Source organism: Lepidochelys kempii, chromosome 7 (genome assembly GCF_965140285.1).
Source record: "Lepidochelys kempii isolate rLepKem1 chromosome 7, rLepKem1.hap1, whole genome shotgun sequence".
Taxonomy (NCBI): domain Eukaryota; kingdom Metazoa; phylum Chordata; order Testudines; family Cheloniidae; genus Lepidochelys; species Lepidochelys kempii.
In genome coordinates, this window is record NC_136386.1 from 112,989,410 (window position 1) to 113,061,498 (window position 72,089).

Sequence of the window (72,089 nt, forward strand, 5' to 3'; positions counted from 1 at the left end):
TCATAACGTAGTATCTATAGCCAGGTTAACTCCTTTTGAGAGCAGCCACACTGCGAAGTAACACTTGAGCTCCACAGAGCTGATATGTTAGCAGCTTACAAATTGTGGTAACTGGAGCTGTAGCCCAGAGCCCTGACAGGTAGCCACCTCCAGTTAGATGAACCACCACACTCAAGGTAATGGTTTTTGGTGTGTGTGGATGGAACTCGAGCTGGGGCAACTCAAAAGATAATGGCTATAAAGACAAGCCCATAGGAACACAAGAACTGGGAAACCAAATCAGACCATTGGGCTATCGATCAAATACTGCTGCCCATTGGTATCAGAGGCTTCAGAAAATGGTCCAAGAAATGATGGAGAAGAAATTTTCCTTCAGAAAAGTTTCCTCTCAAGCAGATAGTATTTGTCTTATTTCCTCAAACAAAGGTTTATATTCCTTGTAATTTTTTTTGTCCTGAAGTATTTATCTTCTCTCTTTCAGATCTGTCCATGAAGTTCGCTTCTTTTTTGACACCTGCCATTGTTAAATCTAAATAAAGAAACTGCAATGCTTGGTTTAAACCTTCATTGTATGAAATTAGGATCTTCAGTGCAAGTAGCATCTGTTTCAAGTGTACGCTCTGCATTTGATTTGGATTGTAAGCTCCTTGAGGCAAAGACAGCACAAAGCACATTGTAGTCACTCATAAAATAACACCCGGTCTCTCTTCCTCTGTACAGCACAGGGGAATAGGGTCCGTACTATACAGTGTTTAAAATACAGTATTTTAAAAGGCATTATAACATGGAGGAATCATTAACTAGCAGTGCAGGGAACTGATAAGAATTCATTACCAGTTGCAAAGTTGTAGCCTAAAACATTTCCAAGCTGCGCTTAGATGTGCTGTTAAACTATATACTGCCATTGCAATTCTCAGGCATCAGAAGGCACTTGGTTTTCAGCCTTCTCACCTCAACATACTCAAAGGCAAGAATTTGGTAAACTACAACAGTTTGTGTGATATTGGTTATATATATATCACATCCAACTCCCACTGAAGTCAGTGGAAATCCTTTCCTTGTAGACTGGGATACAGGAGATAAGGCAGTGGAGTCCCTGGTAATTTGTGCAGGAATGTTGGATGGCAGTAAACTGGTCCCTATGGAAAAATTCCGAGCAAACTATGCAAGCTGGTATGTGCAGTCTGAGCTTCTTGTCCCCTGCATGGGTGATCTCAGAGAGGGGGAAAATGTGGCCTAAAGTTTCTTCCATTGTAGACACATTTCAAAAATTTTGATCACTGAAAATGAGGGATTTTGGAGCACAGGAAACTAAGCACTTTCCCTATCCACAGCAGTTCATTAGTGGTCTCTGTGAATCAGAGTTTAAGTTTCCACAACTGAAAAGCAAACACTCTACTTAACCTATAGATAATATTTTCTGGGCTGTCCTTACCTCAAACTAAACATTAAGGCCGTTTCAAGATTAAACATGCTGACATAAAAGTCTTGAAATATTACTTTTGCAAGAGTGTTATATTTCCTGGCTAAAGTATCCTTTTCAGCGTGGGAAATTATCCTGAAGTCACAAAAACAATCAATTTTCTTTAAAAGTCAGCCTTTAAAAAAAAACAAAAAACCAACAGTATTTCAGACAACTCTTCTTGGCACATCACAAAACATTTTAAGCCCAGATTCTGCTATAACCTCCACAGAGTTGGATTTTTGTATCTGCCCACATAAAGCATGATTAAAGACAACAGGGCATTACATGGTTACAGGAGGGGGCTGTCCGCTAGGATGTTGCTGAAGGAGTGAGGACCTTGGCCAATGGCATTAAAAATGTAAGCAGAATCTTTATTTGCATACATTTGCATTTAAACTCTATTCATTTCCCACTACATTTTATTTGGATATTGCAAACACTCAGGCTTAACCCTTAAAACAAAAATTTTAAAAGATGCTAAGCTCAGTCAGTGTAAACAGCGAGTGAAAGCTACAGAGATCCACCATTCAGTATGTATGAATACTCAGCCATTGATTAACACTAATAAAGGTCTGATACGCTGAGGGACCTGTGACAATATAAGGTCCAAATTTTCACAAACTACTAGGACTGAAAAGAAATGCTATAAAATTTCTTCTTTCTAGCCTTGTGCCACAATGTGCCTGGACAACTTTTTCAGACCCTATCATTTTTCTTGACTCACCAAGAGCTCCTTGTAATTTTCTTCTCCTGACAACTGGTTGCTTCAAGCCAGTCCCTTCCAGAAGCTCAGTCAACAACATTCCCAGATTGTAGCCTTGTTTCCTAGAGTTGTTTGTCACAAACTCAATGGATTGTTGCAATGACACAGATATACATCTCATAGATTCTGGGGAGAAGGACAGCTTGAGGAAAACATCCTGCTCCAACCTAATAGAAAGCAGGGATCTCAGAAACAAGAAAATCCCCATGTTCTCAGACTTGAAGAAAACTTTCTGAAACAAGAAAATTACTACAGAGAACTGATGAAAATCCTATGCCCAGTACCCAGACAGAGGCTGGGGGAGGGTAGAAGGGAGTGGATTATTTGGCAGGAAACCACTGGAGCAGCTTCTTCCATCTATAATCATACAAAACTTTCAGAAACAAGAAAATTACTACATAGAACAACAAAATCCTAACTAAATAAAATAATAAACAGTTTTTTGAGAAAAGTTTGCAAAATGGGTCACCAAGAACGAGAGACCAGCAGGAGCTCTGACTCAGACCATGCGGCAGTGAGAAGGACCCAGGGAAAAGTGAAAGGATAGAGCAGTCAAAGGGGCAGGGCTATCTTGCCAGTACTGTCACTGCTGGCCTCTCTCAGATATGCATGTTGGAGGTCAGCAGGGATGCCCAACCTATAACATGCCTCTAAGCAGTCATGGTCGTCCCTCTGCATCCACCTCTGAGGGAGGCCATGCCTCCTCGCAGTCTGGTCTGCCAGAGGATGCTCAAAACAAAGAGAGGGGGAATTAGCAGTACTCAGCAAGTCCCGGCCTTCAAGCAGGGAGGGGCAGCAAACAGTCTGGGTTCTGGCCTGTGGTTATAAACCCATCCCTCACTCAGGGCAGGGCAGCAAACAGCCAGGACTCTGGCCTTCCATCAGGCAGAGCTGTAGAAAGTATAAGCCCTGCCTCAAGCAGCGTGGGGCAGTAAACAATCAGGACTCTGACTTACAATTAGGGTGGAGCACCTGCAGTCTATGATCCCAAGCCCTCGGTCAGGGCAGGGCAGCAAGGCTTAGGCAGGGGTAAAGCACCCAAACACAGTGTAGCGGGCTCAGGCAGGGGTTACAGTCTAGTGTCCTAGCTCAGCAGACTGTAGGCTGATGCAGGCCTCCTGGGCTAAGGACGGGGAGTACTTCTACACCAGGGTGGGATGGCAGGGGGGACATAGGCCCACCCAGCTCCACCATGTCCCAGCCCAAGGCCCTAACAGTAGCGGAGCGGTCTGCCACTAGGTCAGCAGGGAACCGCCTGCAATACACTGACCTTGTATCAGGCCAGCTCTTAACCAGACTGTTGCCTAGTTTCCCTGGGCTTCTTCCTACTCTCCCCGTCGGGCCTATCTGCTCCCAGGAGTCATCCTGTGTCTCCCCAGGATATACCGCCAAGGGTAACAGTAACAGCTCCTCGGCAGTGGGAGTGGCAGCAGTCTCAGAAAGCTCATGCAGGCCCTCAGAGCAGCCACGGTTCTCCTCAGCATCTCACTCCAACAGCAGGGAAGACACATGTGTCTCCCTCCGCAGTTCCCTCCCAACTGAGCTGCTGGGCCGGCCTTTTATACTTCCCCTTCCTGTCCTGCCCCGCTGCTTCCGGTATGTGGGTCCTCCTGGCTCCATCTACCAGGTGGCTTGTGACGTTCGCTCCACATCTGCTCCTGAAGGAGGCCATGCCTCCTAACTACAATACCCCTCCTATATATGCTATTACTTGTTTTGGACAGTAACAAACTGTTCTGGTTATATAAGGAAATTGTTTTTTCAAAAAGTTGGTACTACAAATAGATGAATACAAAACAGACCTCTGTGAATATTCCTTCCTTCACAAATAACATAGGTTTATGTCATCAATGTCTGGTACTTGCCTCTCCCACCTTAGAAAATATTTACAAGGGGGTGCAGGGAGTTGGAGCCAGGGATCTCTAGACCTCTTAGCAGCCGCTAAAATCCACAGATCCATGTGGAAAGGACAGGCAAGCTTTATCTACATGGGATATCGCTCAATAATAGAGTTTGTAATCCCAACGCCAGAAGCACATCGTCAAAATAGTCAACAACCGACGTTTCTCTATTTTGCACAGTTTTTAGCGCCTCCTTCAGAAGAAATCAATGGATTTACTAGGCAAACAAATTTTTGAAACATTAATTCAATTCTGACAATATTTTTTAAAGCAAGAGCCATTAGATTTTCATTGGGCAGAGAAAAAAATTAAATCTGATGCCAGACAATTAGTATTCATTCTACTCAGAGCATGTTTTTGTTTTCGTACCATATACACATATTGTTTCAGTCCAGCAACTCATGCCTGTGAGAAAAGAGAATCACAGATGTGGACATGAAATAATTAAGGCCCCAATTCAGCAAGCCACTGGAAGTATGTGCCTATTTTTGAGCACTCAGGTAGTCCCACTGAAGTCAATAACATTAGTCACATACTTTAAAGTTAGGCACATGCTTACATACTTGCTGAATACAGTCTGAAATACTTACAGAGCCAGAGTTAAACTAGAGTATAAAAATCAAGAAGAAAGGTATTCCTCTATTGCTGCGTACATCTAACTTTAAAATAGAAGCATGAATGTTACACTAGATACAGTATTTATATATAAAGAGTACATTGTGTTCAAATGACAGTACATGCAGTATGTGTGAATGCATATTATGAATATATAAAAGGAACTTAAATAAAGCAACTGTGTAAAGCCATAAAAATTCTAATAAGAACTAAATTATCATTCTGTAGAAACATACAAAAAACCCTATGTTGTAATTAATATTTATTTCAATTTGATGAAAAGCCATAGTGATACATATTGCCTTTTGAAGGGCATCATACAATAGCATCTTTTAAACAGCTGAAATGGAAACCAATGCTTCTTGTAGGTAAAGAATTCAATAAGAATTTTTATTATGTATTTTCATATAAAACTCCTCAAGCTTTTCATGATAACATAGTGACTGCCAGTGAAAATGAGGTAGGATCAGCGGCTAAAATAGGGAAAGAACAAGTTAAAACTTACTTAGATAAGTAAGACGGCTTCAAGTCATCTGGGCCTAATGATAGACATCCTAGAATATTCAAGGAGCTGACTGAGGAGATATCTCAGCCATTAGCGATTATCTCTGAAATGTCATGGAACACTGGGGGCGGGAGGGGGGAGGCGGGAATGATTCCAGAGCACTGGAAAATGGCAAATATAGTGCCCATCTATAAAAAGTTAACAACAAACTGGGGAATTACAGACCAGTCATCTTAACTTCAGTACCTCGAAAAATAATGGAGCAAATAATTAAGTAATTTGCAAACACCTAGAAGATAATAAGGTGCTAAGTAAGAATCAGCATGGATTTGTCAAGAACAAATCACGTCAAACCAACCTAATAGGTTTCTTTGACAGGGTAACAGGCCTTGTGGATGTGATAGATAGTAGATGTGGTAGAACTTTACTTTAGTAAGGCTTTTGATACTGTCTTACATGACCTTCTCATAAACAAACTAGGGAAATACAACCTAGATAGCGCTACTATAAGGTGGATGCATAACTGATTGGAAAACCATTCCCAGAGAGTAGTTATCAGTGGTTCACAGTCAAGCTGGAAGGATATATCCAGTGGGGTCCTGAAGGGATCAGTTCTGAGTGGGATTCTGTTCAATACCTTCATCCATGATTTAGATAATGGCAGAGGGAGTACACTTCTAAAGTTTGTGGACGATGTCAAGCTGGGAGGGGTTGCAAATGCTTTGGAAGATAGGATTAAAACTCTGTTGCAAAAAAATAAAACATCATTCTGGGATATACTACCAGGAGTGTTGTAAGCAAGACACGAGCAGTAATTCTTCCACTCTACTTTGCGCTGATTCAGCCTCAGCTGGAGTATTGTGTCCAGTTCTGGGTGCCACATTTCAGGAATGATGTGGACAAATTGGAGAATGTCCAGAGGAGAGCAAACAAAATGATTAGAAGTCTAGAAAACATGACCTATGAGGGAAGTTTGAAACAATTGGGGTTGTTTAGTCTAGAAAAGAAAAGACTGACAGGGGACATAACAGTTTTCAAGTACATAGAAGGTTGTTACAAGGAGGAGGGAGGTAAATTGTTCTCCTTAACCTCTGAGGATAGGACAAGAAGCAATGAGCTTAAATTGCAGCAAGGGAGGTTTAGGTTGGACATTAGGAAAAACCGTGGGCAGTGGGTGGACCCCACCCTTTGGGGAGGCTAGCCCTGCAGCCCCACCCCCTTCTGCACAAGGCCCCACCCCCCCACAGCAGGAGCGCTTAGCCCCCCTATCTGCCCCTTCCCACAGCCAGAGAAGGCCTGGGACAGCTCCAGTCCCAGGCCGACTCAAGCCACCCAGTAGCCCCAGCCCGGAGAATGGAATGGAAAACACCAGACGCCTGCCTCCCCAGCAGAAGAATGCTGATCTTTTTATATGTGCAATGGAAGTTCTGGGGCGGCTGAGGAGGTAGTATCTGCTACTCAGCTTCCCAGGTTCATTGGTAATCTCTCTGGAGCTCAGGGAGATTACTGATGAACCCAGGAAGCTGAATAGCAGATACCACTGCCCCGGAATCTGCATAGCACATAATAATAAGCAAAAAACAGCAACCCGGCGTGCCATGGCAGTGGCTCCAGCCAGGGATAATAGAGCCGCCCCTGGCCTATTGTACCCACTGCCCATGGGAAAAACTTCCTGTCAGTGTAGTTAAGCACTGGAATAAATTGCCTAGGGAGGTCATGGAATCTCCATCATTGGAGATTTTTAAAAGCAGGTTAGACAAATCCAAGCCAGGGATAGTCTAGATGATATATAGTCCTACCGTGAGTGCAGAGGACTGGACTAGATGACCTCTCAAGGTCCCTTCCAGTCCTACGATTCTATGATTTTATGTATTTAAGCAAATTGTTTTATGTGCCCCAGCAAAGAAAAATACACAAACAAACCAAAACTAGTTTAAGAAGTCTTTTATTCACTGTTTTTTCTTTGTGAAATTTAAAAGAATATGTATTTTAGAATAAAAGTTTATTCTTCATTAGGGCCAATCACATAAGAAAATATAACACAAGATCCAAAACCATATACAGCTTTTTCAACTTACTGCATAAGATTTTTAATACCTGAAAGGGTGCCGAAAAGTTTGAGATCTCCCTAGAAAGCGATGCACCTGCTGTTTAATTAATGAATGCACACAGTTTGCAAATCTGGCCTTCATTGCCCTGATCCTGGGAGAAATATCTGATGTGGTCCCTGTCCCAGAAAAATGGAGTAAAGATTGTGTGTCCTTTCCCTTTCCTTTTAATGTGAAAAGGGCTGGGAGGAAGGAGTGTGTGCACACGGTCTTATCACTTCCAATTCTTTTCTACTTTTGCTACCAGTTCCTTCCTTTCTTTTAAAACCCACTTGCTTTTTCCTCTTCACTGCATCAATGGCTGTGTTCATTTGAAGATGGAGAAGAAATTATTTACAGGATGAGGCCCTTTTATGGGAGGAGTTATATTAAATGGGGAGAGTGCTACAGCTTTGGTGAGGGAAAGGACATATTATAGACTGTTCAAAGCCATTCCATTTCTTGCATACGTTACAGATTTAATTGCTTCATTACTTGAACTGTTCATTCTCACCGTCATCTTTTGGAGTTAAAAGCCACATATGCTCGGTCTCTTGCACATGGTCTGGATGGAAGATTGTTTTCACCGTCCTTCACTCCCATTGTGGAAAGCACCACCAAGAAGCGCACAGGAGCTTCTGTAGGAATGAAGGTGGACGCTGCTGTGTTGGTTCAATTTATCTCCCTCCGACAACATCTGGGCAATAGGTTTTCTCCTTCTTTTAACTAGCGGCGAGGGGGAAACCGAGGGAAAAACAAGGCACAACATTTCTACCTCTGCAGCAAAATCTTAGGGGTTCTTTAAAGTCTCATTCTATTGCTATAAATTCGGTGGTGAATCCTGGTCATGTGCCACCTGAGGCATATCACGCATACGCTAAGAAGAAGTGACCAGTTCTTTGGGAGAGTATTAGAGAAACTATAGTGCCCCAAAGGAATTAAGTGAAAATTTGTCCAATATTTTCTCCACCTAATTTCACTGAACCCATTTAGGACCTGTCTTGAATGCTGAAATTGTAGCATTCTGATTATGATCTTGCTGCTCCTCCACTTCAACACAGCCATGATTTCAGCAGCTGAGCACAAACACAGCCAGACTAATGTTTCATCTCATTTCAAAGTAGAGATGCAAGCATTCAGATGATACAGTGCACGCTGGTTATTTGGGATGCACTTAACTATTAGCACTCTACTTCAGCAGGAAGTTTCCCAGAGAACCAATTTAAGCCCAGGGAAACAATGACTGCTTCTTAATGGGGACAGTAATTCAGGCTGGCTGAATTCACACACTGTCCTGCATGATTTTCCTATGGCTAGTCTATACTGGAAACGTGTGTGCATGCGCACACAAAACTTTCTTGACCTTGGCCAGTGAAAAGGAACCGGTCCTCTAGTAACCCAGTCCTGAGAATTTTGAGTAAAGTATACTGATGAGCTGTGCACTTTAAACAAAAAACTTAACTATCCAGAAATGTTGTTCTCTTATTAAAATTTGGCTTTTTCTTTTTTAAACTTTCCCCTATTATAAACAGGAACAATGTAAGTTAAGAAGAAAAAAGATAAAGGAGAAGAGCCTAAATAGTAAACTACTTACAAAAACAATTATAGAATACATGGACAGAATCCCACAGTTGATTAGGATACATAAGATGCCACTGATTACTTTAAAAAACACAAATCAAAAATACAAAGGAATACTGGAGAATTGTTGCAGTAAGATGACTGGAGTTTAGGAAGAGAACCTCACATTTAAAAGATGACCTTGTAAGGAAAGTAGGATTCCAACTGTGCAAAAGTATGAAACAGCGATAAATTATATAACCCTTGGCAAGGACATGGAAGCAGCTGTGGCAAAGGTGCATGTCCAATGGATGCAGAGACTGACAAGTCTGGCACATTACTGTGTGCTAGAGATGATGAGACTGAGCTCAATGTGATTGTATTCAGCTTCAAAAACAAACCACACTTTTCCAATCAAGCCATTTCCCGGTAATAAAAATTACATAGTGCATATGTATTGCATATCATCTCTACATATGTGGCATGCTGCAGACCCATACAATATATTTAGCATGCAATTCTGACCACCTCACCTGTCCTCTGACGACTAACACATCTCATCTGTGTTCTTGGATACTTCTTATGTCAATCTTCCCAAATCATCCCTAACCAATGCCCTGAATAGTTGTGCTATTCGGCTCTGGAAAAGAGGCAGCTCTTCTAGACAAAAAGTGAGTTTAAAATCTGCCATCCCTGGGCCTTAAGTGTTTAAAAGAAAATTGGAATTACCATTGGGCAGAAAGCTTCCAAGGTTCCCAATGGGACTGAGCACACATTTCCAGCCCTCGAAAGTTCCAAGATATTGGACTTTAAGGTCATGAGAATTTTTATGTCTAGAAAAAGTTTTTAGATCCTTTTTACAGATCTCAGCACCTTCCTCTGGTCCCCATTCAGCAGGACTCATAGTAGCTAAGACTCTACCTGGTCTTTACAAATAGAGGGATACAAGGAGTAGTCCCAAAATATTTTTAATAATTTTCTAAAGCATCCCTGAAGTAGCTATTCTGAGCTATGACATTGACATTGTGAGCTGCACCTGTGCCAGGTGTAGCCTGCCCCCCTAAGTGTACAAGAGAAATGTGACAGCAGCAAGACACTAGGGACCAGGACTGCTGGGAGATATAAGGGTAGCCTGTGTTCAGAGAGGGGAATCTCTGCAGGGAGAGTAGACCTGGAAGGCAGTGCTCCATTAAAGAACGTGAGAACAAACAGGAAAAGAGTGAAGAGACCAAGTTGAGCACGCAGGAAGAGGCACAGGGAAAGAGATAGGGTAGTCTCAGTTATGGGACAGATAGCCCAACATTGAAGGTCAGTTCCCTCTATGCTACCACCTTGTGAGGGGTTGTATGGACAAGTGTTTGGAATGCTGTGCATACCTCATTCATGGCTTCACCGACTGATACAGTCCTGTCAAGCTTGCTCTTTACACAAACACCTTCTAGGTGCCGCTCCCTACTGTAGATACTGGGATCCTGCAGATATTTTAAAATAGGAACACACTCTTTCTTCCTTCCTTCCCAGTTTGAAGAGCAAACAATTAGCGTATAGCTTTTTATCTGTGGGACACAGGGGATGAAGGAATGAGGAACTTGCTCAGGGAAAACTAAGCAGAAGTTTTTCATTTAGTTCTGTAAGTGAGAAAGTCTTTATGGTTGTTCATTCCTCTGGTGGGGGTGAGTCCCAGAGTTCAGGCCTCACCCCCGAGAAAGTTCTGACTGCTGCCCTCACAAACCTCTCCCTGTGTCTTGACTGTGTGTCACAAGGAAAGAAAAGTTTTATGGGAAGTCAAATTTGTAGAGAGAAGGCATTCTCTCAGGTAGCAGGGTCACTCTTATGCAGGGCTTGAACCAAACTCTGTACTCCTTAGACAGCCCATGGCAAGATACTTTGTCTACATACCTCTTCACAAGCCCTCAAAGATGACTCAGGAAGCTGCCTGATTAGACACACACACACACACTCTCTCTCTCTGCTTTCTATGTAGATTTTGCTTAGCACCTCGACTCTCATCCAAAGCCCACATAAGTCAATGGGAGCCTTTCCACTGATTGTAATAGGCTTTGGAACAGGCTCTTCATTACCACAATGATGAGTACATTGGTAATGCCTGCAGCAAATTAGACACAATCAAACTAACTCAAAGGCAGAAGAAAATATGTCACTCTGCTGAACTTAAGAATATTTTGAAAGCTTAAAAAGAATACTGAGAAAAGTGGTAAACACCAAGCAAACAGATGAGACAAATGTGTGAGACAGTTATTGCACTATGTACATATGTTACCTAACAATAGAAAAGGAGATTTTCAGTTCCAGTCTTTTCCTCCAAAACAACTCCCTGCAGATATAACAACTAGACTGGCAGACTCTATTCTTGTTGGCTATTGGAAAAAAACCCAGAAAGATATCCCCAGGATATGTGAACAAAGTGAAAGCTTACCATTAAATTCTACAGGACCACTGGGATAACACTAATTAGGCTTTTACAAGAGCCTAGGAAGACTGGGATAGACCATTTAAAAAAAAACAGGGCTTTAATCCAAGTCTTTGATCATTCAAGAGATGTACACTGAAAGGTGATTGTTTGCTATTTCTTTTGGTTTCCTTTGGAGATAAAGAAGAAAAAATGCTAACTACCTCGCCTGTTGTAGACAGAACTGGGAAAATTACTGATTTTTTGGGGTCACTGGATAGTTCTCGAAAAATCTAAAGAAAAAAAAAAGATGTGGTTGGGGTGGAAGGAGGAGGAAGAGGTGGTGCCACCTCCCTTATAAACCTATGGCCCAGTGATTAGCACTCACCTGGGATGTGGGAGACCCAGATTGTTTCCTACTCTGCTAATGTGAAGCAGGGAACCCACCCCCGCATAGGACAATGCATGAACTGCTGGGCTGTGGGGTATTCTGAAGCAGGTCTCAATCTCTCCCACTGAGGCTGTTCCAGTTTGTAGAAATATTTCAATAGTCATTGGAGCAGGGACTTGAACTTGGTTTCTCACCTCCCAAATAGATACCCTAACCACTGGGTAGCTTGGGATGGGTGTCTTGGTCTCTCCTGGTGAAGCTCTTCTACTTGTATAAAATACTTGAATATTCACTGGTCCCGAAAGGGAGAATGACTCTATATCTGGTGGGTAGGGTGCTCATCTGTGAGACCCATCACTGGGACAATTTTCCAAGGGAAGTGGTGAATTCATCAATCACTTGGAGTCTTTAAATCAAGGTTTAATGTGTGTATATAAAAGATACTGGGCTTGATAGTGTTCACTTGCATAGGAAGGAAGAGTAACTTCCTGCACTTCGGGAATAGTCTGATGATACTCTATGCCCTACATTATATGACAGAAGGGCAAACCAGAAGATCATAGTGGTACCCTTTGGCCTTAAAATGGTTGCCTTCTGTAACTGTAACAATGGCCAATCCATCCCACTTAGCTGACAGCTGCCAATCAATCATTAATCCTTCAGGCAATATGAAGCAAGAGATCTCTCAGTGATCACTTCCTTACTAAACTGCACATCCCCAGTACCCACTACAACAAGAGGGCTGATGACCCTCTGCTAACTTCTTCTAAGTAGGGTCAATAATGCTCATCTTCAGGCTGTTACTGTACCCCTTCTTCCAGAAGGAAAGTGTGGTGGGATAGTTCTTTCCACATGGAAAGAACTTATGATAGTAGTGCTTTCCAATGGTCTCCAACAACTTCAGGCTGTAAGTCAGTAGGGGTCTGATCTAAATATAACTCAAATCAACTGAAAGGCTCCCATTGACTTCAACAGGCTTTAGATCAGGCCCCAGCTGAGCAACTTAAATCCTTCATGGTGGGTCACTTTGTCACCAACACAGTTGCTATTGGGGGCCTCACAGGTCAAAACCCAGTATTACATTGGCCTAAAGCCTCCATCCAAGCCACTGGCGCTGATTATGAACCTCAGACAATATATTGGGACAATAGGTGAATCCCTTCTGTCCCAAAAAGAGCACAACAGGTAACTATAATCTCAATATATTTGCAGACAGAAATTATGAAATTTTACCAGTATGGAGATATGCGCATCTCTATGCAGAAAGAAAGAGTCTGAGATATTGTGTTCCTTACTGTTTATTTGTGTAAGCAGTTCAGCTAAACTGAAATTTTCATCATGGTATTTATTATATTACAACTCATTCACAGCAATGCTGACCAGGGCCTCTTGTTCCACTGACAGACCAATCCATGTAATAAGGACTACAGTGGGATCATTTCTATTTCAAGAAATCTCTTAAGAACTCAAAGTAAAAGTGCCATTCCACATTTTTGCATCTTTCAAACTGGCATGGAATTCTGTTTCCATTTTCCAGTATGTGAATTTGAGTAACAGCTACAGAAAGAAAATTAAAATATTTCCCCTTCCAGGAACATTTCGCAAAATTTAAACTTAAAATTTGTATTGCAAATGTAGTATCAAAAATGTATCTTGCAAGGTCTTTCAAGAGTACAATGAGGAGTCTACATTAGTGACAGATCCATTTACAGTGTGCAGTGCAGAATATAAGTGAGAAAATAATAAATGCTGGACACTGTGTGCGCACGCGCATGTATCTTAGCACAAGAAAAAGATAGAAAGGGATGATTTTCTTTGCCTTGCAATTTGTCATCCTCAATGCACAAGGTTGTAAATTTACTCAGCAAGGCAAGACAATTCCACTCCAATCTTAAGATGTCTCAGTCATTCAGTCTTTTTCCTTGACCTGACATCACTTATCTTCACAATTCACAGTGGATTCTTCAGAATGCTCAGTCTTTAATTTTTTAAGAGATGGCTCTACTGCAAGCAGCGACATGCAATGCTCCAAGGACTGTGCAATTTCATCAATTGTCCATTTGTCTTCATGAAGTGCATGCTCCTCTAGTGTAAATGGTCCTTGTTTGGTCCGGGTCAGCTCTTGCACATTGGCACAGGAAGAGAGTTCTATAGCATAAAAAGGAGAAAGCCACCAGAAAAGGTGAATATTCAAGTTAAAAACTATGGATGTTGTTCAAAACCCCTAGTGAACTAATTTTTTTCATTTTTTTAGTTGGAGAAAAGGGGCTTCTATTCAGATTCTCAGCTCACTTACATCAAGGTAAATCTGGAACAAGTTCAACTTCAGAGTAAAGGAGATCAGAATCTGAATGAAGGTCTTCAGGAAATTTTGCATATTCATATCAAAATAAAAAAAGAAAATTAGTAATGTACGTTAAAACAGATCCAGGGTAAAATTTTCAAAGGTGACTTTGGGACTTTGGAGCTTAAATTCCACTTTTAAAAGCCTCAATCCCTTTTAAAAATAAGGCCTAGGCATTTTCTAAAATTTTACTTTATATCACTTACTAGAACAGTATAAAATGAGGAACAATCTATGATAAATATGATAAATGCAATAATTAATCACCCTGAGACCGAAGAGATTCTGAATCAGGTTCACAAGGACACAGCACAGATAGAGTTGGCCTTTGGACACAGGATAAAGAACAGTCTCTGAAATATACTCTTAATCTCCTGAGGTGTGGGAGAATTTCAAAATGATTTTGAAATGCAATCAAAAGGAGAAATTTGGGGGAGGGACCATGTCTCTGTATTTGTCCTTTAAAGGATCAAGCACACACTGGTAATGGGAAAAATAAATAAAATCACAGGGCCTTGTATTTTTTTTTCTGCCCAACACTTTCACCTTCTCCATTTTTATTCTCTCCCTTGTGATTCCTTCACAATTATTTATGCTTCTTTCCTTTATGCGCCAGAAGCAACTACCCTAGCACACGAAAGTGAATGACAGCATGGAAGCCCAGCACATCAGGTCTGGTGACCAGAGATATACAAAAGGAGAATATTCTTCAATTAGCAGAGATGTACATTCCTTACGCAGTCATGCTTTTTCCAGGCCTACCTTTTCCGATGTCACTGACCAGGCTTCTCACATAAAAGCCACCTCCACATTCAACATCTGGAATGTTAACAGTGACATAGTAAATTGCCAGCCCAGTATGAAATCTACTTTACACAGAAACCGTGCTCCCAAATAAATGTAAAAATGCACTAAGCAAACAATCAAGTGATAAAATATTTATAGGATACAGTATAAATTATTCATCCTGTAACATATGTGCGGGTGAGATTGCAAAGCCAGAAAGGAGAGAAAGAAAACATAACAGTGACTGAACAAATGCATTATAAATTAACTGTTGGCCTTGGCATTTTAATAAATACTTCAGTCTCGTTCATTCGAAAGGTTTCAAAAGGTCTTAAGTTTCATCTTTCCAATGATGAAAAACAGTCATTTTAAGTGCTACTCCAAACCGACAATGAACACTTTAAAATATTGACTGTACTTAAAGTGCACAGCTGACACGAGCTGTGACATTATAAAAACCCAGCTTTACTATTCCTGTCTTCATTAACTCCCCGTCCCTGCCCTTCCCCGCCTCCCGCAGTGATCAGCTGCTAATCTCCCAACCATAAAATAACTAACTATTTAAATAACACACACCACTGAAATATAGTGGCCGTACCCACTTTTAACAACACGACATGTAGTACACCAAAGGGCTTCCAAGGGAGCAATCAGAGTGATTCCAGAAGGCATATAACTGTTCTGCCTTCACTGTCAATATTAAAGGAGGATAAGATTTCCAAAGATTCCTCCAATTCATTTCTGCACGTCCTAATGCGTGAACTACATTTCTTTACAGATGGAAGAAGGGAGCGTGGATCTCCTCTCCCTGAATTGGAAACGGGGTCATATCATTGTTCCTCCCTCCCCCTTTCAGGAGGGAGTGAGCCAGGGGTCAGGAATGCAATTGTGGTGGGTGTGAATAATTCCCTTCCCAGCCCGGACAAGTTCCCCACCAAATGATAATATGAAATCAGCTTACGTCAAATCGAATCGGGGCACTCTTGTTGCAAAATGAAGCGCCCATGTGCAGACACGCACTGAAATAACTAACCATGTGAACTGAAACCTACTTAGTTATTTCATTTCCAGTTTGACTGTAGACAAGCTGGGAGCATCAGCCTACATCAAATCTTTGTCCCTTACCCAGTGTGAACAGCGGTGGCTGGAAGTTTTGGAGAGAGAGGCTGTATACTGTAACCGGCCTAGCAGGCTTTGCTTCCACTGCTTCTCCTTTCTTCATCAGAGACGACAGCCTTTGTCCATCTCTTTTCAGAGCAGAATAGCTGGTGGGATAGACCGTACAAATGTATGTCATACAGCTGTAACACAACAAGCCTCCTGTCCTCAAAATCCTATTAATACTGCACTACAGAAGGATACATTTTAGCCTTCTAATCCTCTCCAAGTGCTCATAAAAAAAGAACTATTGAAATCATTTGTACACAGGAGCCTCTTTATACGAGAAATAGTTAAGTGCAATAAATGTTGGGAGTCACCTATTCAATACTTGCATTTTAAAAGGGTTCATAATTGAATTAATTGCTTATGAAAGTGAAGAATCAATAGTGAGTATGGTAACTGACAAACACATGGCCCCACTGAAGCCTATGGGACCAACACACATACCGCATGTTATGTTGGGCCCACAATCAGTAGGCAATGCAGCTGATGCTGTACAGACAGCTTCCCTTCACCTTGACCCCCTGACTCAGAGTATCTCCATTGCTTCAGTCTTGAGTCTCTCATGAGAGGCAATTACCAACTACCCAGCCTTGTTTCAGTGTGTCTAACTGACCACTATTGATTAAACTAGATTAATTTAATTGGTGACAAAGGGCCTTATCCAAAGACCACTGCAGTCATCAGCTCAGGATGATGTTAAAAAAAGAAAAACTACCCAAGTTTACCAGAAGTGATTTATATGTATCTTGCAGAAAATAGACTTAAATTTTCAGGAAGCTAGTACTGAAATAATCTCAAACTTTTTTTTTTCCCTTAAATACAGAAGTTAAAGTACCATTCTGTTTACAGAATGAAGTGGAAGTCTCAAAATATTCTCCACTAACTGGCAGATAATGCAGTGTCCTGACAAACTCTTGCAAAAACAGAATCAGATTCCTTCTCAAAGTTAAAATTTTGCCACAAAACACAGTACCATGTGACCATTTGTATCGGATGTTCAAATCAACATAACCCTCAGCTCTGAATTTGTCAAGTTAATAAATCCTACAGCCTGTGTAACCCACATGCTTAATAGGAGGATCTCTCTTTCCAGGACCTCAGTCCCTGGAAAAATCATGGAGCAGGTCCTCAAAGAATCAATCCTGAAGCACTTGCATGAGAGGAAAGTGATCAGGAACAGCCAGCATGGATTCACCAAGGGAAGGTCATGCCTGACTAATCTAATCGCCTTTTATGATGAGATTACTGGTTCTGTGGATGAAGGGAAAGCAGTGGATGTATTGTTTCTTGACTTTAGCAAAGCTTTTGACACGGTCTCCCATAGTATTCTTGTCAGCAAGTTAAGGAAGTATGGGCTGGATGAATGCACTATAAGGTGGGTAGAAAGCTGGCTAAATTGTCGGGCTCAACGGGTAGTGATCAATGGCTCCATGTCTAGTTGGCAGCCGGTATCAAGTGGAGTGCCCCAAGGGTCGGTCCTGGGGCCGGTTTTATTCAATATCTTCATAAATGATCTGGAGGATGGTGTGGATTGCACTCTCAGCAAATTTGCGGATGATACTAAACTGGGAGGAGTGGTAGATACGCTGGAGGGGAGGGATAGGATACAGAAGGACCTAGACCAATTGGAAGATTGGGCCAAAAGGAATCTGATGAGGTTCAATAAGGATAAGTGCAGGGTCCTGCACTTAGGACGGAAGAACCCAATGCACAGCTACAGACTAGGGACCGAATGGCTAGGCAGCAGTTCTGCAGAAAAGGACCTAGGGGTGACAGTGGACGAGAAGCTGGATATGAGTCAGCAGTGTGCCCTTGTTGCCAAGAAGGCCAATGGCATTGTGGGATGTATAAGTAGGGGCATAGCGAGCAGATCGAGGGACGTGATCGTTCCCCTCTATTCGACATTGGTGAGGCCTCATCTGGAGTACTGTGTCCAGTTTTGGGCCCCAGACTTCAAGAAGGATGTGGATAAATTGGAGAGAGTCCAGCGAAGGGCAACAAAAATGATTAGGGGACTGGAACACATGAGTTATGAGGAGAGGCTGAGGGAGCTGGGATTGTTTAGCCTGCAGAAGAGAAGAATGAGGGGGGATTTGATAGCTGCTTTCAACTACCTGAAAGGGGGTTCCAAAGAGGATGGCTCTAGACTGTTCTCAATGGTAGCAGATGACAGAACGAGGAGTAATGGTCTCAAGTTGCAGTGGGGGAGGTTTAGATTGGATATTAGGAAAAACTTTTTCACTAAGAGGGTGGTGAAACACTGGAATGCGTTACCTAGGGAGGTGGTAGAATCTCCTTCCTTAGAGGTTTTTAAGGTCAGGCTTGACAAAGCCCTGGCTGGGATGATTTAACTGGGAATTGGTCCTGCTTTGAGCAGGGGGTTGGACTAGATGACCTTCTGGGGTCCCTTCCAACCCTGATATTCTATGATTCTATGAGTCTATGATTCTTTAAGCGATCTATAGAGAAGGGTGTGTAGGAATGAGCTGTGTCTGGTTCATTGTTGTTAGGCAGATGCACAATTAACACTCCACCTCAGAAGTTTCTGGAATTGGGTGTGGTAGTTTTGGATATGGTTGGTACCTTCCCAGTAACTGGACTCAGACTCCACGAGGGTAGCTGCTTTACAAAAGGCCATACACAGGTGTGTGGGTTGGGAGAAGCGGAGACACAAAGCAGAAAGCAGACTGTTTCCCCCTGACTATGAAGCCTTTTGCAGCAGGATAGTGATACTGTTAACCCTCCAACAGGGAAGCCCTGGAAGAGTTAATTACAGAAAGGAGAAACTGGAAGGGGAAACTAATTTCTTTAATTTTATTGTATACTTGGAAGGTTGCTTGATTTTAGCCAAACTGTTTTAAATTGTCTCAACTTGTATGATTCTCCCAACTTTTCTCTTATTTGAATGATGATTGGGAAAGTGTCATTTATGTTTTGCTTTTCTTAATTTTGTATTTTTCTTGTAACAGGTTTTGTTTTGTTTTTTTAAGTCTATATACTTAAACTGAGCAGTTGGTTAATTAGTTAGCTGACTAGCAGAGTAGGAAGAAGAGTCTGCATAGATTCCAGCCGGAGATTTTTGCAAGCAAGTGGAGGGAAGATGTTGCAGTGCTTTTGACTCGGCAGACTGTACACATTTTGGTGATCAAAAACTGTATCTAAGACTCAGGTGAACTTAACCTAGGTTTTTGGGACCTCTGAGTTACTTCTCACCGTGTTTCGGTTTGGAATCACCTGTTGATATTTGATTTGTTTTCTTTACTTATGTTCATGTATAACTGGGAAGATAATGTATGTGGGTTATAAAGGAGCATGTCATGTTATAGAAATTAAGGTGTTATTAGTATTGTTTCTTTATCATAACATTTTATAAAGTTGGTACTTAAGAATTAAACATTCCTTTTTTTTTTTTCTTTTTGGACTTGATTGTGGGGAGGTTGACCCTGTGCAATCCTTGCTGAAAATCCTGAAGGAGTGAATTCTGAGTCTCCATGTGCTTTTCTATGGGAGTTGTTTTTAGGCACTAGGACAGGGGTTCTCAAACTTCATTGCTTCATGACCCCCTTCTGACAACAAAAATTACTATAGGACCCCAGGAGGGGGGACCAAAGCCCGAGTCCAACCGAGCCTCACTGCCCCAGGTGGGGAAGAGGCCCAAAGCCTGAGCCACACCGCTCCAGGCAGGGGGGGCCAAAGCAGAAGCCCCAGGGCTTCAGCCCCAGGCAAGGGGGCCTGTAACATGAGCTCCGCAACCAAAGGCTGAAGCCCTTGGGCTTCCTCCCTGACCCCAGGCAGTGGGACTTGGGTTTCAGCCCCGGGCCCCCGTAAGTCTAAGCCAGCCCTGGTGACCCCATTTTAATGGGTTTGCGACCCACTTTGAGATCCTGACCCACAGTTTGAGAACCACTGCACAAGGATAAAGGCAGTAAAGTAAACTCTAGCCCACTCAAAGGTTGAACCTGCCTTGCCAATATCTTCTTGTCAAAAGAGAACTCTTCATTTATGGCAAAACTGGATTCTGCTGAAAAACGCTCCAAGTGGAGTAATGCTGCTGGCAGTGCCTGAGTACTACAGAACTTACAGTGGAGGAACTTGCATTATGTCCCCCGTGAACTTTTGCAACACACGTTCAAGATCTTCTTTTGTTATCTGATCTGTCAAAAGGAAACAAGATATAGTTAGCACTGATTATTTATATAGCGCCCACAGCACTTTACAAACTGGTACAAAGAAAAGGTCCCTGCCCTTTGGATCTTATAATCTAAACTAAGAAAAGAATCTCACAGAAAATGGTGGGAGACCACAGTGGGTAGAGGAGGAGGTAAGAGTGAGAGTAAACTTAAGCTAAGGAGGGCAAATTGTCTGGGTTGATTTACATGTTTCTTGCGGTTTTAAAAATTTAGTTAAATAGTCCTATTTTAGGCACCAATACAGAAAGATGCTCCAGACTGCAAATATTATTGTTACCTCCTTTTTGTTCTGTGCTTACACAACACCGAACACAGTGGGGTTCTGGTTCACTATTAGGGCTCTTAGATGCTACAGCAACATAAATAATAATTAAATCCCATTGAAGTCAGTGGGACTACTCGTGCTCAAGCATCCTGTTCAACTGCAGCTTTAAAAAAAAAAAGTAAGTAAATACACTGGGCCTGATTCTCTGTTCTGATACTGTCCCTTTGCCAATGCAAAGTGTCTGCAAACCAGCAGACCTGCCCAGCTGGGAATTTCCCTTCAACAGGATCTCTGGGTAGAGTAGACCCGCATAGCTGCTCTGTGCCACACCACTTCACAGCCTCTGGCATAAGGGGGAAGGGAGTTGTAGTTAGGAAATCAGTTCTCAGGCCTGGTCCACACACAGTTTTTGTACCAAATTTAATTATTTCAGTTAGGGGTGCAATTTCCTACTGAAATAGTTATACCAATACAACCCCTATTTGGATCCAGTTACACTGGTAAAGAAATGCCTTATATTGGTGTAATTTATCCCCCTATCTGTACAAGAATACTGCCATCACTGCATCCATTACCAGTACAGTAAAAGTGATACAATTTATGCATGTAGGGAAGCCCTCAAGCGAGTTTTCTTCCTTTCCCTGGATCCTCTGCTCCCCTCTCTTTTTTTCTTTCTGCATAACTGAGTTAAACTTGGATAAGGCTTAACTTGTTCCATTTCTCTCACCCTTTCCTTTCATGTCCTCCCCCAACCCCTCTCCTTTATCTTCTTGAATTAGGTAGAGGCTCCCCATTCATCCCAGAACTTAATGGACATTCTGAAAGTTAATGCTCCCTCCCAGCAGATGAAACTGGTAGTCACTAGCAGGAACTGGGGCGGAAGGGGTTATACTCAGGAGCTGAAAAACCCCAACATATATTATTTTATTAATACTTTCCAATTTCCATTCAGGCCTGAGTATTCATTTTTCTGGAAAACTATATTGCAAGACTATGAAAACCTCCTTAATTTTGATTTTGATAAGGGAGGGAACTACCTGGCTAAACTAAGCAGCTTCTCTTAACAGTCAATCCCATAGCTTTAGGGGAATGATCTTAGAGGACATTTGAGATGTAAAGCACACATTTTCTTTCCAGTAAGAGAAGAGAGTGGGAACACGACATCAAATTTCCCTAACTATCAAGATTTAAATATGTGACCCAGTAAAGCTCACGGAGGCATCGTTATGTTTCTTTATGCATTCTAACTATTGCCATTTTATTGAGCAAACACCCTTATTAGCTATCTCTTCTCTCTAGAGAGATTGCCCCCGGTGTACTGAGTACAGTTCTGCACTATTTTTATTAGAAGGCCATCTCTTCAGTAACCAGTTTTTTTGGTTTCAATATGACAGTTGCCTCTTGTTTGTTCAGAAAGCAAACCTCACACCTGTAATCCACATGCAAATCAACGAATGACTAGGAATTGGCTGGCCCCATTTCTCATAAAAAAGATCTGGTTCATGTCACCCCAGTGAAGTCAGTGAAGTTCTGATTAAAACAAAATAAAATGGATGGCACTCTCAGTCCCTTTATTAGGTTTTATTCTGCACTCTAAGTAGTTCTTCAAAGCAGATGGATCTCACACATGCATAAGGGTTTAGTCCCCAAAAACAAACAGTCTCCTCTCCATTGCAGCATCGGAGGAGAGCAACTTATGCCTCACTTTTGCAAACCAAACACTGCAATTTCTATAGGAGATGCTGCCATTATGCCCAGCAGATGTCTAAAAGAAGAGTCATTAACAGTAATGCAGCAGTGATTCATAAGTCAAGGATGTTGGGGAGACCAACGCATATTAGAACAGGGGAGGGGAATGGCAGAATCTTTTATACCATAAATTCAGAGCTTCCCCTAAAGAACCTCATGTATGTTATTGTTTTGCAGTCTTGCTGTTTGCTGCAGTTTAGCAAGGTGTCATAGAAGAACCCATATGCCAGTAAATACTATCCTTATGAGCCTGTCAGCATTTCCACTGTGAACCTGTTTGCTCCAGCTGAAATTTGGTATGTAAACTGAGCAGGGGTGTCATTTTGTTTTCTTTTTCAGTATTCACAGCCTGGATTGAATCGGTGATTAGGGCACTTAGTGATACAGGTGGATTCAATTCCTGCTTTGATCTCATTGTGACGGTGCACCCCATAAGGTTTTATGGAAATATGCTTATGAATGTATATATGACATAACTGGAATATGTTGTATGCTACATATGCCATGTAACATATGTAAAGGTTATGATCTACTGAATATATTCATCCTATTTGTGTGCATGTGTCATTTTTGTATTCGAAGTTATGAATATTGGCTGTATACTTATTTGATTTTAAATAGCCTTAGTAAGGCATTTGGTCAGCTTCTTTAGAAAGGAATTTCCAAGTTAAGTGCCCAATCAAGAAGCACTTAATGCACAATGGATCTTGGAAGGCTCCAATCCACATGAGAACTCTACATAAGGATGTTCAAGGTAGCATGTGGATCGTGGCTGCTGCCTGTAAAAACTGAGTCATGCATAGACATGTGACTTGCCCATGTGACTCCAAAACTCCATCTTGGAGCTGGACTTTGCAAAGGAGAGAGGAGGGGGTCTCCACCCACAAGAGAAAGTCTATTTAAACCCCTGGGAAATCCCTCCATTTTGTCTTCAGCTGGCTAAAGAGATAGACTCTCCACCCCCAAGGCTACCTGAAAGAAACTGGAACAAAGGACAGTAACTACAGGGGGTGTAGTGATTGCTGGACCCAGACTAGAAGGAGACTAGTCTGTAAAAGGAAGCTTACTGGAATTCCTCTGAGGGTGAGGTTTTTATCTGCATTCAGTTTTCTTACTGTATTAGATATAGACTTGCGTGTTCTTTTATTTTGCTTGGTAATTCACTTTGTTCTGTCTGCTATTACTTGGAACCACTTAAATCCTACTTTCTGTATTTAATAAAATCACTTTTTACTTATTAATTAACCCAGAGTATGTATTAATACCTGGGGGGGGGGCAAACAGCTGTGCATACCTCTCTATCAGTTTTATAGTGGGCGAACAATTTATGAGTTTACCCTGTATAAGCTTTATACAGGGTAAAATGGATTTATTTGGGGGTTGGACCCCACTGGCAGTTGGGCATCTGAGTGTTAAAGACAGGAACACTTCTTAAGCTGCTTTCAGTTTAAGCCTACAGCTGTTAGGAGATGTGGGTCAGACCTGGGTCTGGGTTTGCAGCAGACTAGCGGGTGTGGCTCCAACCAGGCAGGGCACTGAAGTCCCAAGCTGGGAGGGCAGGGAAATCAGGGGCAGAAGTAGTCTTGGCACATCAGTTGGCAGCCCCCAGGGGGTTTCTGTGATCCAACCCGTCACACTCATACTCCCCAGATTGAGAGGGGAATAGGAAAGAGCCCACTAAGCTCTGGAGAAAATAATTTGTGGCACAGCTAATTTAATAATCTTTGAAAAGAAAAAGAAAAAGGTGAGGCATACTGCAGTTCAGTCATTAACAAACAAAGTTTTGCTATGTCGGTTTATCAAAGTAAACATTTACAAATTAGCCTGTTAGGACCTAGAATAAATAATGTTTGTCTTCCGCAATTTCTCACGGTTTGAACAGGCTGGTACTAAAAATGACAATCCTGTCTGCCCCTCCCCCAATGCCATTACAGGCTGATAAGTCAGTTTGGATTTTTTTGCTATCTTGAAGCTGTCTTTGCTTTTGTGGGTTTATATAAGATTCGTGACTTTGCTGAAACATTGTGTAAACTCTGTACCCACCCTGCTCGGATTAGAACATATGCATACTATACGTAGTGCAGATTTATCCCAGTCCTGAGGTTTGGCTTTGCTGGTAATTCATCCAACAGCCACCACACAACGGCCAGCCAAACTTTCTCCCCAAGATTGGCTGTTCCTGAGGTTTTCCCTGCCAGGCCTCTCTTTTTCTAGATCTAGTTTTTACTGCTGTAGAGAAATATACTCTACCCAGTCTTACATCCTGGGGAGAGGTAAAAGCTATAATTGCTAGTAGGACTCAGAAAAAAATTACACAGTACCTTCATGTAGGCTTCAAGCTGCAGATAAAAGGACGACTTAATAGAGGAGCCCTGTATTTCTATGCAGGCTTTTAGAGTTTGCCGCCTGTTGCATAATGGTTTAAAATACAGCAGTCATGTCCAGTTAGTGCTTGGAATAGGCACTGCACACAATTTGCCAATGGTTTCTACACACTATCCTAAGCACTGAAAGAAATAATGTGACCAGTGACCGCTACACAGGCCAGATTCGGATTGAATAGTCCCCTGTTGCAAATCCATCAAGTTCCCGATGTACTACTGACCCAAGAACTTCTAGTCTTATCTATACTGGTGTAAATCAAAATAACTCCTTTGTCTTCTGAGACCAGAAGTTCTCAGGTCAACAGTGCATTGGGACGCTGATAAGATTATAGAAGGAAAACAGGTCAATGATTAAGATCAAGCAAAATAAAATGTGCAAAAAAATGGTACAAATTATTGTAAGAGCACTCTAGTACAAGCTGAAGAGTCACATTTGTTCAATGTTTGTTTGCATAAACTATTCATCAGATAAACAAACAGGATATAGATCACCAAATAGTGTCAGTTTAATGGAGCTATGCCAGTATATATCAGTTTAGGATCTGGGATAAAGTCTGCTTGCAAATGATTTTCAAAGAGGAAAAAGAGGGCTGTTCTCTCTCTTTTATAATTATTCAACCAGTTCTATTAATGACATCCCTTCACTTCACTGGCAAAGATCTGGAGCTGCTCCTTGCAAGTTCTGTTCCCAATGCCTGGATTTAGCCAGTAAGAGGCTGGGGAGGGACGTGGGTATACTACTGTGGATCATTACCAAAGGAGCCACAAAATGTAAACGGCTCTCCCAGAAAAGCATCAGAGGAGCTCTAAACCAAGTTCACAGCTACTTTCAAAGTCCATGTTCATTTTCCAAAAGCAAGGCAATAACGTGAAACAATTTCCACTTGCGGAAGCAAGAATCAATCTCGCTGTACGAGGTGCTTTTTCCAAAAAACAAAAACCAAACCCAAAACCTATTAACTAAAAGATTGGGAGGGATTAAAATCCAAGCAGACCTTTTCAACACATCCTTGCAATGTGTAACTTATATTTACAATGGTTTGTTTTCTAAAATTCTGTCTAGAGACTTTTCTATAAAATTTTACTGCTTGCTTCTGGTTCAGACAGTGGGCAGTTTTCTGTAAGTGCTCTCCACTCTGGACCCAGTGTGATCCTTGAGGAAGAATTCTGCACATCTCATAGGCCGCTTTCCCTCCCCCACACTTAGGGCTCAGTCCTGGATTCCATGGGAATAGGGGGCACTTGGCATCTCACAAGATTAGGACCTAAAGGTCAAAGGGAAGTTGAAATTCAGCTCCGAACCTCAGCAGTGTATAATGTGAAAAAAAATCAGCAGGAAGGAAGCTGAAACCAGCCATTTGGGAGGTTGTTAAGAGATGGGAAGAGAAGGAAACAAATAGGGGGAAGTAAGGGTGGAGGAGAGCACGTGGTTCTTCTGCTCTCCCCTTTGCAAAATTCATAGATTCATAGATATTTAGGTCAGAAGGGACCATTATGATCATCTAGTCTGACCTCCTGCACAACACAGGCCACAGAATTTCACCCACCACTCCTACAAAAAAACCCCTCACACCTATATCTGTGCTACTGAAGTCCTCAAATCGTTGTTTAAAGACTTCAAGGAGCAGAGAATCCTCCAGCAGGTGACCCGTGCCCCATGCTACAGAGGAAGGCAAAAAACCTCCAGGGCCTCTTCCAATCTGCCCTGGAGGAAAATTCCTTCCCGACCCCAAATATGGCGATTAGCTAAACCCTGAGCATATGGGCAAGATTCCTCAGTCAGATACTACAGAAAATTCTTTCCTGGGTAACTTGGATCTCACCCCATCTAATAGCCCATCACAGGCCATTGGGCCTATTTACCATGAATATTTAATTACCAAAACCATGTTATCCCATCATACCATCTCCTCCATAAACTTATCAAGTTTAATCTTAAAGCCAGATAGATCTTTTGCCCCCACTGCTTCCCTCGGAAGGCTATTCGAAAACTTCACTCCTCTGATGGTTAAAAACCTTCGTCTAATTTCTAGTCTATATTTCCTAGTGGCCAGTTTATATCCATTTGTTCTTGTGTCCACATTGGTACTGAGCTTAAATAATTCCTCTCCCTCTCCGGTATTTATCCCTCTGATATATTTATAGAGAGCAATCATATCTCCCCTCAACCTTCTTTTATTAGGCTAAACAAGCCAAGCTCCCTGAGTCTCCTTTCATAAGACAAGTTTTCCATTCCTCGGATCATCCTAGTAGCCCTTCTCTGTAACTGTTCCAGTTTGAATTCATCCTTCTTAAACATGGGAGACCAGAACTGCACACAGTATTCCAGGTGAGGTCTCACCAGTGCCTTGTATAACAGTACTAAAACCTCTTTATCCCTACTGGAAATACCTCTCCTGATGCATCCCAAGACCGCATTAGCTTTTTTCACAGCCATATCACATTGGTGGCTCATAGTCATCCTATGATCAACCAATACTCCAAGGTCCTTTTCCTCCTCCGTTACTTCTAATTGATGCGTCCCTAGCTTATAACTAAAATTCTTGTTATTAATACCTAAATGCATGACCTTACACTTCTCACTATTAAATTTCATCCTGTTACTATTACTCCAGTTTACAAGGTCATCCAGATCCTCCTGTAGGGTATCCCTATCCTTCTCTAAATTGGAAATACCTCCCAGCTTTGTATCATCCGCAAACTTTATTAGCACACTCCCACTTTTTGTGCCAAGGTCAGTAATAAAAAGATTAAATAAGATTGGTCCCAAAACCGATCCTTGAGGAACTCCACTGGTAACCTCCCTCCAGCCTGACAGTTCAGCTTTCAGTAGGACCCGTTGTAGTCTCCCCTTTAACCAATTCCTTATCCACCTTTCAATTTTCCTATTGATCCCCATCTTTTCCAGTTTAACTAATAATTCCCCATGTGGCACGATATCAAATGCCTTCCTGAAATCGAGGTAAATTAGATCCACTGCGTTTCCTTTGTCTAAAAAGTCTGTTACTTCACAATACAATCTCGCTGGTCTGCACTAATGGCGGCAAGCCCCAGTAAATTTCTGAATGCAGTGAAGACAACAAGCAAGCAAGGCTAATGGATCATGAAATATACCTGGTTCATCCATTCTGGCAATGGGAATTGAGTTTTAATTACTTGTGATAATACTTCATCATGGCCTGGTGAATGTTCTGCAGTGTATTTTGTTAGCGTAACAGCGTGTTAGCACAGAATCATGCATTCTGCCTTTCTGAGAAGCAAGTAGAGACCACTTTGATTTGTACCTATTATAAAACTGTGTGGATTAGCAACTCAGATGGGCAACCTTACAAAAGCCTAGATAGCTGGATAATAAGACTCTATTGTAGCCCCTGACCACTCAGTAGTGAATGGAGGCAGAGTGAGCAAGTTCTCTGAGCAGCAACAGGCAGTCAAAAAGATATTACCAGCCAGCATCGGCAATGCATTTCAGGGTGAAACAGGAACTGGTGCTTGCCTGCACCAAGGGTAAGGAGAAAAATTACAAACCCAGAGGGAAGGGAAAAAATTCAGCATACCTTCTTCATCACAAGATAATGAACAGTAATTTTATTGTATTTACCTGTTCCTAGGTATCAGAAACAGAGTGGGGCTTCTAAGAGTTGCTAGGAGACCAACTATCTAGAGCATTCTTTTTATGTTGGGAAAGAAATAATGGCAAAACACTTTCAGGTGGGTTCCCAATTAGTCCTGCATTATTTCTCAGACACACAGTGGTTTCTTTGCCCGATCTGTGAATGCACTCCAGAACATGTGAACTGACAAAGCAGTAAATAGAATTAGTTCAAAACTGTCAAACCTATGCACCGTGGTCTTTGTGTAGGAGAGGCTCATTTATTTAGATTGCTAAGAGCCAGCCTGCAAAAGAGAGACAGCATGAACAGGTGAAAAAGTGAGTCTATGCCAGCCCCATCTTAAAATAAAAAAGCCTGTACTTAAAGGGGCTTTTTGGAGGAGAGACGAAAGTACTTCTTTCCTTCTGGGTTTGAAGGGCAAAGGCATCCCTCATGGGATTGTTCACTGAAGGATGACAATTTTACTGGTGATGCCAGTACACTGAAGGCAAAACAATACAGCTATGCCTGATTCTATTTTTCACCTTACTAGTTTGAGGCTAGTTTCTTGAAAAAACTGAAATCAATCACTCTGCTGGACCCAGCTGTGAGATCTTAGGCACTGAGGTTAAAGCTGAAAGAATCATGCAATTTGATTTAGAAATTACATTTAATTCTCAGCATCGTATGAGACACAAAGCTCCAAAGAGCTATATCCTCTTGTCCCCAAGAAGGTATTTTTCTTTTAATAATAACCGTTGCAGCAGGTCAGTTGTTTTCCTTTCCCTCAAATGTAATGCTGAAAAAACTAAAGAGTGTGAAGTCCAAAATGTCTCCCTCACTTTGGTAAGATACAGGCCATTTATTGCACTTTACATTAATCTAGATCTATGATTTAATTAAAGTTACCATAAGGCTTTTCTTCAGTTACTTTTCCTGTAGCATCTAATGTATCAGTAGCTTTTCCCAATTCCCCAATGGCCATGTACTTCTGTGAAGGAAAAAGAAGAGATTAATGTCTTTAAGAGTTTTAACTGAACATCCCATGAGAACTTCAGATGGTACTACTAAAGCTGGATCATGAATAACCAACCACACAACTCTGGGGAACCAAAGATGGAAATATTAAGATACGAAACTCACAAGAAATGAAATCCAGCATTACATGGACATATCCTTTCATTGATTTAGGATTTTCAAAAAGAGTTAGGTAATGTGGTAGCTAAGCGACATTAAAACTAAGTTGGTGTGCTGTAAGGGCTTAACAATAGAAATACTTTAGTGAAATAAAAGAATGAGCAAAATATTTGCCATAATATCATCTTAAATACAGTAGGCTCTTTCATCCCAAAGGACTGCACAGTGCTTTACAGTCTTAATACAATATGAGACAGAGAGAAGATGAAGGACTTATGAACCACGGTAATGCGGCCATCTCTGAGGCAAAGCAGGACAACTGTTCAGCAGTGGAATGGAGTACCACACCATAGTATCGACGGGAAAGGAAGAAGAATTATCTGATTATCAATGCTATAAAATTTATTAGCACAACAAACAGAATTATACACCCTGTAGTATAGCAAAGGAGATAGCGCCAACACAGAACGCCCAGTACTCCATGCATTATTCACATCATCCCTCGTAGGGACCCTCAGTGCAGGTGAGTTGGCTCACATGTAGTCATCAAGTCAGCGTTTTCCAATGTTTCCCACTGCCCACAGCCTGGGTACCAACTTTTATAATGGTTTATGCTAACACTCACTAGCCTTATACATATTTAGTGATGGTTTTAGCCACGGGCTTCCATACCTCAATAATATTGGGGTTCCTAACATCTATAGGTTAATTAACCATTTACCTCATAGTTATTAGCATTTAAGTCAACTAGTTTCTGGAGTATACCTGCAATTAGTACATATAAGTTTTGATTAAACTCAACATCCTCCAAACTTTCTCTAAAATCCCAAAAGCATATATCTGCGGTTCCTCACTTCACCATTTTCTGTCGTGTACCACTGTAATACACACCTTGTGACATAAGGTCATCTATGAGTTAGTTCCGTATGAAAAGCTAGGCCTTGATTATGCTAAGCTAATTGTCACACAGGTATCAGGCCTGCAGCCACCTACACCTTATTCATATGGCCTATCAGTGTCCTTGGGTGCCAGGCTACAATAATCTCCAAACAAACAATCGACAAAAGTTACTAGTTTACAACTCTCTCTCTCTGTAAATAAAGCAATAAGAAGAACAGTCTTCAAACTACTGGGGCACAGCCAGAGAGCAAGAAAGGACTTTTGAACAATAACATGCAAAATAAAATACTATATATTGGACAACTTTTTCAGATGTTACAATGAGTGCGTGAACAGGTCTGAATGGTTCGATTACTACTAAACCTTTAAGTTCTTTCATTAGATTTCAGGCTGAAAGAGGTTCCAATGGAATGAAAGCCCTGGCATCTTCCTGGCATGGATGATGATTTTTTAAAATCTGGTTATAAGCAACTAGCCTCAGGCTGCCCATTACAACCACATTGTTAAATTTAACATTCCAGCAGTGGAGAAAAATTCTTTATGCTGGATCTATATAAACGGAAACTCCATCACTGAATGGTGAACACATTCCACAGCCTGAGTTTCTATCTCTTCAGTTCTGCATAAGGTCATAAACCTTTCTAATTTACAAAAAGTACGTGCATCAAAGGATACTTGCAAAGAGAAAATCCCAGTCTAGTTATACACCAACAAAGCCAGGGGTACACTAATCCAGACCTGGAGAAAAATCAAGCCACAAAAGGTCTAGGAAATTGAGAGTTATATTTGATTCATTATCAATCTCCACAGCACCCTTGGGTATTTGTAATTATCTATTACAATCATCATAGGCCATTTACAGGGTCTGGGATCCCTTCAGTCCCTGCTGATCACAGGAGGTTGCAGAGGAGAGGCCAAGAGCTCAGACTGAGCCTAATGCTCCTCTTAGACCTCACTTGACTGTCTTAGACTTTGGAGTTGTCTTCCCTTGGAGTTAAGCTCTCCCTGCCCTCAGCAACATATACTGGGTATGACTCTTCTGGTGACCTTTTCTCACCTCCACTGGCCATTTCTCTCTTCAATTTTTAAAAATACATCTACAGGCGCCAATCCAGCTCTCTCATAAGTGATAAATTACCACATCACCATAGAGAAACAGCTGCTCCTCAGCACCTCCACCTCAGCTCAGACCCTCCTTAACAGAAAGAGAAAGAGGGTGGGCACTGCAGCGCACTCCAAAGGGTAACAAAGATGGGCTTGTGGAGCAAGTTCCAATGCTGAAGACTTCTCACAGAGAACACCCCACCAGCAGCTCCCTCTCATCTCTACTGAGCAAGCTCTGGCCCAATCACCTCTGCTAATCTCTCCCTGGGATATACAGTTGAGAGTTGATCTCTCAGGTAACCAGGTCCCAAATCATTTAGGGATTCATGGGTTAAAACCAGCACCTTGAATTCAAGCCGGAAGTTTATTGGGAGCCACTGCACGTCATGGAGCACCAATCCAATGTAACCCTCCTTAACAAGCAAGCTGCAGCATTCTTCACTAGCTTCAACTTTCAGCCCCACCTACAGCTATCTAATCTGGAGGAGACAATGGAGGGATAATTGTGGCAAAGCCTGTATTGGACAGAAATGGTCACATGTGCCCTGCTACTATCTGGAGAGGGAGGCTCTTGCTTCTATAGCAACCGGAGCCAAAGCCAGCCTGGCAATCAGAAAGTTGTGGGAATTGACAAACCTCCCAAGTGCACTGCATTATGTGATACATACAACATTAGTGCTGCCTCCCTGTTCTCGTGTGCTGAAAACTACAGCTGTGGTTCACAGAGCAGAGACCAGTGATTAGAGGAGACGACCCTCCTCTAGCAGCTCAGTGCTTTCTGCCCGGTCTTTCTCTCTCCTCCCTGCAAAAAGCAGAGAGGTGTCTGAGGGAGTGACCCCATGAACTAACAACTGTAGAGAGGGAGGAAGCAGGCTAAGCCACTGCATTTTTCCATGGGAGACTGAGCTGCTCCCAGACTAAACTGATTGTATTGTGGGGCAGCACCCACCACCTACTTCCTCTCTAAAATTGCCTTCCCCAAGGCATTCCACGTGAGGTTCAGGCAGAAACCCTCTCTCTAAGCCTCCCAGTGCTCAAACAAGCTGTGCAGGGATTTTCCCCCACCACTTTTCCATACTGTAAGAGACTGGAAAACTGGCTTGTTTCATTCACACAGTGAGGAAATATCCCTAAAAACAGGTGTTAGTGTCAAAGCATGGGACATTCTGTCAATTATGGTGGGATGTGGAACAAAAGCCAGGTGTTCCACACTTTGATCATTCTTGACACATCTCGATGGCTTGGGTCACCCACTGGCAGATTTGCAGGATGAGAAGTGTGGGGCAGCTTTTTTTTCCTGCAGTCATCACTGCAAGTGGGACCCTGGTAACCTGAGCCATTCCCTTTGGCTCTGCCGGGTAAGACTGGCAGGAGTCACACACAAATGGCAACCCCCCCGGGGATTACATAACAATGTTTCTTTTGGTAAAAGAATAGCCACTCTAAATAAATGCTTCCAGTTTTAGACTTCAACTGATATTTACTGGTTAAACCCTGATACTCAGGTTTAATATACAGATTTACTGGAGTGGGGGGGGGGGAAGAAAAGGTACATGGGTTCTCTGCACCCATAGCTAGGAACTTTACATTCTTTCTAGTCAGTTTCACAATGGTAAGAGACCCTGGGCTGACAGCCAGGCATGTCCATACCACTTGTCAGTGAAAATGCCAGAGAAACCATGGGAACGGTACTTCTCAGTTTTGTTTTATTTTATATATCAAGGTTTTATTGGGAAAAGGGCCAGAGACATGAAATCCTAAATTATAACCTGTTTTAAAAGCTTTTTAAAAAAAATGGAACAGCAACTTTTAGAAGAGAGACTCAACCTCTGGGATGCAATTGTAAAATAGGGTCATTAGTAGCTGTCTTTAAAGTTGCAAGGTGTCTCTCATTGCTGGAATTTCCTGGAAAGGAAGGACTGTAGGAATTAGGACAAATGGTTCTTAGAGTTCATTTGATGATAAGCTATTTTCAAATCTGAGCAGCAATTGAACATGGGACTGTAGGAGGAAAAAAAAGAAAAGCTAAGAACCCTATCTGATAGACTGAGAATCATCAGAGAAATCAGATTTGAGATAAATAGAAGATCAATCTATGTATGTGCCTGACTAAGATGTGAGCATAGGAAGCCTACAGAGGTTGCAAGGACACTGGTAGCAATCAGCTGGAACACAAAATGGGTAAGTGGGCATCAAAACTACCAAGCTGGTGCCTAACCATGTAATTGCATGCTTTGCGCCTACAGTTCCCATACCTGCAGATGCATCTTGGTTGCAAACGTGGGCCTCTGTATGTACGAAATTGGCCCTATATGGTTATTTATAAAAGTACATTCAATTTGTGTCCATAGATTCATAAAATTTATCACTAACTCCTGACCAAGATTAGTTATTTACGTAACTTGTCAAATTTATTTCAATAGCACCTAAAGGTTTCGGGCAAGACCAGGGTTCCATTGTGCTAAGCACTGTTCAAAACAAATAGCAAGAAACAATGCCTGGCTCTAAATAGAAAAGACAGCCCAAGGATAGGAGAAAATGGATGATTATTTTAGTCCCGATTATTTTACAAAACAAAAGAACTTCCAGCAGCCATGATCAGACATATTAAAAGCAGGAGGCCCCCAAACAATTTGAAAATGTTACCAAAAGACAAAATTAAGATTACAGAGGGGACAAAAAGTATTTTATGACAAGTTCAAAATTAACAAATAGCAAACGTCCTCTTACTACAGAGAAACTACAATTTCTCTCCTCTAGCATCCACTTTTCTCCTGCGTGAAAAAGCTGACTTTGTGCTAAAGCTGTACTAAATTTTATTTACTGCTAGATGCTGTAATCGTTCTCTCATTGCTGAAGAACTATCTGATCTTTACCCTAGGACTAGCTGGATTCTCTGACCCCTTATATCACCCTCTTACTGAAAACGCTCTAAAACATGGGGTGACCTGATTTTCAAAGTGAAACCCTAGCACCACCCATCGGGGTGGGGGGGGGCCTGCAGCCGAAAGTTCTGCCAGAGATCAGGGAATGATTTGATAACTCGGGGGATGTCGCCAGAGACTGCAGGGAATTCTAAAAGCTAGAACAAAATACTAGAGTTTTGTAAAAATATTAGGGACTCAGATCATCCCCCAGATTTCAGTGATACATGGTCACATTGCTTAGCACAAACAAGGTCTTACAACATGCAGACCCACTCAAGAAACCAGCTGCTTGGTAGTACCAGGTCTCTTAATTCAAAGCATCCTTCCCCATGGAAACTCTCTGCACTCACTAGAAAAAAAAAACATCTCATCCTTGGTCTTGAATAGAGGTCATTTCCAGTTTTGTTTTGATACAAGCTCATTCCCTCCTTCCCACTGCTAAACTGTACCACCTGTTCAATGGATTACACAGGGGAAACACAAACCCCCACCCCACCCCTAACTTTTTGAGGAATCGGGTATTATGGAAATTCTGGATTTTCTTTCTCCCAGAAATAGAACAGACTCTTCACAGGAGAAAAGAGATGGTTTTAGAATGGTGCAATGGGGTATAACTAGGAATGTCAAAGTAAATTATGAAAATTAATATTTAGGTTAAACCCAAAGACGTTTCCTCATGCTAAGATCTAGTAAACTCCAAATGGCAGAGGTACAAGAATCTTTGAGTGACTAGAAAGGGGCACCAAAAGGAACAGAACTGCTTCAGCGTGGGAATAGACAGATCTGCTAACAGGTCATCTGTTTCTGACTCCCATGATTTCATAATTAAAAAAAAAAAGTTGACTCAGTGTGTTAGCACTGTTATTTAATATTTTGTTAAAGTGGGAAGGAAGAATTGTATATGTAGCGAATACAAATATGTAATTTACAGAGGTCAGAAGGAGGGGGTGGGTGTAAGAGAGAGAGAAAACAGAAAAATTTTAACTGGAGCGGGCTCTTTAAATACTCTCCGTTTTGTGAGGCAACCGTTCCCACAGCACAGTAAGTGTAGCCTCTTCAAAATTTTCAATACTGTACTTTAAAAAAGTCTGAATATGAATAGAGCATGAAGCAGAGATATTAATAGATTAGCCCCTGCGGTTAACATGAAAGAGAGAGACTTGAGAAATACACAGCATGCAGAGCCAGCTCACTAATGGTAGGGCAGCAGGCAAATTAATACCTGCACTACATACCTGGGGCCCTTTTATAACCTATATTTTGGGGGGAAGATGTGGGAGGAAAAAGAGGGAGGGGAAGGGAAACCAGAAGAGTGTTTGAATTCAGTAGCTCCAGTACCTATGTTTAAAAAAATATATAGGGTAATACAAATCTTCCAGTGCAGATATAAATCACTAGAGTGGACTGTCAGAGACTTTAAGGTTGCAGAAGCATTTCCATTCAAACCCCATTTTCAGACACACAGAACTTTCCAAAATTATCACATTTTGCTCTGAAATTTGCCATGTGAATTTTTTTCTTAACTTAAGCAAACACGGTTGAGTTGTTTTTAAGATATGAGGAGGGGATGGTGGGGGGAAGAAGTGGGGATATGGGAAGCAGCACCTTCCCCATTATTCAAAGACGATTCTATCTGACCTTCCCTCTAATAAAAGGTATCTCTAGCAAAAAGGAGTCATGGTAGAAAGATCAAATTTGCCAGAGGAGTAGCTCCTATGGGGGAGGAATGCCTTTACGTGTTCCAGTGAAAACTGATTTTGATTTGACCAAGTTACGATCTGCTGGAAAAAACTGCATAGTTGGTATACACAGTATGTTTTGCATTGAGTTCTCTCAATAAACTCATACAAGGATTAGCAGCTGTGCACCCTTTGCTCTGCAAAATGTCTCATTGGCACAAGTCATCTTATCAAGATCAGTTACTTAGTAGCCATATACAACACATTTCCTTTTCATGATATATGGCAGCCTTGCTTAGGTGCAATTCAAGGGACGAGACTGTTAGCTTCAAATATAACGTAGTTGTCAAATGAAATAGCCTATATTTTCCAGCAGCATTTCACTATTACTCTGTGTTTTCACTTAATGTATACAATACATTCTGACAGCAACATTTAATGTGTGGTTACCATACAAATGGCAACTGCAGAATGCCTCCCAGAAAAGGCAAACAGCAGAATCCTCTATGAAGTGTGCTATGGACATCAGCATGCAGACCTAATTTACCTGTTCAGTGTTCAGATACCCTGGTGATCAGTGCTATAGATAAACACTGGATTGAAACTGTATGATATTTTATTATGTAATAAATAATAATAATAAAACAGACTCCCTAGGCTTCCAGGCTGTCCTTCATCTGGTTCCTGTTCCTGCCCCAACCTTACCGGAGCCTTGTTCCAGCCTGCTCAAGCCTTGTCCATGTCCTTCTCTTTTATCCAGCCCTCCATCCACTTCCTGACTTCCAAGCCCTAGGACTGACTCCAACCCTGCTTCGACCTATGGCCTGCATCTGGACTCTCACTACGATACCGATTTGGTTTGTCTATGGATCTGACCTCGGTTCTGACCCCTGGCCTGTCCCTGGAACCAAGTTTTACCACTGCCCTCGGCCACGTCCTGATCCTACATCCAGCACTGACCACCACTCCAACCACCAGGTCCGACTGCCTGGAATCAGAGCCTGACAGAGTCAAGGTTGTGTGTGGAGCCTTACCTTTGGCATTTCCTGACATCTGCATGCTTCACTGTGCAGGCATAACATTGTCTGAACACACTCTTTTTGTACCGAACACCCCTTTGCATTTCCACAGTGCCTTCCATCAAAGTATCTCAAAGCACTTTTAAAACAATGAATTCAGCTTCACAATATCCCTGTTAAGTAGGTAAGTATTAGCTCCATTATACAAGGAAGAAGGGAGGAGGCAGGAACTCTAAGACCCATTTTCAAAAGTTGACACTGATGTGAGGTGACCATCTTGAGACAGTTAGCATCCACAACATATATATGAATGAAAACAATCAGGCTTTGTGTGTCACAGTGGGTACACAAAAATTGAAGCACTCAAAATCAATTTTTGAAAAATCTGGGTTCAGGTGGTTTTCTCAAGGTTTACTCAGGAAACCTATGACTAGAACCCAGTTCTCTTAATTTCAGTCTCTTGCCCTAATAAGGCTATTTTTCTGCCACTTCCATTTACAAGAACTACAGCTCCTAATCATTACAGTACAACAAATAATAATTAGCAGCAAATTCCACCACCTAATTACATATTCTTTGAAGCAGTATTTCCTCTTATTGATGATAAATTTACCTGCTATTAATTTAATCAGTGAATCCTTGTCCTCCACTGTGGAACAGTGTAAAAGAGAGGACCGATCATTTCTTACTGTACCCTCCATAATCTAAAATTGTTCAGTTAAAAAAAAGGAAACACTTGTCAAGGTCTAAAACAAGTAGTGTGGGCATGTATCATTTTTCCAACGTGTGTGTGTTATATTCATGGAAGTAGGTAGCAAATATCTGCTCAATTCACTCTTCACAGCTACAGGAGCATCTGCTTTTTACACAGCCTCACAGCTCTTTCTGTTCATCATTTCAATGATTAGACTCTGCTCTGTTCTTCTTGTAAAATTCTTTAACAGATGAAGAGTCAGATCATCTCTCTTTCAATGGAGCAAGGAAACAGGAGAAGATACAGTGCAAATATTGGGTGTGTGAGAGGGGAAGTATTTGTTTGTTTTACTGATTCTTAAATTTAGGGAGGAGGTGGTTCTTCCCACCCAAGAGTAGACGCTTCCCAAGGAAACTGGCCCTTACTTCAGCGCGTTTCACAGTGCACAACAGTCAAGGGATTCTTTTTCACGTTTTACCTTTTTATCTCCCGAGTGCATGCTTTTAATTATTAACCCTCACTAATGATGAAAGGCCAAATACAGATACCTTTACTCATGATTTTAGTCCTTAAAGTCAATGGGACTACTGAGGAACATTTGTGGATTAAGGTGCTGTTCAGTGTAAGGGCATCAAAAAATTCTAGTCCTAAAGAAAAAACTCCCCCCACACCGCACCCCACCCCCAAGAGCCAGCCATATCCTCACTTGAGTAGATTTATAGGCAAAATAGTGGCCATAATAGGAAAGACAAATTTATCTCCCCAATCAATGAAGCAGCATGTCACCGCCTTTTAGTACAACAGAAGATCTACTTTGCAGGACCATTTGAATATACTCCTGGCAACTTTCATAACTAATTTACATTTGTTTACAATAATTACTTCCATCCTGTAGGTGTTTATTTCATTTAGGACAGTGCTATTTTAACTATGCAACAATAAAACCATTTCAGACAAATTTATAATCACACAATCATGAAAGAGGGTGAAGTCCTGACTCCACTGGAGTTAATGGGAGTTTTACCAATGACTTCAACTGGGCCAGGATTTCACTCCGGGTATGTCTACGCTGCAATTAGATCCCCGCGGCTGGGTATCTAACTCAGGCTTGAGGGACTGTTTAATTGCAGAGTAAACGTTCAGTCTTGGGCTGAAGCCCGGATTCTACAACCCTGACAGGTAAGAGGGTTCCAGAGCTTAGGCTGCAGCCCGAGACAGAACATCTACACTGCAATTAAACAGTACCACAAGCCTGAGTCAGCTGGCACAGACCAGTTGCAGGTGTCTAATTGCAATGCAGACATCCCCTCACAATGTTTTGCTTAGTCTGTATTGCACAGTGTATTATTTTACTGGAATGGAGAGCTGGCTAGATAAAATACCACAAGGCAAGCAGGTGCCCTTGATCTGCTTGTGTGGTGCTACTGTGGGGAAAAGGTGTTTTCATACTAAACAGTAAAGATGTGTGCCACATAAATATTCCTCTGAAAAGAAAGTCAGTCATTTAGTTTCTTACACTTGAAAAAATTCACTGCATGCACTAGGATGTTTCTGCAAAAAAAAATTTAACAGAAAAAAGGAAACTTAAAAAAAAAAAGCATAATTATCCCATGGAACTCATTGCCACATGATGGTGGCAAAGTCAAAAAAGAATTAGATATTAATATGTATAATTATATCAACAATTACATTAGATAATATACAAAAACTTAGGGATCTATATTCTCATGCTTCTGGGCATAAGACAACTCGTTGTAAATTACTGATTAGGAAATAATGTTCCCTAGGAGGCATTTATTTCATTATAGACTTTTGCATCTTTCTCTACATCGTCTGGGACTAACCTATGCAGAAATGATACTGGATTAGATGGACCATGAATCCAATCAGCCACTTCCTAGAATGATCCTACAATAAACTTACAAGTCAGTAAGAAATTCTCATACTACAAAGGAAGTTGATCCAGTTTCTTCTGGAGAATCCTTAAGCAGCAAGCTCCGTATTTATGAGACAAAACATGGTGAAGCTACACTTAAAAAAGGCTGGATAACTGAAATAGTTTCCATGCCCCATTCAGGATCCTTGGGAGTTCAGTTTTCTAACTATATAGAATCCACACTGTTCCACATCAGGCTACTAACTCAGCATCTTCATTCTCCCCTTGATCCCTGTTTGCCTCTTTGAGGCTATTTGGAGTTTGGGTTTTATATTATCCAGATGACATTTTGATAGTGAGCCCCTCTGGAGAGGCTGCAACCTTTGAGATCAAATGCTCAATTCACCTACTCTCCACTCAAGCATTTGCAATCAATGCAGGGAAGTCAATTCTAATTCAACACAAGTCACTGGAGCTCCTGGGGCTTCCGATAAAAAAAGAAGAATGACTAGAGATTCTACCCTCCAGAAAAGAAAAGCAGGTTTTCAACCTGTCAGTATTTGAGGATTCAGACCACAGAATGCTCATGATGGCCCAACTTCTGGTCTCATTTACCTTGGTATGACCCCAGTAAAGACTCTGGGGTCACCCTGGTGCATGTGACCCTGCTGAGGAGAATGTGAGTGAAGCCAGAGTTGGGCTCTTTATAATGCAATTAACTAAATATGAGTGAACATGCTACCTGGGTGCCTGAAGTTTTGATTATCTTGTTTTATCTCACTTCAGTGAAGGCTCTCTGTGCTGGAGACATCCCTGCCGCTCAATCTCCCCCTGTCCCACTGGGAATTATTAGAATAATGCAATATCTCATTGCTGGCTGCTTAGGCTGCCAAGCCTCCTACCTCCCTGATGAGCCCACAACTTCTTTCTGCATAGCTACATTATTACAGCACATCTTAGCGTGGGAGAGATTTTTCCAAACTTTTCCAAAGCTTCCTTTAAACTTTCTGCTGTTAGCAAGAGCTCTCTAAATTATCTGCCCACAAACATCACCTCCACATAGTCTCAGTCTTAGGAACAGAGTTATTCTGATCAGACTACCCCACGTCTTTCAGAGGAAGAATAGCATGCTAGTCTTTGAGCCATAAGAGTAGCCCATTCACATGCCATAATTTATTCCACAACTTTGCTGGAACATCTGAAATAAAAAAAAAAACATACAGAGACGTCTATTTCTGGAAAAATATTAAGGAACTTGATAAGAAACTTGGAGCTTTGAGAAACTTTGCTGGACATTTCTATTTCTTTTGAGTTAGTCCTTAAGGAGGTCACATACTTGATTACAGAACTGATAAATCATGATATTCTTTACAGAGGCTGTATGAATTACAGATCAGGGAATCATGCTGGTGGCAGCCAAATCAGCTTAAATTTGATAGGACGTTTGGAAAAATTCTGACATCCATCTCTTTGGTAGAGCTGCCATACAGAGTTCACAGCAACCACGTAAGTTTTGGGGCATGAGTGTAATTATGCTGCCAGTGTTGATAGACTGGATCTGATTTCTCTTGAAGACTGCTTTAACGGAATTAAAAAGAAAATCCCCAGCAGAAACGCATATTGAATGTGGTGGAATCGAACATAAAAAGGAGAGAATTAGAGCAAAAGTAACAATCATTTCAAACACATGATGTATGATGAAGTAAGAGACACTCTAATCCTAGTAGACAGCACGACAGCTAAAAGGCAAAAAGTTTTTCAACAACTTTAGAATAAAGAATAGTCATGGCTAACTACTAGGAGTCCTGAGACCTCTGTAGCCACCCAGTTAAACCTATGAGTCTATCTACACAGACTTGCAAACTGGTTTAACCCTCACTTAAAAATCATTTTAACTTGTGTCAGTAAATTACCAAATTAAACTAAACCAATTTGAATGAGGGTTAAATGGATTTAGGAGCATCTACATTAAGGATTTGTACTAGTTTAGCTAGAACTATTTAAAGCTGATTTAGCTAATATGACAAAGCTTTTCTGTAATGGATAAGGTATTAAAAAGGGGATGTCAGACTATAAAAAGTTAAAGTCTCAAGTAACAGGGACTCAACCTCAGGAACTATAGTAAGTTATATGAGTACTATCGTCCTAATCCAAAGCCCACCAAGGTCAACGGAAAGACTCCAATTAGAGTCAGAGGATAAGGTCAGAAGGACTACCAGATGACCTAGTCTGATCTCCTGTATATCAAAAGCAACTAATACAACCCAGCATCTTCACACTAAACCCAACAACCAAAACTAGGACAAATTAATATAAACCACAGGAGACTAGATGGTTATGTGCCACAGTGAGAGAATAAGAGGGACTGAGACCTACCAACGCCGAGGCCCCTGCAATGGCAGGGAAATCATTGTGAGAAATGACTGGATGATCCTTGCAAGTGACTTGCACTCAGTCACTGCAGTGGAAGGCAAAAGCCCCCAAGGTCACGGCCAATCTGACCTAGGGGAAAACACCTGAGCTTGTGAGCAAGAACCAGCCAGCCAAGCACCTGAGAGAGAGACTGCTTGGTACTGCCTCAGCGTCCTGGCTCACCCTTTCCAATATCTCATCTCCGGATGTGGCCTTCTATGATGCATCAGAGGAAGGAGACCTAAAAATATCTAGAATACACTGGGAAGAGAGAGTAACACAATCCATTCCTGACCCCCTCCTGGTGGCCAGGTGAAGCCCTGAAACGTGAGCTTCTAAGAACGTAAGACAAACTGGAAGTAACCCCAGCTCTGCTGTCCCCTACTAGCACAAGCAACCCCATCACACAATCACACTCATAAATTTGCCCAGCTCTAAAGAGAGAGAGGTTCTTTGCTCCCACAATTGTTATTGGGAGGTTGTTTCAGAACCTCACTCCTCTGACAGTGAGAAACCTTTCAATTTCCAGCCTGGCCAGTTTGTTCTTGTGGCAACATTGTCCTTTAGCTTAAATGGCTCTTCCCGCAGTTTGGTGTTTATTCCCCCAATGTATGTAAAGAGATCAGTCATATTCTCTCCCAGCCTTCTTTCTCCTCAGCTAAACAAACTAAGCTCTTCCCTTATCTTCTCATAAGATAGGCCCTCCTCTTCCCGATCATCCTTGTAGTTCTCCTCTACACCTGTTCCACTTTGTATTCATCTTTCTTGAACATAGGAGACCGGAACTGTGCACAGTATTCCAGATGCAGTCTTACCAGTGTCTTCTGCAATGGCATTAATACTTTTCTATCACTACTGGAAATGCCTTGCTTGATATAGCCTAGGATGACATTTGCCTTTTTCACAGCCATATCACACTGGTGCCTCCGTCATCTTGTGATCACCCAGGTCTCTCTCTTCCCCTATCATGTCCAACTGATGAGCGCCCAGAAGTTCTTATTGTTAGACCCTTAGACCTTGCACTTGGTACTGCTGAATTTCATCCCATTTCTGTCACTCCAATCTTCAAGGTCATCCAGATCATTATCACACACTTTACTTTTTGTGACAAGGTCATTAATAAAAATCGTGAATAAGATTGATTCCAAGACCAATACTTAAGGAACTCCACTAGTAACCTCCTTCCAGTCCAATAGTTAACCTTTCAACAAAACCCACTGCCCTCTCCCCTTAAGTCAGTTCTTTATCCAGTTTACAATGCTTGTACTAACCCCATATTCTCTAATTTACGTAATAATCTCCCATGTAGTATTGTGTCAAATGCTTTATTAAGTCCATGCATGTTAGATCTACTGTATTTCCCTTAGTGAAAAAAATCAGTTAATTTCTCAAAGAAAGAAATCAAGACAGTCTGGCATGATCTACCTTTGGAAAATCTTGTTGAATTATATCCCCTTTGCTGTTTGCCTCCATTAACTTAATTAGCCTTTCCTTCACAATCTGTTCTAAGGCAGAGGTTCTCAAACTTCATTGCACCACGACCCCCTTCTGACAACAAAGTTACTACATGATCCTGGGATGGGGGTGGAGCCTGAGCCCACCAACCTGGAGAGGGGAGACATGACCACAGCCCAAGCCCCACCACCCCAGGTGTGGTGGAGAGGGAGCCACAGCCTGACCCCCCACTACCCCAGGTGGGGCTGGAGCTAGGACTTCAGCTTCAGCCCTGGATCCCAGAAAGTCTAATGCTAGCCCTGGCAACCCCCTTAAAATCGGGTCACAACCCATTTTGGTGTCCTGACCCACATTTTGAGAACAGCTGTTCTATAGCATACTACTGAGGGCAGACTAACAGGTCTTCAATTGCCAGGATCACTTTTTTTCCTTTCTTAAATATAGTGACAATGTTAGCTATAGTAACAATGTTAGCCAGCCATATGGCACTAGCCCCAGATAGATAGATTTATTAAAATTCCTTGCTCCTAGGCTACCAATCTCATGTGCCAGTTCTTTCAGTATTCTGGGATGGAAATTATCTGGTCCCCCTGATTTAACCACATTAAGATCTTCACATTTTTCTCCCACCTCAGATGTCATAATTTCCATTTCTATACACTCATTTCCATCTGCCATCCTGCCTTCATACCCATGTTCCATATTATCATCCTTATCGAAAACCAAGGCAAAGTATTCATTTAGTTTTTGGGTCTTCCTCTTCAACCTCCTTCCCATCCACACTGCATAGCGCCCAACCTCATCCTTTCTTATTCTTTTTTTTTTTTAATATAGCTATAAATCCCAAGCCTCTTCCACATTTAAGTCTTTGAGTGCTTCAATCGAGTTGATGTCTTCAACTAATTCCCTTAATTTCCCAAAGTCTTCCCTCTTGAAACCAAAATCCATAGCTGATTGCTTGGTTTTTGATTATCCTTCTACTTCATTTAAACTAAATAAACTCAAGATCACTTGAACCAAAGTTATTTCCTATGACTAGCTCTACTAGGACATCCTCATTACTTACCAAAACCAAATCTAAAACTGCATCGCAATTGACTGCAAGGGACTTCAAATCAGGCCCTATTGCCACAACTGCTTTTCTGTCTATTATCTCTTCTTAAACCTGGGTGAATATCAGTCAGGCTCTAGTTCAGATCATCATCACAGCATCTATAAATAGTTTACTGGTCATGGATCAGAGATGAAAAAAGGAAGAAAAATAGTCAGCATGAAATGCATTAGAGGAGCTGTCAATTGACTTTAAAAAGTCAATTATTTTTAAGTCATTATTGACTTTCCTAAAGTAACAAAATCTGGAGAGCACTTGACTATTATATTGATTTCTTCATGTATTCTTGCCCATTTTCCCATTTTAAAAGTATTCTCTAAACAACAGGACTTTACATTTTCAGCTTTCAAGATGTATGCAAAACCCCTAACACCCAGGGCTGGAACCAACCATACTGGATTAACTGGAGCATGCCCACCTATCCACTTACCCAACATCTATTGCCTGGAAATGTAAACACACAAGTCAAGGTTTTGATGCAACTAGCCAGAAAGTACAACCAGAGGTGAGTCAAGTTCCCATCTGTTAACTATGCAGAATGATAGCTCTCCAAATCCACCTGTTGTCACTTGTGCTTTGCATACTAATGTCTCAATCCTGCAAATACTTATGCACAGAATTCATTCACGTGAATAGCCCAACTGACGATAAAGGAATTCCTCACATGACTAATGCTACTTAGGTAGGTAAATGTTTGCAGGATCAGTCCTTAAGCCGGTAATACATGACGCTTTTCTCTTTTGTATGATAGCTCCCAAAATCCCCATTCAAGACTGGAGTCCCACAAAGTCTTTGTATATATGTTCCCCTGATCAAAGAGTCCTTAAAATCAGAGTCTAGGAGCGCATAATGTCCCAAATGCACAGTGTGTTTTGAATAAGAAAACATTAAAAGAAGGTTACTTATTAGCCTTGCAGGTCTGTTTGACAGCCACTCTTAGAACCATCTATGCATTATATGTCATGCTGCCTTCGATATATGGAACTCCCCAATGGAATTAACCCAGAACACAAGTTCCCGCTCCTTCTCCAATTCCTTCCTCTTGACCAACTTTTGCTGTGATACCTACAAAGAAGTCAGCCAACTAATGACCTGGTTATACATCCATGGGAAACTGCTGTTTGTTTGTTTTTTACAATCTAGGATGATTTGGAAACATCAGTAACCACATATATAAATTTGTGTGATTAGATAGATTATTTTTGTCACCTTTATCCTCCCTTCCTAATTTTGCTCACACTTGCTTGTTACATTTTGTGTCAAATGTTTTGGGGCTGGGATTATGCACAATGGAGCCCCCATCCCCACTTGCATCTAGCCATTATAGCAATACTAATAATAAAGATAAAAAAAAAAATTGAAGGGTTTCGTCTTTTAAGACGGCATGGTATTCTTGAGAAATCAGATGTGAAGAACAGATGTAATTTCATAACAGCTTGTGATGGAAGAATTATAGTATTACTCTTTTATATCTACTTGAAGGAAAGGATAGGGGGGATGGGGATTTTAAAGTTTTGATTTAAAAACAGAAGAAGTTACAATATTTACAGGACATCATTCATTATTGTGTTTCTATATCTCATATTTAAAATCTACAGAGAACTGAACATTGAAAAAACCTTCCTACAAAAGACCCCAATCATCAGTAAGCTCTCTGAGACAACATCAGAGAGACAAGGGTTTCCGACAGGCAGTTAAGCATGCTTGTGATAGCAACACTTTGGGTCCCTGAAGGAATGAAGCCATTCTGAGTCCTTGCTTGATGCTGGATGTTTTAGTTGCCTGTAACACGATTCACCTCGACACAGAAAAAATATTAAGATCAATAACTTAGTGTGCCATACCTTGGAGCCTGCCAAAATGTTGCTCAGCATTTTAGTTCCTTTTCCAATACCGACCACTGCAAAGACAGAAAGAGAAATATTACAGCATTCTATTCCATTAACTAGATTCACATTCTCCCTCTTCTCACTATCACTCAACTCACTGCCATACATCACATTAGTCAGAAATAACACATTTCCTGCACTGCTAGCATATACATGGCCTCAATTATCATGATCAGCTGAATGAGTCTTTTAAGAGGAGGATACCAAAAGATAAAGATATTGCCTAAGAGAAATACCTCTGATGCTCTATCTACTGGGACTGAGGACAGGACAAGAAGCAGAAGACAGATAAGCTTTGCCTATTGTTAAAATGGTTTAATTCTACCCTGTGATTGGACTTGATTTATTTTATTTATTTTGATTTTATTTATATAGTCCAATAAATATTGGACTATATTTATTTTCAGTCTTCAGTAAAGAAAGACATAGCACAAACCATGGCTCTCAGTCTGGCCTGATAAAGTCTTTGGCAAGGTTCATTATTAGTGAGCTAAAGCCATTGCTGTAACTAATGGACCATTTAAAGGTTATTAGTAGCCTGTAGTAACACAGCTAAGGTATACCGTAATGGAATTAGTTTGGCAGTGATAGGACCAGGGCAAGAAAGTAAAATAATCATGAGGTCCCTGAGTCTTTTGCTAGAATCATTTATAAATCAAACAGGCAGAGTCAAGTTTGTGTGGCCCACTGGCTTTTCCAATTTTAAACTACATTTTGACTTGTCAAAGCGACTAACAATCAGATTTTCAAAGTAAATGGGTAGGAAAATCGCTTTACTGTGTTAGAATTCACATTAAAACTTCCTATAGTAATGTGCTTTTCTTTACTAACTTTTTCCATTGGTTTTCTGCACAGTGATCAGAAGTAGTAGATACAATAGAAAGAGGAAAACAAGAAAACCAGGTACATTGTAACCACACATTTGTAAAACTGTCATCACCATACAAAGAGTATACAGCAGGATTCTCCAGTATTACCTTGTGTAGTGGATATACCTCAATATTGATGCAAAATGGTTATTAATAAAATTATGATAATTCTCTTTTATACTGTTAGAGTAGTATAATCTTGCCTTTGCCTTTACTCAATTTTAGGAGATACAATTGTTTCCACACAGAATACTTGAAGAATATGATAGCTCATGTGCTTAAGTTTTTAGTTGCTAATTTAATGAAATCAAAGGTTAAAGCTAATTAAGGGAATCCATAGGAAATCTCTGCTTTCCATCAACCAATACCAGGCACCAAAAGTGTCAAAAAGGAGAACACCTCGTTAGCCATAAAACCAAATATATTACCTCCAAGAATGTTTATACATGCTCTGGAATGCAGCTTTACAACTTCTGTTTAGCTTTAACGGTCTATATTTTCTTTTACACACATCTTTCAAAATAGTATAGAAGTGTTCATTATTGTGATTTGTGCCTTGTATAGACTATTTGATAAAAGTTAATTACAAGCTGTAAATGTAGGAACCATTGGGTCAAAAGACAAACAAACAACAAGAGCGTCTCTTTAAAGAACAGGATACCTTCCCTTGTACAGGACACTAGTTTGGTATAGACATGATCTTTATCTCAAGAAAACAACTTCTTAAAATACTTGTGTTTTAGAAAGAGATCTGGATGTGTATTTAGGATATTCCAAAGAGGGTTTATGTTTAGGATGCATTATCAGACCTAGAAACTAAGTAATAAAAGAGGCTGTCTTTATCGCCCCCCCCTTTGAAAAGGGAAAAATCTAGAATTATCCTTATTGAAACTGATTTCTTTTATAATTGGTCTAAAGTCTTCAAATGGTAAGAAGAACATTTATGGTTGGACAATGTTTTATGGATGATGTTAGTTATGTCTAACTCTATGTTTCCTCTTGAAGGTGAAAACCTTTGTTGTCCCTTGAATGCTTTGAGATGTGTATTTGCAAATGTAATAACTGCCTCAATACCACTATTATGTGAGTAGTGGATGTTTTATGTAAAAAATTGAATCAAATGACCTTGCTATAACAGATTATTAATATAAGAAGCCATCTGAGTATAAAATCATTCATATTAATTGGGAAATTAATTAGTTATCTGGCAATGTTTAACCAACTCATTACCAAACTCAGGAAGGCAAGGAAAACCTCTCTATAGATTGGTAAGAAATAAGACACAATCTCTCCGCATAACCATTTAAGTTGAACAACTTTATTTAAGAATCATTTAAGTTTAAAATGATTTTTAAGAGCTTAAACACTTTTATATGTAAAACAGGAGTGTTTGGACTCATTTGAAATAGAATTTCAACTTCTATTAAACCTTGATGGAACTAAAGGGATATCTCAGAAAATTGACTGAATAAAGGAAAAAATTACAGTTCTAATTTAAAGATGTTCTTAGAGTTTTCTCAACACAAAGACAAAAGCAATTTAGCCAGCTGAAGAATTATTTTGCTTGTCTTTAAATCATAGTGCCTTCCCACTCCCCATGGCATGGCAAGAACCCCATGTAGCTGAAATAACGGGACTCTCATCCCTGAACAGGCATTAAGACTGGACCTACCATTTCCTGTCTCTCTGAACTATATGATTTTTAGCCATTTTTGTGATAAAATTACTTGGTGCTCAAAACCTTAAATCACCCCTTTTTACCCACATTTGCAATAGGGCAAGCCTACAAGGCTATGTCTACAGTGTACACTAAACCTGTGCTCTGACTCAGGTTTGAGTCCAAACCCCGCTGCCAACCACACACAAATCAGTCTGACTCACGTGAGCAAGCAGACAGGACCCAGGTCCTAGGAAGCTGCTAAATGGACAGGTCCCACTGAGACTTGGGTCCAAGCCCTGTCATTTTGCAGTGTGGACGCAGGTCAAGCCATAGAACCAGGATGGAAGGTCTGTGTCGTGCAGTATAGATGCACTGGCATAGCTGAGACCTGGGTCCAGCTTTACAATGCAGTATGAATGCTCAAGCAGGGGTTTGGAAACACTGAGTCCACAAGCCTGAGTCCCACAGACGGAGACATACGCCAGGTATGAAATAAAGAGTCATATAAAAATGCATCTTTTCAGAAAAACAGTGTCTATACATTTGCAATGCGCTCAGCTCCACAGTATCCAAGCACCTTATTAGAACTGGATAGTAGTGGAGAACTAAATGGCTCAGTTATTCAAAGGGAGAAACCTGGAAAGCTGTATGCAGAAGGGTGCAAACACGGAGGAGAGAAATTCTTTAGAGGGGTACAAGATGGTAAAACAAGGAGTCAGATGATGAAACTAATACAGGGACATTTTAAGGTGGATGACAGGAAATACTCCCTGACGAGGAGAATGAGTCTGGGAGAGAGGTCTCTCAGAGTACGTCTACACTACAATAACAAACCCGCAGCATCGAGTCTCAGAGCCTGGGTCAGCTGATTCGGGCTTGTGGGACTCGGGCTGCAGGACTAAAAATAGTAGTGTAGATGTTTGAGCTTGGATTGGAGTTTGAGCTGCGAGACCCACCCCCCTCACGGGGTCCCAGGGCTGGGGCTTCAGCCTGATGCCGAATGACTACCCTGCAATTGTATAGGCCCACAGCCTGAACCCCACAAGCCCAGGTCAGTTATGGGCATGCTGCAGGTCTTTTACTGCCAATGTAGATATACCTTCAGAGCAAGTGGAGGGGGCCACAACCACTGAGAGTATTTAGAACCAGACTTGACAAAACACTGTTAGCATGCACCATAGAGAACCATCCTGTAGTGGCTGGGAGACCGACTCAATGACTCGATAGCTCTTTTCCACGTCCATTTGTTTTAACACCATAATTCATGGGGTACAATAACATACTATGGAGACATTGATGCTGCACAAGAACAAACAAACCCACAGCTGTGAGTCTCAGAATCTGGGTCAACTGACTAGTTAAAAATAGTAGTGTAAATGGGCTCGGACCCACTTCCCTCTTTGGGTTTCAGAGCCCAGGCTCTAGCCTGAGCCCAAACTTCTACACTACTATTTTAGCCCCATAGTGTGAGCCCCTCACACTGGAGTGAGTGGACGCAGGCTTTAAGACTTGGTACTACGGGTTTTTTATTGCAATGTAGACATGCCCTATGAAGTCTTTAACTTCTAGGTCACTGATTCAAATACAGCTTAGGTCAACAGTGATTGAAAGTGGTCATAATCTGATAGTCAGTGATCTACACCAAATGAAATACTCGTTGCAGAACGTATGCCAGATTCAGAAGAGAGGCTGAAGCTCACACGGACATGCAGACTGAACTGCTCTGACCCCTAAAGGGGAGTCACTACAGGTCAGGGTAGAAGAACACTGGCAGAGTAGCAGGGGGGTGGGGGAAGCTTTTAGGGCTGCTGCTCACACTTTGAACCTATTTCATGGCTAACTACCGATCAGCCACTACCCAAGTGGGTGTCCTTATCTCAGACGACTTCCATGCACCAACCATTCCCCAGCCTGTGCTCAGTTCTGAGAGGATAAATGGTGACTTCTGCCTTGTCAAGAAGGTGATTGAAACTGATTTTCATATCAAAGTTCTTGTACAATTTTCTGCTTTCTCTTCTCACCTTCCATCATACAACCATCACACTTCGCATAACTACAGTCTGTTCAACTCCTATTCCGGGGCAGAACTCCAGCCGCTGAGGAAGACTATCAGAAATGTTTGGTCTAAAGTTTTCCAAAGGCTTTACATTAGAGCCAGGCTGCTCCTTAATAAAAACCCCAAAGTGAACTGTATTAGGTCTTGCTCAAGCATTGCCTAGTGATCTCTCAAATGCTAGAACATCAGTGGAAAGAGTGCTTTCACCCAGCTGTTACAAATATGCAGAAAGGTCTGATATCAAGCAGCGAGAAAGGATCAGAACATAGATCTTGAAATTTGAAGCCACACAGGCACAGATCAAGAGAGGAGGTTTAGTAGCCTCAAAAGCTTCTTGTGAAGCTACTAAAGAAAGCTTCCCCCACCACCACCAATACGCTGGAGACAACAGTTAACTGAACTGTTAGAAAAAAATAACAGAAAGAAAAAATATTTTTATTTTATTTCTTCCCCTCCCGCAACTATTTCTTCGCACATCTTTTGAAATTTGAAAGCATTTGCTCCCACCCTCCTATGAATTTTGTCCTTTTCTATTTGGCTTGCATTGATTTTTCTCTGTCACTAGAACAAAACATCCTTTGCCCTTGTGAAGAAGCATCGATCGGAAACATATTAAGGTAATGCACTTCTCTGTCTTTACCAGACACACACACACACCCCAAGCTTGAATACATTCTGTCATGCCACAGATGCAAGCTCTGGAGCCCACTGGCTGCCAGAAGACAGTAGGAGAAGCCATTAAAAGGCCTCAATGATTTTTTTGTTTTGTTTTGTTTTCTGGATCAATGCTGATGGCTCCCCACAACAAGAAATAATGTGCTCAATAGGAACATCTGTGCAAAAGAAAGAACCTTCCGTTTCAGATCCAGAAACAATGTTCTTCAACAAATGGCAACCGAGTAAACAGGAAATTGGAACAAGCAGAGCTAAAGTTTACTTCTAGTCTATGGGAGTTACATTTTACAATGCACGCAGGCCACAGAGAGACAATTACCAACCTACTGGCAGCCATTAGCAACAGTCTGTTTCCTTGAAGCAAAGTTCTACTTTGAGAAGTGACTATGTCAAAACTCAGTGGATCTGTTCCCTATGTATATTCACAGTCACACCTGTTGAATTCAATTACAAAACAGAATTGTTACTGTTTTTATTCCTTTTAGTCCTGCAGAGCAACACAGCTAAGATTATGGAAGCTGCAGATTCTGCTCTATGTTGTTCTTCAACAAAATTATTGATGATGATGTGCAAGCTGGGATTAATCCATCTTGACTCTCAGACCCAAGGCTGAGTTTACACAGCTGGCAATTATCATTCCATTACCAGTAAATGGAACACACTTGATATTGAAATCATTGCGAGATAGTAAACATAGAAACCTCATTGATGCCTTTGTTATTAAATGGGTTATTTTTCACTTCCTATCAGGAACTACTGTGTTGCTGCACTCCATAGCTGAACTGAATCCTACGTATCTCTAGTTTCTAAAGCACTTTGGGATCTTTTGAGATAAAGACATAGAAATATAAAGCATTATTATAACAATAAACACTGCAGAATATTACAGCAGTTACAAAACACCAGCTTAGCCAAACAAAAGTATCTGTTTCTCCAGCTATTAGAAGTACAATTCATTAAATAAAAACAACAAAGGCAACTGTTGCAGATATTCATATTTTAATTACCCAGAACTCCTGCAGCTGCACTATCTAGAGTCCCACCATGTCCAATCTTCAAAATCTGTTTTTTCCTCTTTCTTGCACACTTTTGTATACCAGCTTCTGCAAAAATAAATTGACAAAACGCATTACAGAACAACCTCAGAACATGGCAAATGCAAAAAACTTATTTATGTTGCAATATATCAAAAAAGAAAAGAAATTCAATGGAAATCATTGTTCTTCATGCTCTGATTAAATCATGAATTATATACATATATACACACACATATATAATTTCCTGTCTGCGAAAGTGGCTGCTATCAGCTAATTATAAATAATCTTATGCACCATTATAAACAGAAGTGTTAAAGGAATATACAAAACACACCAGAGTGGACAGGTTACCTGATTTGTTTCATTAATGCAACATGTAACACTATTACCAGCTGAACACACTCACAGAAAGCATCACGTACACTGAGCATTCTTGCTTTATTTGATTGCACATAATGGGCCACATACCACTCAGCTACATGAATGGCTTCAATAGGGATGCCTACATGCAACTGAGTGGAATTTGCTCTTTGTTGCCCATCTGCTGTGATGGCATATAACAAATAGTCTCATATGGGGAAATGTGACTGGCCTGTTACAATCCCACCTAGGAATTCCACAGCCTTGATCACTCCCTGAAAAAGAAACATTCAGCAGATTCTCGAGGCCATTATAAACTTGAAAGGAAGTCAACTGAATATACAGTTGAAAGAGCTAAACATGCCCCCAAATCCCCTGAAGTGAAAAAACAGATTGACAGAGCCAGAAGGGTACCCAAAAGTCACCTACTACAAGACAGGCCCAACAAAGAAAGGAACAGAACACCATTAGCCATCACCTACAGCCCCCAACTAAAATCTCTCCAGCGCATCATCAAGGATTGACAACCTATCATGAACGATGATCCCTCCCTCTCACAGACCTTGGGAGACAGCCAGCCCCCCAGCCTAAAGCAAATACTCACAGCAACTACACACCACACAACAAAAACACCTACCCAGGAACCAAACTTTGCAACAAACCCCAGTGCCAACTCTGTCCATATATCTATTAAAGGGACACCATCAATGGACCTAGCCACATCACCAGGGGCTCATTCACCTGCACATCTACCAATGTGATATATGCCATCATGTGCCAGCAATGCCCCTCTGCTTTGTACATTGGCAAAACCAGACAGTCTCTACGCAAAAGAATAAATGGACACAAATCTGACATCAAGAATTATAACATTCAAAAACCAGTCGGAGAACACTTCAATCTCCCTGGTCACTCAATAACATACCTAAAAGTGGCAATTCTTCAACAAAAAAACTTCAAAAACAGACTCCAACGTGAAACTGCAAATTAATTCCAGTTCTGCAAACTGGACATCATCACATTAGGCCCGAATAAAGACTAGGAGTGGTTGGGTCATTACAAAACCTCAACCTAATTTCCCCCATACTAATTTCCCCCTACTGTTACTCACACCTTCTTGTCAACTGTTTGAAATGGGCCACTCTCATTACCACTACAAAAGTTATTTTTCCTCCCTTGGTATCCTACTGTTAATTGAACTGTCTCATTAGACTGACCTCACACTTGGTAAGGCAACTCCCATCTTTTCATGTATTTATTATACCTGCTCCTGTATTTTCCACTACATGCATCTGATGAAGTGGGTTCTAGCCCATGAAAGCTTATGCCCAAATAAATTTGTTAGTCTCTAAGGTGCCACAAGGAGACTTGGAAGAGACTTCAGGAGGTCATCTTAGTCCAACCCCCTGCTCAAAGCAGGACCAATCCCCAATTTTTGCCCCAGATCCCTAAATGGCCCCCTCAAGGATTAAACTCACAACCCTGGGTTTAGCAGGCCAATGCTCAAACCACTGAGCTATCCCTCCCCCCTGTTTTTTTTTTTTGCTGATACAGACTAACACGGCTCCCACTCTGAAACCCATTTCCAATTTCTGTAGCTTCATAACAACTTTCCTATTATTTCAAGTGTTTCTCTCTCTTGTGTTACAGTGAGAGACCCATACAAACAACGGGAAGAACTTAGAAACTAGCTGTCAACAAAGCACTACCACTGTAATTATACTACACAGACATTAATCCAGCACTGGGACTCACATGGGCAGACCCCTGTGCCTGCATGGAGCCCCACTCAACAGGTGTCTACATGAGACAGAAATACTGCAGTTTTCAATGCAGGATTGGGGCCTTATACTACAGGAGACTCTGTAATCCCCAATCAGGATCAGAGCTCCATCATGCTACGTGCTGTATACAAGATAACATGGTCCTGGCCTCCCAAGGAGGTTACAATCTTAAACCCCAACCCTGCAATTCACTATGGAGAGGTGGAGTAAGGAGTGGCATGGGGATTGTTTCTGTAGCCTTCCAACTGTGTTTTTCACAATCCTTAAATTCTGTTCCACTCATACAGACTCATGGGCCTCTGGGTGGGACTGAAATTATTTCAGTGGGACTTGATGGAGAAATAAGAATCCCACCACCATAGATCATACTGCAAGATCAGGACCCACCAGAGTAAACAATCTGAAAAATTAAGGAGAAAATATATTTTTCTCGCTTTCTCTTTCCATGATAGACAACAGTGATATGAACTTTGAAAAGGAAGAAGTAATATGTTCCTAGGAGTTGTGGTTTAGACCTTGCCTATGTTTGCTGGGATACTAAATCACTCCTGTAATGGAGATTCACAAAGAAGAGGCCCATATACATACCAGAAGCTTGAAAAAGCCTAACTAGGTGAACACCGATGAAGTGAGCTGTAGCTCACGAAAGCTTATGCTCAAATAAATTTATTAGTCTCTAAGGTGCCACAAGTACTCCTTTTCTTTTTGCGAATACAGACTAACATGGGTGCTACTCTGAAACAAATGGACAATGTATTTTTTAAATCAGACATCTGACTGAAAGTGGCACCTTCATTTTGGATTTCATTTTAGGCCAGTTTTTAGTGTCTCCCTCCTGTGACGAAGGATTATTGTCCATATGTATTTTAACAGACATTTTACAAATCTCAATTCTCTCTAACCAAAGTATTCCTCCTTTAGACTTTTCCAGCTTTGCAGCCCTGGAAAATCTGGATTTTTAAACTTGCTTTGAAACTTTCAGGGGCACATCAAGTATCAAAATGTGCAGGTCAGGTAGACTCATGGTTATCTCCATGCACAGAAGAAGGGGGGGGAGACAAATTAAGTGTGGATTCAAACTACACTGATTAGGGAATATGAACAGGTGAAGGTGCAAACTGCACAGCAAGGAAGCTACACTCAGGCAGTAATTTGCACACACAAAACCCTTACCTGGGCCTGGGGTAACTGGAATGGGACACTTACAGGGGCAAGGGCCCCAGCCACCTGCAGAGGGGAACTGATGGTGCAGCAATTGGCTTTGCATACATACAGTTAGAGGGCAAAGTACTGGGTGCAGGCGGATACTCTCAGCACCAATGCTGTGGGACGCCTACCACTGTAGGAAGAGCATGAAGTTCCCAGCATGTGTCATCCAGACCTGCCTCCTCCCAAGGTACCCCCCCCCCGTCCCAGCTTGACCCTCCCGCCGTGGCCTCCCCCCACCCAGCCCGAGGGTGACATCCTGCCCCTTCCCAGCAGTACCTGCCAGCAGCTTCTCCTTCAGCTGGTTGAGCACGTTAGCTGAAGTGGGCCCCTTGGGTTTGTACACAGCGAACAGCCCGCTCAGAGAGAAGAGTTTAGCTGCTGCTGTGTTGGCCAGAACATGCCCCAGCTTCCCGTGCACCTTCTCGGCCATGCTCCGGGCCGGGCTCGCCCAGGCTGAAGATGCACCGAGGAGGCCAGGGGACGGCGGCTCGGGCCCGGCTTCCTGGCTACCCACGCGGGGCCCTGCAGCGGAGCAGCGGCGAGGGACAGCGCGGCGCGCCGGGCCGGTCGCGCGCAGGCTCGCGCGCTGGGAGATGGAGGATTCGCCGGGCCGGGCCGGTCGCGCGCAGGCTCGCGCGCTGGGAGATGGAGGATTCGCCGGGCCGGGCCGGTCGCGCGCAGGCTCGCGCGCTGGGAGATGGAGGATTCGCCGGGCCGGTCGCGCGCAGGCTCGCGCGCTGGGAGATGGAGGATTCGCCGGGCCCGGGCCCGGGCGCGCGCGCTCGACAGCAGGCGCGCGCGGAGGCGGCTGGAGGGGCCTCACCCTGCAGCTCGGCTCGGCTGGGCCAGCCCCGCCTCTGCCTGCTGCGGGAGGGGCGGTGTCCGGGCAGCACCGGGGGGGGGGGGGGGTGATGCTGTGCCCCCCCCCGGGGATTCCGTTCCGCCTGTGGTGCACAGGCTGCTGCTGCTCTGGGCATGGTGTGCACAGGGTTGTGCAAAGGGTGAGCCGCTTTTCAGAGACACACACCTGGTCGCGGGGGGGTCACAGGGGTGGCACCGTGCAGCTTTGCTGAGGGCGCCTGGGAGGGTTTCTTTTGTGCACCAAAATGGCCCTGTGCTACCAGCGTGCCCCTTCCTGTTGGGGGTGGGCCCATGCTGTGCCACACAGCTCCCCTGCCCAACACCCCCTGGATCCACTATGGCCAGAGCCCCCCCCCAACTCCCCCCTCCATTTCCACCACAAATGCACAGTGCTGTGCACACCACCACCCCTGCCCAGCGCTCCCCCCCGCCCACAGCCCCACCACAGCTGCCCAGCACCCCACACAGAACCCCCCACTCGCTAGTTTCCCAATACACACAGATTTCTCCTCCTTCCCAGTGCCCTTCCCCGCAGCCCCACCACCGCAACTAAACAACACCCCACACAGACCCCCACTGCCCTGATACACACTATCGCCCCCACTGCCTAGCACCCCAAAACTCACAAACCTCCCCCACAACCCAGCGCCCTCCACACCCTCACAGCCCCACACACGACTCTCACTCCATCACACCCTGCCCCCTTCCCTGGCTGCACTCACCTGCTGGGAGGTCTCTGGCTCCTAGGGTCAGAGCAGCGAGGGGGGGGTCTCCAGACTGTCCACGTGCTGCGCCCGCCACAAGCGCGAGCTTCATGGCTCCAATTGGCTGGGAAAAGCACCAGTGGGAGCTGCTGGAGCCGCAGAGCGGGGCTTGCAGGCACCGGTAGTGCGCAGAGAGCCCTCCGCCCCGACCCTAAGAGCCAGAGGGACCTGCTGGGGGGCAAGGTAGAGGTTACCGGCAGGTCCCTCGGGCTCCTAGGGTCTGGGGGGGCAGAGGGCTCTCTGCCTGCTGCCGGTGCCTGCAAGCCCCGCCCCCACAGCTCTGATTGGGCAGGAGGGAGCTGGTGCAGCACCCAGAGACACCCCTCTGCCTCTGTGCCTAGGGGCTGCCTGCACTGTAGGCTCCTGCCGACAGGCAGGTGCCGGGAGCTGCCCCAGGAAGCGCTGCCAGCCCCGGGATTTTGGTGCACGCGGGGACTCATGGTGAGCGGTCCCTGATATCAGGACAAAGGGCATCCTGACCGATGTGCGGTCAGGACGTGGGACAAATGTCTTAAAATCAGGACTGTCCTATCGGGACTGTCCCGATAAAATCGGGACGTCTAGTCACCCTGTTTAGAGACACTACATCATTCTGCAGCAAGGTACATGGCTTTCTGATTAATTGGTTTGGAAAACAGCTCTCCCTCTTGTCCATCACACTGTTAGTCATTGTACCTTTGTTACAGGACTTTAAATAATTGTATTCCAGTGAGTACGTATTAAGGCTATTAATCTTCCTGCTATTTTAGAGTCCTGCAAGAAAGTACTGTATTACTAGGACAGGAATTTTCTAGATTTCTAAGCCATTCAGTTTAGTCACTGTCGGAAGTGTAGCACTCAGATCTAACTCTTCAGGCCTGATTGCTGCACACACATTACTCTGAAAAAATTCCTATAGGCTCCAATGGAATTTGTGCTCGAGCAAGGAATGCAGTATTGGGGCCCTAATTTTCTCAGAGCTATAAACCTAGCAGATATAAACAAAGTTCCACTTTTAGCAACAAATATGTGTATGGTTAGAGAGGAATGGGTATCCCGTGTGGAGCACAGAGCTTCACAGCGGCAAACTTTTACCTGGAGCCCACCCCACTTAAGTCAGCAAGCAGGGTTCTGCTTGCATGGAGCTCAGTGCTGGATCAAGACCTGTATCTATCTATCTACTTCTTCTATGGCCTATGGTAGATTAACTGATTTGCTCAAGGATGGGAACAGAATACAGAGCTTCTGAATCCTATACCCATGGCCTAGCCACTTTCTTTCTCTCCCGTATTGCTATGAAGAGCCTCAGTCTACAGTTTCAGCTTCCATTGACTTCAGTACCACATAGGCCAGGCCACAGGTGAGTAATTTGTTTTAGTAAAATCCTGTGTGTTAGTTGTAGAATAGTTTGTTTTTTCTAATGATCCTCTCCCTCTTAAAAGATAATGGGTGTACAGTGCTTTGAAAGTGCTAAGTAATCTTTTATAGACAGGTCTCAGGAAAAATAAACCATCTGGAGGTAAAGCAGGACTTAATTATATAAATTCTTTGCTTAGACCTACACTCTGAGCATAAAAATATTGGCTGCTACCCTAGGGTTAATTTCCTAAGGAGTGGTACATGTGGCCATCATTGCTGATGCATGAAAGTGAGGTGCCATGATCCTCTCCTAGAAGGTAAATGGAGAAATCTGGACTCATGGAAAAGGTCGATGGGAGTTTTGCCATTGATTTCAGTGGACACAGGTGTAGTAAGATGAGGCCTTGAACATAAACCCTTGTATCAGAGGCCGGTATGAGGCATAAGGCCTGAACTTTGTTAAAATAAAGCAAAGTTAAGCTGTGAGCAAGAGGCAGGAGCTGCTCAGAGTCTGGCAAGGAGAGGGCTGATGTTGCAAATATATATATATATATATATATATACACCTAAAAGGTACTGGACACTGGAGATATAAAGATGTGCCAGGATGGTACCAGAACACTCCGATACTTGCACATTCCACACAGATAACAAGGAACAGGCTGACCCATCCTAAAGACAGGGGGAAAAGGGTAATATGGTGGATAGAGTTGTTCTGTTCGAACCAACATGTACCAGGTGAGAGGTGGCACCCTAACACATAGAGGGGTTGTACCACAATATGTCAGGAGTGATGTGTAACTTGTTTGTACCTGTGTATAAAAACGCATCCCTGGGGGGTTGGCTTTGTCTGGTCTAGGGGACAGTGGTAAATCCCACCACTGACTGAGCTGTTCCATTGTCAGGGAGCATATATATGTACTAGCAGAACTGTAGACATCTGATCTGGGGAGCTAGAGACTGTTTCATTTGGCAATAAACCTGGCTGGGTGCCTTTGTACCTTATCGGAGTCTGTGGTCATTGGGTGGTTTGCTCGAGATCTGCTGGGCCAGCTATCTGCACAGAGCTGGGACAGCACACAGGGAGAGCACATACGCACGGAGCCAACTGTTATCAACATTGGATAGAGCAGAGCACCACACTGGTGACGCTTGACCACAACAGGGTTTATCCCAAAGCGTGAGACATGAAACCTCTACCTACAACAGTCCTGGCATGAGAAGTCTCTTTTGCATGTTTAGTTTAGATATGTTAACCTAACCATTTGAAAATGGGATTCTAACGTTGTCCCAGCTAGAAACAGTTTGAACTGCATTCTAAAAGTCCTGTGAAAAAAAATGCCAATCTAAGGATTGAAATGTGAGCCACCTGTGCCTAGCACTATTATTAGTGGGCTGATGTTTAGATGGATCAGTGAAACAGACTGCACAGAAATGTGAACATCACCATCGGTATAAAGGTATTCATGCAAAGAACATCCTGGCTTTTCAATATTGCACCAGCAGCTAGGGACTATGAATAATCTTCCTGTACAGATTACTTGAGATGCTGCTTTTTAAGGGCTGGTTTAAATCAGAAAAGGGTTTTGAAATGATTTGGCTAATATAGGTAACTTAACACTATGGGTGGGCATAGCATTTGTATCTGAATTCCAGCATTGCTCCAGCAAATAAGGAGGAACTTGTTTTGCTATTTTTTGTTTTTCTTTAAGACTAGGATTTTGAAGGAGTTCAAAGGAGTTAGGCTCTCAGCTCTTACTGAAAAGCAATGGGAGCTGAGCATGTAATTATCTTAGGCCCCTTAATTCTACCTGAATGATTAAAAAACATGTTATGCATTAAGGACCTGACCTTTTAAAGACTATAGAAGGCTTGCTTTGACTTCACTGAGGATTGGATCAGGGCCCAAAACCAGGAAATATGTAAAGTTACCAAATGCTATGTGTATTACAGATAAAGGGTGGGTGGGTAAATAGATTCAGACTTCTCCTTTCATCAGGCAATGCTATTTAGAACTCAGGGAATTGGAGCTGGGAGTCAGTTACTTGAACCACTTATCTCAAGATCACAAGTTAAAATTTGTCTCATCGGTGGTATTTGAACGTCATTACCATCTGCTCAGTAACCTATTTGAAATGAAGCGTTGGTCTCGATCTGGTTTCCAGCTAACTAGGATCCAGATCACAAAACAGCACTACCCAACTGTCAACTTTGTTGGCAACTTCACTAAAGAGGCCAAGGGCTGAAATGGCAGGCCTTACAAGTGGCTGAAGTCTTGTAATTATAATAGAGCCCCGTGCAGATACAAAATTTGTATCCGCATCCGATCCTCAAACATGGTTCACATGGGCTGGATGAATGCACTATAAGGTGGGTAGAAAGCTGGCTAGATTGTCGGGCTCAACGGGTAGTGATCAATGGCTCCATGTCTAGTTGGCAGCCGGTGTCAAGTGGAGTGCCCCAGGGGTCGGTCCTGGGGCCGGTTTTGTTCAATATCTTCATAAATGATCTGGAGGATGGTGTAGATTGCACTCTCAGCAAATTTGCGGATGATACTAAACTGGGAGGAGTGGTAGATACGCTGGAGGGCAGGAATAGGATACAGAAGGACCTAGACAAATTGGAGGATTGGGCCAAAAGAAATCTGATGAGGTTCAATAAGGATAAGTGCAGGGTCCTGCACTTACGACGGAAGAATCCAATGCACCGCTACAGACTAGGGGCCGAATGGCTAGGCAGCAATTCTGCGGAAAAGGACCTAGGGGTGACAGTGGATGAGAAGCTGGATATAAGTCAGCAGTGTGCCCTTGTTGCCAAGAAGGCCAATGGCATTTTGGGATGTATAAGTAGGGGCATAGCGAGCAGATCGAGGGACGTGATCGTTCCCCTCTATTCGACATTGGTGAGGCCTCATCTGGAGTACTGTGTCCAGTTTTGGGCCCCACACTACAAGAAGGATGTGGATAAATTGGAGAGAGTCCAGCGAAGGGCAACAAAAATGATTAGGGGTCTAGAACACATGACTTATGAGGAGAGGCTGAGGGAGCTGGGATTGTTTAGTCTGCAGAAGAGAAGAATGAGGGGGGATTTGATAGCTGCTTTCAACTACCTGAAAGGGGGTTCCAAAGAGGATGGCTCTAGACTGTTCTCAATGGTAGCAGATGACAGAACAAGGAGTAATGGTCTCAAGTTGCAGTGGGGGAGGTTTAGATTGGATATTAGGAAAAACTTTTTCACTATGAGGGTGGTGAAACACTGGAATGCGTTACCTAGGGAGGTGGTAGAATCTCCTTCCTTAGAGGTTTTTAAGGTCAGGCTTGACAAAGCCCTGGCTGGGATGATTTAACTGGGAATTGGTCCTGCTTTGAGCAGGGGGTTGGACTAGATGACCTTCTGGGGTCCCTTCCAACCCTGATATTCTATGATATGAAGTGGATATCCACAGATTTGCAGGGCTCTAGTTATAAAGGTGGCCCAGATCCTCATGTGAAGGCAGTGGAGTTACACTGACATTCATTCGCTTTGGATCTGGCTCAGTTATGTTTTCCTAGTGATGGTTAATTTGGTTCCATTACTCGATTTTCTGAACTACTGAAGGAGTGCCCTTTTCAGAGAAGAAAAAATTGTTATTGATTAGCTAATGTGGTGGTATTTATAACCCATGGCTTTCACCAGGATGCCCACAGAACAGAATAGAGAGTGACATTTCCTTCTGCAAGTGACGCTGGTTACTGCTCTGCTTGCTGTGGGAAAGTGGCCTTTTCTTTTAAAAAAAAAAAAAAATTTAAGAAATGACACTGGACTTCAGTTTCTTATAGGAGACACAATAATGGAAATCTGTGACCATGTATCAACTTTCTGTGACTCATTTTATGGTTCCAACTTTGTTTTCCATGTCCACATACAATGAATAATTGCAGGGAGATAAATTATTTATGCTCTTTCTGCAAAAAATACAAGCAAGGATCCAGATGTGTGAAAATGTAGACTCCAGTTCTGCAAATCATTCTGCATGGATGCACCCTTGTGTCTGTATCTGGGTGCAACAGCTTGCAGGATTGGGGCCTTAATCATTACCTAGAGGCACCATGCCACAGTGCGTCACAGCTGAGGATGACAGATTCAGGACAGACTGCTGAGAAATAGGGTAGACGCACCCCAAATTGGTGGTTACTCTGTTATTAGACTATACCAAGACAATAACAAAATGAACTTCTATACCACCACACTGATTAACAAGGAGTTAACAAAAATGCAGTCTCCTTAGGCATTCCAGTCCTTAGCTCACCATCCAGACACTAGACTTTATGAGTGGTAACTGAAAAATCAATGTACTCAGTTATAAGGTCCTTCCAATCCCAAGGGACAGCCACTTGGCCAGGTTACTATATAACTCAGCTCTTACCCAATAATCATGCTGATGCTAATCCTTTAACTAAAAACTAAAGGTTTAATAACAAAAGAAAAGAAGAGTCATAAATGGTTAATAGATCATATATATAACACACACAAGTGATTGCAAAGTCCTTATATCAAGTTGGAAGCAGTGATGGAATAAACTGCTAGCTTGTAAAAGTCTCTCTGGAATTACCCAAACAGATTGGGTCTCATCAGCCCTTATTCAAAGCTTCCTTGTTAGAAATCCAGTCCAGAGAAATGAAGCAGGAAATTAAAGACAAAATAGAGATGTCTCAGGTGCCATGTGCATGGAACTTTACTGTCTCAAATGAAGCCTACAGCCCAGGTGCATGGAAAATTACTGGCCCAAGATGGAGTCCGGGGTCACATGAGCATATCACATATCCTTACATGGCTTGATGGCACACAGAGGCAACCACTGCCCATATTCTTTCTGAGGTGTCCACAGGAAGACTTACTGGATGGGATGAATATCTTCAATGGCCCATTGTGAGTTGAGTGTCCTTAGTGGGTCATCAACACATAGCTGTCTGTAAATTCTGCCTGCAGGGTGCCACACAGGAATACTTCACGTGTAAGATACAAGTGCATAGCCAATATTCGTAACTTCAGATACAAAGAGGATACGTGCACCTAAACAGGATTATCATACTTAGCAAATCATAACTTTTCTGTTGACACCTTACATGACATACTTTGAACAAGATTTGTTGCAATTGTATAACAGTGGTAATATCAATGGTCATATTCAATCAGACAGCATCACACCTAGTAAGTAAGTTCTTGAATATAGTGTGGGAGGAAGAATAACTTTTTTCTTGTAATCCAAGCAGCTAAAACATTGAAAGAAGTGATAAACACTGCTGTTTGTTGGTTCATTTTGGTTCAGATTCAGCCAGGTACTGAAGCATGTGCTTAATTTTCAGCACCCGAGTAGTCCTATTGATGTTAATAGCACTACCCACTGTACGCACGTGCTTAAGTACCTTGCTGCATTGGGGCATTTCTGAAAAAAATATAAATCATCATTGCAAATAAACTTTCTATTTAACTCTATTTGTACCAATATTAGGTTTTAGTACTTTTGGGTAATTATCCTCCATAGAAAAAATGATTTTTAAATCCAAAATATTTCATGAATAGATTTTTGTTTTGTTTCAGAGGAAAAGAAATGGAGATATTTAACACCAATTTAAAGTTTAGAAATTAAATCTAAATTGTTGTAATTTTACTTGTTTATAAAAATACTTGTTTTTTCTAATTCTAGAAAAAATGTTTGTGTAACTATGAGAGACAAATTTTGCTCTGGATTACTGGCACGGATTCTGCTTTCATTAGTCTGAAATAAATATAGGGTAGCTCCACTGACATGAACAGAATTACTTATAATTTATAGTGGTATAGCAGTTGAGAGAAGAATTTCACCCACTGGCTTCAGTGGAATTAATCTATATCTATGCCAGTTGAAACAAGAGCAGGATTTGACTCTGTAAAATTGGAGCTATGTTTTTTAATTAATTAATTATTTTCTTTTAAAGCAAATTTCTGTGTGAGTCAGCCAACGAGTGAGAGAACAGACTAGCTAGATTTCTTGGCTAATGATAAAATCACAAGGCTATAGTCTAACAGCTTTCGTTAAAGGGTTTTCTAAACATATTAAATGTTAGTAAATCGGGCAAGATATATAATTAATACTGAGTGAGATGTGGTTATTAATCTGATATAATCTTGAATCTGTAATGACAAGAGACCAGGCAGTGTCTGGAAGCAGAAGAATTAGATATGCCTGGGGGGAAAAATCTAAATGAAATACATTTTTCAGCCCTTTGATTTTGTTCCTAACAAAGGTGACAGTGAAAGTCTGAGCCCTTGTTTAAATTTGCAAGGTTTATTATTACAATTGCTTTCGAAGAATTCTAACTCTTCAAGAAGCTGGATTCCATTTAGGAATGAGGAAGAGAGGAATGAGGCATTATTTTTAGCCAGTTGAGGCCCTGCCTGCCGCTCTGTGGACTTATAGATTTACAGAGTTTAAGGTCAGAAACGACCATTAGATCATATAGTCTGATATCCTGTATAAGACGGGCTATTACATTTCACCCAGTTACCCTTGTATTGAGCCTTTATTTTGACTAGAGCATAACTTACGTTTTGCTAAACCATATCTGCAAGAAAGGCAACTAATCTTGGTGTGAAGACCTCAAGAGATACAGAATCCACCACTTACCTTGGTAGTTCCTTCCAGCGGTTAATCACCCTCACTGTCAAGTTTCAGAGTAACAGCCATGATAGTCTGTATTCGCAAAAAGAAAAGGAGTACTTGTGGCACCTTAGAGACTAGCCAATTTATTTGAGCATAAGCTTTCGTGAGCTACAGCTCACGAAAGCTTATGCTCAAATAAATTGGTTAGTCTCGAAGGTGCCACAAGTACTCCTTTCCTCACTGTTAAATAATTTGTATGGAATTTCTAATTTGAATATACGTGGCTTCAGGTTCCAGCCATTGGTTCTTATTAAGTTTTTCTCTGGTACATTAGAGCCCTTTAGTTACTAGTTTTTTCTCTCCATGAAGGTACTTATACACTGTCATCTGATTTGTGATGTGATTTGCAACCTGTAGTATGAGCTGTATCTGTAGTGATAGACTCAAAGAACTCAATCTATTTAGCTTAACAAAGAGAAGGTAAAGGGTGACTTGAGCACAGTCTATAAAGTACCTACACAGGGAACAAATATTTGATAATGGGCTCTTCAATCTAACAGAGAAAAGTATAACATGATCCAGCGGCTGGAAGCTGAAGCTAGACACAATTCAGACTGGATATAAGGAATAAATTTTTAACAAGGAGGATAATTAACCACTGGAACAATTCACCAAAAATTTGTGGTGGATTCTCCATCACTGGCCATTTTTAAATAAAGTTTGAATGTTTTTCTAAAAGATAAGCTCGAGGAATTATTTTGGGGGAGTTCTGTGGCCTGTATTGTACAGGAGGTCAGACTAGATGATCACAGTGGTCCCTTCTGGTCTTCAAATCTATGGAGCTATAATTTACTAGATCTGTCAAAGCAAAGGTCCTGCTTGCTCCCATGGAGTCAATAGAAAAAACCCTCTGAAATTCTTCTTTCTAGAATTTCATTCCCGAGGTGGTCACATTTCAGTGATGAGATTCCTCTACAGAAAGAGCACTGGAGACGTGTGAAGATTCTGGATTTTGGTTTCCATGGGAATCTGTCCAATAGTTTTAGACCTTTGGGATCTATGAATGAAAAGTGCTTTATAAATGATTATTAATAATTATAGAAATTTAAAAGAAATGCCCACAGGCGACAGTCCTTTTCTGCACTATTATGGAGAAGATTAATTGCAAGTGATCACATTAGGATTAGAGTCTGAGGAAGAAGTTAGTATATTAACAGAAGTATTTTAAATCTGCCCGTCAATACCGATATCTGTTTATCTCACAAAATCACAATGACCCTGTGTATGATTGGGCCTAATGTACCTGGCCTGTAGGCCCCAGCCTGTCTATGAACTGCTATGATACCTGTTGTGACATTGGATTTTCACAGGTGGCACTAATTTGCAAACAGTTCTCCAAACGTCTAGTGCAAAGCAGTTCCATGCTACCTCACTCAATTCTTTAGCTGCAAGGAGTTGTGTGGGTTTTTTTTTAAGAGGTTTAAAAAAAATAAATCCCCTGAACACTGACTTGCAGAGACATAATTCTGGGGAGAAATCTCCACAAGGATCCTGTTGCCCTGTAGTGTAGATGCAGCCTACACCAACAGAAGGGATTTACTGTCAATATAGGAACACTACCTCCCCACACGAAGTTAGCTATGTTGACAGAAGCCCTCTGTCAACATAACCCCCAGTGTAGATGCATCTATTTCTGCATAGCTAAATCAGTTCGGGTTATGGGTTTTGTCATACTCCTGACCATCACAGCTATGCCAGTATAACTTTTTGGTGTAGACAGGCCTCGCTCTCTCATTTACACACGTTGCCAATGAACGTTAAACACCCTCCAGGTGGGACAAGTACTCTTGTCATCCATTAAATCAAAGACCTTCTCCTTCCACATGATGTGACCCAAATATGAACCTACTGTTGATCAGTTCTGCTGTTTCTTGGCTACAAGCAAGTAAGTTCATGGAGGATAGGTCCATCAATAGCTATTAGCCAGGATGGGCAAGGATGGTGTCCCTAGCCTCTGTTTGCCAGAAGCTGGGAATGGGCGACGGGATGGATCACTTGATGATTACCTGTTCTGTTCATTCCCTCTGGGTCACTGTCGGAAGACAGGATACTGGGCTAGATGGACCTTTGGTCTGACCCAGTATGGCCGTTATATTCTGATTAACCTTTCCTTCCAGATTCTTATATATTTCTGTGTATCTTTTTTTCAGTTGTATTACTCAGCTGTAAGATATGATGTTTTCTTTACTTTTCTCCCTTCAGAATTTTAGATGCTTTGTATGGGGAAAAGATAATACAAAAATAAGTTTGTTCAAAAAACATTTTTTTCTGACTGACAGCACTATGATATCCAACTGGAATCTGAAAGCCAGTCTGAGTTCTTCCTTTCTTAAAACTGATTCATTTCAGTTTTAAGACCACATTTGCTTCTGTTAGGGGACAAAGAGCTACTTTCAGTGACATCATGATTCATGTGATCCATCAAAGAAAGGGGCATGACAACCTGCTATTTTCAATATAAAAAAAAAGTTCATTTTTAAAATAAAATGTTGATACGGGGCTTACCATAAAGCAGCAGCAAAGTTCTGATGCCTTGCTCAAGGCACCCAGGACTGTGAGCCACTGTGTTACCCCCGTCCCTCAGCAAGGGAGAGCTTTGCTGCTGGTAAGCTTTCGCTCAGCTCCCTGACACACCAGCCTGTCTGTCTTGCCAGCAAACTCTTCAAGACTCTGCCAGTCTAAACCTTGCCGTGCAGGAAACAATCAGTGAGCTCCCATTCTCAAATTCCCCAGAGATGTCTCCTTGCCGTGTCCAGTCCCTCTCGCTGGATACTCACAGAAAGTATTAGGTTCGTTGTCTCCACAGAAACAGAGCATACACCAGGCTGTTAGATTAGCTGAAGACTCATATCTTGCTTTAATACACAGCCCTGGGATAGTTTTGTAATAGAACAAGAATAAGTTTATTCACAAAGAACAAATTTCAGTGATGCTAAGGATGAGAAAAGAAAAGAGACAGATATAGTTAGAAACAAACACCACATGCTTTCTAGTGACAAACCTAATTTTAGCAAGTTACAATCTTTGCTTAAATAGTTTTCTTACTCACATCGAGTTACCAGCATCTCCAGGCTGGGGGACTCAAGGTTCACAGAATCAGAGGACGCTATCCCCTTTGTTCCCTGTGTGATGGATAACTAAAATGCTTTTTTGCTCCCCTTACAGTACCCAAAGTCCATTGTCTCTGCCTCAGGAACCAGGAAAGATTCCTGGGGTGTAGACTCTGTCTTACGGTGGGCTCACTAAGCTGCTTCTTGGCACCTTGATAGTTTTGTTTACCATATATGTAAATGTACTTTAACTCTCTTCTGCCAGTAATCAAGCTGTCCAGACAGGTAGATACACATTCCTTTGCCTGGGGCAGGCTGTGTGTAGGCACTGCCTTCCAAACAGATTTTAAGACGGTATTTCCAGGACACATACATCTCTCTTTATACACAACCCAGACATAAATCATGCAATGATTTTCAGGACCAGCATGTCACCACTTTACATATGATACCTTTCATGACACCTTTTAAATACATATGACAACAGTGCATGTTGGGGGTAATGAGTGTATCAGGTCTGACTATGAATTACAGTACGGTGTTGTGGGGCTCCCTGACTCACAAAAGGCAAAAGCTTTTTTTTAAATCTCTGAATACTACTTCAAGGTGAACTGCATATTATGCAACTTCAGGGCTTGATCCCGTCAATGACTGTGTGCTGAAGTCAATGGGGGATAGAGGGTGCTCATTAGTTGGCAATATTGGGACCTAATTGCTGACAATGATTAAAGATGCATTTTGTACCCTAGTAAAAAAGAACAGAACTATAATATTCTACAGCAGTCGTCCCAAATACTATAGTAATATTATGATAAGCTGCAATGCTTTGGACTGCTACTGTCAGGGTTCCCTCCCCACTCTGAACTCTAGGGTACAGATGTGGGGACCCGCATGAAAGACCCCCTAAGCTTATTTCTGCCATCTTAGGTTAAAAACTTCCCCAAGGCCCAAATCCTTCCTTGTCCTTGGATGGGTACTGCTGCCACCACCAAGTGAATTAGACAAAGATTCAGGAAAAGGACCACTTGGAGTTCCTGTTCTCTAAAATATCCCCACAAACCCCTTCACCCCTTTTCCTGGGGAGGCTTGAGAATAATATACCAACCAAATAGGTAAACCAGATTCTCTAAACAGAACTTTATCATAGAGAAAAATAGTATAAGAAGCACCTCTGTAAAATCAGGATGGAAGGTAACTACAGGGTAGTCAGATTCAAAACACAGAGGATTCCCCTCTAGGCAAAACTTTAAAGTTACAAAAAAACAGGGATAAACCTCCCTCTTAGCACAGGGAAAATTCACAAGCTAAAAACAAAAGATAATCTAACACGCCTTGCCTTATTTACTTACTCTTTTTGCAATATTGAGATTCATTTTAGGAGGAGTTTTCTGACCTGATGTTTCTCTGCTTCCCCAGAGAACACACAAAACAAAGAGCACAAAGCCCGCCTCTCCCCAGATTTGAAAGTATCTTCTTTCCCCACTGGTCCTTTTGGTCAGGTGCCAACTAGGTTATTTGAGCTTCTTAATCCCTTACAGGTAAGGAGGACTTCTAGACTACCCTTAGCTGTATGGTTATGACAGCTACTGAATAACAGTGTCAAAATTTACTCTAAGGCATTGAATGGAACATACTGGGAAACTGATATTTTGGTGAATGAGAAACTACATAAGGTAACTAGAGATGTACAAAAGGAGATCTGCATGTGTCATAAATATAAAGGGAAGGGTAAACCCCTTTAAAATCTCTCCTGACAAGAGGAAAACTAATCTCATCTGTAAAGGGTTAAGAAGCTAAAGGTAACCTCACTGGCACCTGACCAAAATGACCAATGAGGAGACAAGATACTTTCAAAAGCTGGAAGGAGGAAGAGAAACAAAGGGTCTCTGTCTGTCTGTATGCTGCTTTTGTCGGGGATAGAACAGGAATGGAGTCTTAGAACTTTTAGTAAGTAATCTAGCTAGGTATGCGTTAGATTATGATTTCTTTAAATGGCTGAGAAAAGAATTGTGCTGAATAGAATAACTATTTCTGTCTGTGTATCTTTTTTTGTAACTTAAGGTTTTGCCTAGAGGGATTCTCTGTGTTTTGAATCTAATTACCCTGTAAGGTATCTACCATCCTGATTTTACAGAGGGGATTTCTTTACTTCTATTTACTCCTATTTCTATTAAGTCTTCTTGTAAGAAAACTGAATGCTTTTTCATTGTTCTCAGATCCAAGGGTTTGGGTCTGTGGTCACCTATGCAAATTGGTGAGGCTTTTTACCAAACCTTGTCCAGGAAGTGGGGTGCAAGGTTTTGGTAAGTATTTGGGGGGAAAGACGTTTCCAAACAGTGCTTCCCCAGTAACCAGTATTGGTTTGGTGGTGGTAGCGGCCAATCCAAGGACAAAGGGTGGAATATTTTGTACCTTGGGGAAGTTTTGACCTAAGCTGGTAAAGATAAGCTTAGGAGGTTTTCATGCAGGTCCCCACATCTGTACCCTAGCATTCAGAGTGGGGGAGGAACCTTGACAGCATGTGTTACCGAGTACGGCCGATGGCTTTGCTGATACCCTTCTGCTTCTAATCCTTGTGTTCAGAGGAAGGTCATTAAGTTCCACTGCTTTTGAAGTACATTTATTACTGCTAAATCTAGTGCAGTCTATTTAGTCTTGATGCTCCTTAGTGAAACATTAATGAGACACTCATGCAGAGCCATAGAATTTGTCTGATTACCCCATTCATTTTTAATAAGCTTGCTACATTTCTGAGCAACAACAGAAATTGGATAATGCTACACTTTGCTGCTGGAGTGCCCCTAAATTCATCTCTAAATTATTAACTACAATGGCTGAAGGCAAGAGAGCTGTCTTAGCCCTAAATTTATCTGAATCTTATACTGTATAATTGGTGCCCAGTTGTTGCTATTCCCCACCCTATTTCAAAAACAAAAACACTCATTTTCAGTTGAGGCTGAAAACTTCCAGCTTTAATCTATTGCAGAAACAAACAAAAACAAAATGTAACTTAACTGAACTTCAGAGACATACAAAATTTGAGCCTAACATCCCAGCAGAACTACTTTGCAGAAAATAATCATTGTGTTTTCTGGTTAAGGGTCCACTTCTTATAGCTATCAGTTAAACAAGAATAATTGATAACATTAAGCAGGTGTGCCCTCATATGCCTAGATCTTTGTTTTCCTACTGTACTTTGAATGTCCCTTTTTGTATGGGTTTCATCCAGAAACTCCATTCATGTAACATTTTTGAACATGCTTAAAGTAGATAGAGGCCTGAAGCAGAATCCAAAATCCCATATCTTAAATTTCCAAATCCTATCTCATCAAAACCAGAAGGAGCCTGCCATATCTTCAGATCCATGAC

General features: G+C 41.9%; 1 protein-coding gene across 1 annotated transcript; it reads right to left on the reverse strand.

Moving 5' to 3' along the window:
• Nucleotides 1-12,979: 12,979 nt before the first annotated feature.
• On the reverse strand, nucleotides 12,980-56,683 carry TRUB1 (TruB pseudouridine synthase family member 1). Its single transcript, XM_073354279.2, has 8 exons — nucleotides 56,302-56,683; nucleotides 52,643-52,738; nucleotides 46,331-46,386; nucleotides 29,082-29,163; nucleotides 20,073-20,145; nucleotides 15,953-16,092; nucleotides 14,804-14,860; nucleotides 12,980-13,845 (listed from the first exon to the last, which is right to left on the reverse strand). Exons 1-8 carry the CDS (start codon nucleotides 56,453-56,455, stop codon nucleotides 13,631-13,633), a joined length of 873 nt encoding a protein of 290 aa, XP_073210380.1. The 5' UTR covers nucleotides 56,456-56,683; the 3' UTR covers nucleotides 12,980-13,630.
• Between the last annotated feature and the right edge of the window lie 15,406 nt (nucleotides 56,684-72,089).

What these genes read in the sequence shown, in the direction of transcription:
- TRUB1 (XM_073354279.2), bottom strand. Translation starts at nt 56,455, where the DNA reads ATGGCCGAGAAGGTGCACGGGAAGCTGGGGCATGTTCTGGCCAACACA. An exon ending in AACTGAAGAAAAGCCTTATG is followed by an intron (nt 20,146 to 29,081) that starts GTAACTTTAATT and finishes TCCTTTTGACAG; the next exon opens with ATCAGATAACAAAAGAAGAT. An exon ending in GGTCAGTGACATCGGAAAAG is followed by an intron (nt 13,846 to 14,803) that starts GTAGGCCTGGAA and finishes TTTATGCTATAG; the next exon opens with AACTCTCTTCCTGTGCCAAT.